The following is a 70,379-nucleotide window of genomic DNA, read 5'->3' as shown; positions in this document are numbered from 1 at the left end:
TGAAAAACATTTGAGTCAAATATAGCGTGGCAGGACCAAGATACTGATAAAGTCACAGCTTCCCCGCCACCTCGAAGGATACTTTGCTGCTTGCTCTGGACTCTGGTGATGGAGCTCATGCCACTGAGGGGACTGGGGCATTTGCAGGAGCCAGGAATTGGATCCTTTGGGAAGAGAGGGGAGTAGCCATGGAAGACTGGCGTAAATTAAGTGGTTTATCGGGCTGGGGGAGGGGGCAGTGGTGGTGAGTTGAGATGAGTAAACAGGGAAGGAAATCACCGCGTGTTAGAAACTTGGAGGTGAGCATACAGTGGAGAGATAGCGGGAAGGTTTTTGAACAGGGACTGTAAAAGCTCTCGAAATAAATCAGGGTGAAGAGGGGTTCCCTCGTGCTTTGATGGACATCCTACAACAGAAAGTCCCTTTGGAGCTTTTTAAAGAGATTTCTGTAAAGGTTAAATCAGTAAGTATTAACCTTTTTATAACAACCCCCCCCCTTTTTTTTTTTTGGCTGCACCATGCGGCTTGCAGGATCATAGTTCCCTGACCAGGGACTGAACCCCAGGCCCCTGGCAGTGAAAGCGCCAGGTCCTAAACACTGCACCGCCAGGGAATTCCCCAGCAAACCACTTTTTAAAACAATCAAATAAAAAGCAAAGGGAAAACCTCAATAAATGTATATATGGATATACATTATATATATACGTGTGTGTGTGTGTGTGTGTATGTATATATTTTTATGAGCAAAAGTAACCATAAAGTTAATAGCAAACTGGTTACTTCAAGGGGTGGGCTGGGTGGGGAGGGGAGGGCGAAGTTTTTCTTTCTAACTCTTACTTGGTTTGACTTGTTACAATACCATGTTCTACTTTTTTCTTCTTTTTAAATTTTTTAATGGTGCAATAATTGTAGACTTACGGGAGAGTTGCAAAGAGAGTTCTCATACACCCACCACTCAGCCTCCGCCGATGTTAACATGGCACATTTATGAAAACTAAGAATACTAGTGCAAGGCTACTGAGGAGAATACAGACGTGACTCAGATTTCCCCCGTTTTCCCACTAACGTCGTTGTTCTGATCCAGGACCCCATCTAGGATTCCACACTACCTCTGCTTTTCACCTCTCCTTGGTCTCCAGCGGGTGACCGTTCCTCAGTCTTTAATGGTCTTTTATGACCTTAACAGTGTTGAAGTGTACTGGTCAGGTATTTTGTAGAATATCCCTCAGTTTGGGTTTGATGTTTTCTCATGATTAGATAGATGGCGGTGTTGGATTTGGGGGGAGAATTGCCACATTGCTGAGCTGCCTTTCTCAGTGCCTAGTGTTGGGGTATGTGATACGGGTGTGTTTATTCCTGCTGAAGTTCACCTTGATACGTGGTGTCTGCCACTCCTCCACTGCCAAGTAGCTATGTCTCTCTTAATAAACAATAAATAGTTGGGGGGGGATTCTTTGAGGTTATCAAATATCCTGTTCCTTCTTCAACTTTCACCCTCTAATCTTAGTGTTCATTGGTGTACCTTGCAGCCCTTACAGCTGTAGTGCTCTGATGGTGGTCCTCTATTTCCCTCATTCCTTCTCCATTTGTTAATTGGAATTCTTCTGTAAGGAAGAGTCATAACTCCTCTCCCATTTATTAATTTATTCAGTCTTTTATAATGAGTTTGGTCTCGTGGACATTTTTAATTAATTAATTAATTGGGTTATAATAAAATATTACAGCTACTTTTTTTTTTTAAATTAATTTATTTATGGCTGTGTTGGGTCTTCGTTTCTGTGCAAGGGCTTTCTCTAGTTGTGGCAAGCGGGGGCCACTCCATCGCGGTGCGCGGGCCTCTCACTATCGCGGCCTCTCTTGTTGCGGAGCACAGGCTCCAGACGCGCAGGCTCAGTAATTGTGGCTCACGGCCCCAGCTGTTCCGCGGCATGTGGGATCTTCCCAGACCAGGGCTCGAACCCGTGTCCCCTGCATTGGCAGGCAGATTCTCAACCACTGCGCCACCAGGGAAGCCCCTACAGCTACTTCTTTTATTGCTCCAATTGTTCCAGCTTTGGCTAGTGGGAGCTCTTTCAGGTTGGCTCTTATGTCCTCTTGACGTGATGTATTATTTTTATAATTTAAACACTACAACAAAGTACAAGTAATTAAAATTGCTTTTCAACCGCTTTCTGTTATGTTGAACTGCTGTTTCATTCGAATGGGAGATCATGCTGAGACCAGCCATGAGGCATCTCAGCTTTATTTGAGTTACCCAGACAAACCTTTAACGGGTGAAGGATTTTTTTCTTTCTTTTTTTTATACGGCACAATTCTCTTCAGCGTATGAGGCTGCATTGTACTGGAATATAGAATCAGGAATCTACCTAGCTTATGAACATCTGAAATAGGTTTTTTTTAAATCTAAACAGAGAATGACAAGAACTTAATGTTGTTGAAGAGAATCATGAAAACCATGAATCCTGAGTGTTGCCAAAACTTCATTTGGAGAGAAAATTATGAATAAATTCCAGAGTATTGTTGTGTCTGAATTTACAGTCAAAGGCTGAAAAGAGGACTTTGCTGAGAAAATCAAATTTCAGGTTAATTCATCACCAATAGAGGGAAACTGTGCTCGTTGCTTGCTTACACATGCAGTTCTGTGGTCCTTAGCCCTGGAGACAACCCCTTAAATTGATGATCTCTCTGAAGCACTGACAGAATTCTTTGAGGTAATGAGCTTAGCTAAAAAAAATAAATAAAATTGGGCGCCTGCTGATGCTCTTTCAGCAATGCTAGGTTCAAGATCAGCATTTGGGACAAAAATCCAAGGGAAGAGTCGTATTTTAGGATGTCTAAATACAGCCCAGCATGGGAGTGGAAAACTCTGTGAGGGCAGCTCCATCTGGATGTCCAGGTAGCCAGTTGGTAAAAAAGAATGTGTTAGAACATCAGGTCATCACTTACCTTTTTGTGTGAAGATTTGAGCTCTGATCCCAGAACACTGAGGTTCGTTTATTGCCAAAGGGAAATTAACCTGGTTGGAATGAATGGTCACAGTCGCTCTGTTTTTGGAATACCCAGGGAAACGTCTTCAAACTTTCCAAAGTGTTCACTTGCCACATAGCTTGGTAGAGCGGACACTCTCAGTGCTTCGCCTGGGGCCCCAGGTCTCTTTTAGGGGTTTGCAACATTCACGTGTTCACAGCTTCTGCATGCTTCCTTCTTTCGCTCACACCTGCTGTTTTCCTCCAGAACCACCCTCGGGCTGCTGGGGCACTCTGCCCGCAGGCACAGAGCAGAAGTGCCTCCTAGGGATTTATAACCCCTGGGGTGGCCGTAGCGGCTGGCTGACTGCAGGGCTGGGTATAAAAGTCCAGCTCTCTCATTGTGGGAGGTGGCCGGGGGGACAAATTCTGAAGTGTATTATCTTCTAGAGGGCCCTAAGGGACCAGGCCAAGGTCAGGTCCTGGTTAAATAGCCCCTTTTCCTGTCCTGATTTCCTCACCCCATTACAGCTTCTCCTTAATAAACCCCCTTGGCCCTGCCTCCTCACCGAGGGTCTGCTTCTTGGAAGCCCCACCTAAGATACTTGGCGTACTTGAAGCTCTGAATACTTTGATTTGTGAAACTTTAAGAAATAAACATCTACCTCATTTCTTAGTATTTCATATGTCAAGAAATTATAGCCAAAATTTGTCTGCAGGTATATTATATTGGTGGTAAAATTTTCTTCTTAGTGTTTAGATTTGGTGATGTTCTTGCTTTTAAGGAAAAAGAAAACATTTCATTGAATGTGTCTGCAGGGTGAATTCAGTTTATACAGTTGTCCCTCGATATCTACAAGGCACTTGTTCCAGGATCCCTGGCTGATACCAAAATCTACTGATGCTCAAGTCCCTTATATAAAATGGCATAGTATTTGCATATAACCTATGCACATCTTCCCATAAATCATCTTTTAAATCATCTCTAGATTAGTTATAATACCGAATACAATTTAAATGCTACAATTTAGTTGCCAGTGTGTGACATATTCAAGTTTTGCTTTTTGGAACTTTCTGGAAATAAAAAAATTTTTTTTGATCCGTGGTTGTTTGAATCTGTGGATGCAAAACTTGCAGATATGAAGGGCCAACTGTACACTTTTTTTCTGATACTGTGGCTGAAGAGCACATTCGAAACTCTATAAGGAGCCCCATTCTCAACAGCATTCAGTCTTTGCCAGGTCTCCCAGAGGTGTTATTGGAACTCAGGCTTGACTTAGTGGCCAAGACAACGGACATCAAATTGACTTTAAAGATTTTGTGGGGTGGAGGAAATTTTCTCTCTCATTTTCTGGAAACAAGTCAGCAATTGGTGTATGTTGTTTCCCATTTTTGTCAACATAAAAAATGGCATGCAACAGCCTGGATGTTGAAAAGGATCTTGGTGAAGTTTTAGTTGCCACTTTTGACCCAAGAGAGAAAAGCTGGAACAGGCAAGCAGATTGATAGCATGTGAATAAAATAAAGATTCTGTTTCCTTTGCAGAGAAAAATAGTTTTGATCTAAAATTGCCATAGCCTTGTTTTGTTTTCAGTAATGATATTTAATCTGTTTAGAGATTTCAAGTGACATTAAAGGAACCAGGTGTTTTTTGGTTTGTTTTTTGGGGGTTGTTTAATGGAAAGGGCATATGGGTTGGAAGCTGAGAGGGCTCCCGTAGGGATCTCTGTGATCTTGCCCTACTCTGACATGCTTTGATAGTAAGATTCTTTTTTTGTTTTCTTAGCTAAGATTTGTCTCCAAGTCAGAATGGCTTTTCCCTTAACTGGGGAATGTTGTGAAAGTTGCATTGAACTTCAATTTCAGGCCAAGGCTTGAAGGATGGAAACTGCAGAGTGAAAACCCTCCTGTTTGAACAGACAGTGCTGATGGACACAACGTCTCTGGCTGTTCTGGATCCTTAGAATGGGAAATCGATAGATGACCGTGGTCCTTGTTAGCAGGACACCCTCCCTCCCGCTTCCTCCCCCTCCCTTGCTTCTCCTTTCTTCTCCCCCCCTTCACCCCCTTTCCTTCATCTTCATCATCTTCCCTCGCCTCCAATGCCTTTTTCTTGTTCATCTTTCTTTCTTTCTTCTTCTTTTTTTCCTCTTCCTGTTGTGGCAACTGAAATGCACCCAAACTGAAGTGCTTGCAGTCAGCGTCTCACCTTTTTGACAATAAATGGTCCAGAGCATTGACGCAGAAGAATTCCCACAGTTGAACGTGGAGCAGAAAATCCGTTGGAGAAGGAGTGGGGAGAGGAGTGGTGGAGCTGTCTTTCTTGAGAAGTGTTTCAGAGTTGGATGGATGTTGATCTTGATAACCTGTCTAGGTTGTCTTTTGGATGACTTAATTTGCTCTTCTGTGAAATGGGAGCGATGATCTTGGCTCCTTCCTGCAGGTTAGAGACATTGTGAGAGTCAGTGGCCAATTGGAGGGCAACCTGGGAGGGAGGCCACAGCATGGGGAGGAGCTGGGACACATGGGCTATAGTCCAGCTCTGCTGTTTTCTAGGTGTGTCATCCTTAGTGTGCAAATCGCTTCTGAAGATCTCAGTTTCCTCATCCATGAAATGGGAATGTTCGGTTTCTCAAAATGGGATGCATTAACCCCATTCAAAACTGTTTCCCCCCTTCCCCACGCTCCTGCCCCTGGCACGTGGCACTTTTGGCTCTATGTTGTTTTAAAAGCAGGGCTGACCATAGCATCTGGCAAAAAGTAGTTGCTCAGAAATATTGTTTAATGAATGAGTGGTTGGATGAATGAATACTTATAATCAGGCCCCCAAGTATGGCTGTGCTATCCACAACTGCAGGGGAAGGGGGACACTTAGTTCATGAAGACTGTGATGGGAATCATGGCCCTGTAATTGTGCAACATGGCGGCCTGCTCCCAATGGACAAGCATTCCATGACCCAAAATTGCCGAGAAAAATGTGAGGCTCTTAGAAGATGTAACATCCCTCATGCCCCTCTGCCTAGTTTCATTTTTCAGGAGCTGCAAAACAACCCACACGGGCTCTCCATCTCTCTCACCTTATAGAAATGCAGACTTGTGAGTGCTTTCTGAGGTAGCAGCAGCCAAGGGGCTCCATGACCTACCAAGAACCTCCAGCAGGACACCCTGATCAGCAGATACTTGCGTTAACAGGGCCAGAAGAGCTTATGAAATAATCTGATTCTTCACTTCCTTCCTTTACAAGCTATATTTTGGAAGTTAAAGAGCCAAAGGATCCCTCACTTTCTAATCAAGGAAAATATTGATACCCAGGCAGAAAGCAAATCCCTCCTTTGCCAAGTGCATTTAGAAGAAAACGAAATGTTCTTAGAAGATGCATAATTATTAAAATTTTTTACGAGTTCATCTGTGTGCCTTTTACAGTTACGTCGTGTTATCTCCAGCGGTACTCCTTAGGAAACCCTTGTTAAGGCGAGGGCATCCCGGTGACTTTGGATTGAGGCTCTTATCAGTTCAGATTCATAGCGCCCCCTGGTGGACATCACTGCTCTAAGTGACCGCGGAATTCTTGGACTTGGCTGAGTTGGAAATGGCCCTTGCGGCCACACTGCTGTGGTTTTCCTGCTCCATCCCCACCTTCGTAAATTTCTCTGCATTTTATGTTGTTTTGTGTTTCTTTCTCATAAGTTACCGATGAAGCTATCAGAGAGCAAAGAATGGGAGCAGGGGGAGGTGGACAGAAGTTTGGACCCAGAGTTATGAGTTTTGGTTGCAGGCACTTTCTCCAACTCAGCACGTGGCATTGCTATTCTGCAGACCGCTGCTCCTCTGTACGTCAAAAGTGCGGGGAGCGGTGCTTCCCATGGCTCCTTGTAGCAGTGTAACAGTGTGGCCCTGTCGGGAGGCCTGGGTTTACATCTGAGCTTGGAACTTGAGTTCAAGTTATTTCACCTCCATGAGCTTTAGCTTTCTGATCTGTCAAATGAGGATAATGATGATCATGGCTGTCCCTGGGGTCATTGGTAAATATCAGATAGGAGACGCACTGCAAAGCCCCGGCTCAGGGCCTGGCATGTTCGTTAGCATACTGTGTCTGTGGTAGTGGCTGTTTTCCTTCATGCCATTATGATCTTCCAATGATTTGGTCCATAGCTTGGCTGCTGAAGAGAGCAAATCAATTTCTAAATGAGAATAGGAATAGTAGCACAGTACTTATTTTGTGTTTGAAGATTCCAACATGATTTATTCATTTCTGTTTTCTAGTGGGTAATAATTTGTCCCAAGCAATGGAGCCTGGAGCCATCCATCCTCAGCCACATGGATGTTGTCACGTCACGTCCCGTCTGTGAATGAAGAGGCGGATGGAGACCAGACTCAGTGATGTTGGAAATTACATCCACCTGAGTGCCGGTCGGAGCCTGGGGAAGAGGGTCGGTGGGTAATCATGTTCTTTACCTTTCACGTCACAGCTGTGATTCTGCTTCCCGTTCCAGAGCAGAGCCAGGCAGTCTGGTCCCTGTGGCCAGCCTTCTCCTCCTGCTTTTCTGGGTTTCTTTCCTTCTTTCTGTTTTGCTGAGACATATAGTACTTACTATGTGCCGGCCTGAGTACTTCACAGGAAAGAAGTCGTTTCATCCTTCTAACCACCCTGTGAACTAGTTCCTATTATTGTACCCCTCTTACAGATGGGAAAGATGAGGCCCAGAAGGGAATTCTGGGACTTGCATAGGCACCAGCTGGTAAGAGGCAGGACTGGACCCAGCCTGCTCTCTTGCTTCTCCTTGATCCTGCCTCCCTTCCCCACCCCCATGCATGCCTGAGGGTCCCATGGGTTTGGGGGAACCAGTAAGGTTCCTTATTACCTACCAACTCCTTCCCAGTTTCTCTTGGTAATATCACTGCGAGTCCTGACATCCACTGGAAGGGATCTCTAGGAGGGACCAGGTCAGGGCGCTGATGAATACTCAGTCCTGATGTTTGCCCTCAGGAAGGCAGAGTGAGACCAAGGGCAGGCCTATCACAGTCAGTAGGTACCTCTCAGGTTCTGTTGGGGGATGATTCTCCAATGGACTCTGGTGTTTCCCCATGTCTGGTGCTTCCCTGTCTGTTCTTTATTCTGGACTACCTCTACCAGGATGTTTGTATAGCAGACATCCTTGCGAGAAGAGAGAGAGTCTTCCTCTGGAAGAGAGCTTACTGCCCACTCTAAAATATTTGGGTTCCCTTAGCTCAGCGTTGTTCTCCTGTGATGTAACCCACCACGTGTACAGGTGTTACACGGTTCTCTTTATGTGGTGCTGTGGGAATTGGGGCTCAGGAAACTGGGGCAAAAACGCTTATTGTTCAGCTACAGCTACTGCTGTGAGTGATACAGCTCTTTGTCTCTGATCCAGGAGTCTCCTGTCTTTTGCCAGCATCCGTGAAACTGGCAGGCTAACTTGTGAGCTGGGCAAGTAGGGCAAATCTCAGGCCTTTCACAGTTCTTGAGAGATTCCAGGCTCATGACTTAGAGGAGGCAAAGATTCAGGGTTTTAAAGACAAATCAGCCGCAGCCTCTGCCCTTATAGGGGGGTGGAGGGAAAAAGTCCCCTGAGAGAATAATACAAGCACTAAAAGATGGATGCTTTCTGAGTAGGAAAGGAAAAGACTTTCAGAGGATACAGCCTGTGAGTGTGGCTTGAAGCAGGCAGAGGATTTGATGGGCTTGGAAGCTGGGCAAGGGCGTTCCAGGCAGAGGGAACAGAGTGAGCAAAGGGACGGAGGTGTGAAGGCCAAGGTGGGTTCAGGAGACAGCCATCAGGGATGCTCGGCCGGCTGGGCTGGACAGCTTCCTCTGCCCTTCTCGAGTCACTCTCTGCCCTTCTCCACCCTGCTGTCTGCCTTGGGAGGCTGGCCAGTTCCCTTGCTCTAGCCGGGTTGGCCGATGTGAGGTACCAGTGGGAGATCAGGAGGTGAAAAGAGAGTGAGGTTGGTATGGATCTTCTTGGCATAAGTCACTGTTCCTCTCCTGGGGCTTCTATCCACCTCTCTGCTCCTGGATTTCTCTAGACTCTCCTTGTCTTCACCCTTTCAGGCCTAGCGGGTGGTAACTGCTCCATGACAACTAGCCAGGTGACCACACCGACCACGTGGTTCCCCCATCTGCCCCTTTGTGGTTAGTTGTCCCCATGAGAACACACACTTCTCCTATGATCTTACTCGAGTGAGCCTGTCTTCCCTGTCGGGACGTGATTGATATAGTGGCTGACAGGGATGAGGACTTCAGGTCATACCCTGGAGGGACTGTCGTGAGGCCTGCCCGAGAATGGTCTCCTAGTCTCACCTAGTTAATCTCCATTCTTCCTGTAAAGTCCACTCAGGTAACCCATCCCTGGAAAGACTCCCAGGACCCCTGTGCTTCCCCTTCCGTGGCCTTGATCGGCTGCATTTCCCTTACCTCCTTCGGACCCCCACTCTCCCCTCTGACTGTAGGTGTCTAGTTGATTTCCATTTCTCTCACACTGCACACAATGGATATTTGTTGAGTGAATGGATAAATGTATGGCTGGATGATGCATGGACAGAGGGGTGAATATAACCCTATGCCACTGAAGTTCTGGGGACAGGGGAGTGATGGGGACAGAAGCACAGATGCAACCTCTGCCTTCCAACAGCTCCCAGTCCACCTGGGAGGACAGGACTTGGACATGTGACATCTCTAACCCCCAAAGACCACCTCTGTAGAGGTGCCCAGAACACACACAGCAGCTATGATAGGCGGTCAGACAGGAAGAGGCTCACCCTGCTCTGGGCTGGGAGAAATCAGAGAAGGCTGCCTGGAGGAGGTGGGGCTGGAGCTGGGCAGCGAAGGATGGTGTCTTAGCTCAGCCTGCTATGACAGAATACCACAGACTGGGTGGCTTAAACAACTAACGTTTATTTCTCACAGTTCTGGAAACTGGGAAGTCCAAGATCAAGGCACCGGCCGATCTGGTGTCTGGTGAGGCCCTCTTCCTGGCTGTGTCCTCACTAGGAATAGGATACTGTCTGGTGTCTCCTAATGGGACGCTGATCCCATCAGGGGGGCTCCACCTTCATGACCTAATCATTTTCCGAAGGCTCCACCTCCTATCACTATCACATTGGGGCTTCGGATTTCAACATATGAATTTGGGGGGAACACAAATGCTGCTAAGTAGGAGGGGCCAGACTTCATGGGGCCTTGAAGGCCACACTAAGGGGTTTGAAATTTATCTTGAAGGCACCAGAAAGCCTTTGAAAATGTTGCAGTGGAGTTTCTTACTTAAAACAAAGAAAACCAATGAAAGTCAGGCTGAAAGAAGGAGCATAGATTTCCGAGTCAGGCAGACCTGAATCCAGCCTCGCTGATTATTCACTGTGCGACCTTCCACAAGTTGCTTCACCTCTCTGAGCCTCCTCTTCCTTTTCTAGAAAATGGGGCTTGTAATAGGTACCCCCTAGGGCTGCCGTGAAAGGATGATGGAATGAAAGCAGCATTCCTATTGTAGTGCTTTGTGTGTAGAAATTGCTGGAAGATGGTGAAGATGATGATTCCTGCTGCTACCTTTTTGTGTTTCATTTTGTTTGGGGAACATGGCTTTGAAGGTCATGTGCATTGTCTGTAGTGGTTTTGGCTGCTGTGATTGTGGGTAACAGAAGGAGGAATCATGCAGCCATAGAGCTTTCTTTTCCTTTTTTTTTCTGGCCTGAAAGAATGAGCTAGTGGGCTATTATTACCGTTCTCTTGGGGCTTGACACTGGGGCCTGACGGGGGCTTGTTTTTACAGCTTGAAATAGTCTGGCATTTGCCTTTCCAGCGGGCAGGCTGCCAGGCCGTCAGGCCAAAGAGTGTGTAACCACCCAGCCTAACAAAGCAAAACTATTTTTACCTTGGGGGGCCCAAGAATGCATCACAAAGTCCTTGAGCCAGCCCCACCGGGCCTGGCAGCCCGAGCCAGTCGCCAGCGCAGGCTGGCTGGTCTCCTGTAAGCGTCAGTGGGAAGCAAACCGCTGGGCCCCTTGGGGACCAGTTTCCCTGGCAGGGAGGCCAGGTGTCCCAGAAAGTCCCAGAGTGGCCCACCCCCACCTTCTCTCAGCCGAAACTAGGAGACCAGGATTCTCACTCAGAGGGTTTCTGAAGGCATCAGGCAACAAGCAATAGGCTTTAGTTTCATCCCCTAATCTAATATGAATAAAAGCAATACTACTGCAAATAGCAATGTCTTCCACTTAGATTCTTCTGGGTCTCAGGCGCTGTGCCGACTGCTTTACATGCGGCATGTCTTATCTTGTAATATCATAGAGGTATCCTGTCATACTTCTATGAGGAATAGCCCCATTTTTCAGATGTGGAAACCAAGGCTCAGAGAGATTAAGTCACTTGCCCAGGGTTAATCAGCTAGGAAGCTGTTTGGCCCCAGGCAGCTGGCTGCATGGCGGGTGCCCCTCTTGCCTCCCTCACTGCCTGTCCACACTTCAGGGGACGAGGATGGGGAGGAGCCAGGGAGCTGACCTTTGTCCTGGTCTTCCCCTGACCCAGACCTCGCATTAGTGTCTCCTTCGTGCCTGGGAGTTTTTACACAGAAGCTAATGCTTGTGCTCCTGGCCATGGAGGGCCATGAAAGCAGGGTGGATGGAAAGAGATTTAGCTAGTGCCAGCAGCATGTTGATGTCAGCCCAGAACCCCTGCACACCCGAGGGTGAGCAAGTCACCATGCCTGAATCTCCAATGAGCTCGGGTGGGGGTGGGGGGTGGCCTGGGGTCAGAAACCTGCAGAGCTGAATCCTCTGGGTTACCCTAGAGAAGTCTTGCCTTTCTTTCTCCCTCCCTCTTCTCTTTCTTCCTCCCTCATAACCTTTTCTCTCTCCCTCTCTCTCTTTCCCTCTCTTTTTCTTTTCTTCCCTCCCTCTTTCCCTTCCCCTCCTTCCCTCCCTTCTGGACCCACCTCCTGGTAGGATGTAGCTGGATGGTCTGCCAGCATACAGACATCTGTAGCAGATGTAGCAGTGTGGTCTTTGGAGTCCTCCCTTGTTCCCTCCTCCTCCCCATCCATCTAATTCTTCTCATCCTTCAGTGCCCAGCTTCAGCCCCTCCCCCTCCAGGCAGCCTTCTCTGATTTCATCCCTACTCAGAGCAGCATGGGGTCCCTCCCATCTGATCTCCTGTCACATCCACTGTCTGTAAGTGTAGAGCACCTCAGTGAAAGTGGCCTCTCAGTGTTAAGAGACATTTCAAGTGTCCATGCCATGTCTTCCCAACTCAATTAAAGGCTGCTTGAGGGTAGAAGCTGAATCTTGTGTTTCTTTATGTCGCTTTACATCACTCCACTGCCCTCAAACCTTCAATGATTTCTTACTGCACCAGGGTCAAGTATTCATCTGTCCACCCACCCATCCATCCATCATCGATCCATCCATCCAAGCATCATCGATCCACCCATCCAAGCATCATCGATCCACCCATCCAACCATCATCCATCTGCAGATCCATCCATCCACCCACCCATCCATCCATTTATCCATCCACCCATCATCCACCCATCTACCCACCCATCCATCCACCCATCCATGCATCTACCCACCTATCCATCCATCCATCCATCCATCCATCCATCCATCCATCCATCCACCTAGCCGGCCACCCATCTATCCATCCATCTACCCACCCGTCCACCCATCCATCCATTTGTCCACCCATGTACCCCACTCACCCATCATCCACCCATCTATCCATGCACCCATTCAATAAATACTTATTGAGTGCAGTGTTAGAGATGTGGAGATACATTAGCCTGTACCAAAGAATCTTGATAAGGAGGGAAGCAATTGTAAAACAGGATGGTGGGACTTCCCTGGTGGTGCAGTGGTTAAGAATCTGCCTGCCAATGCAGGGGACATGGGTTCGAGCCCTGGTCCGGGAAGATCCCACATGCCGCGGAGCAACTAAGCCCGTGTGCCACACCTACTGAGCCTGTGCTCTAGAGCCTGCGAGCCACAACTACTGAGCCCGCGTGCCTAGAGCCCATGCTCCGCAACAAGAGAAGCCACTGCAACGAGAAGCCCACACAACACAATGAAGAGTAGCCCCCGCTCGCTGCAACTAGAGAAAGCCCGCTCAGCAATGAAGACCCAACGCAGCCAAAAATAAATAAATAAATTTATAAAAAAATAAAACAGGATGGTAAATCCTATGAATGAGAAGGTTGTGAGAGTCAGAGAAACCCATATTCGAGTCATACTCTGCCACTTCCCACCTGCAGGACTTGATCAAGTCAGTTCTCCCCCTGTGCCTCAGTTTCCTTATCTCTGAAATGGGGATAATGGTAGTTCCCATTCTCACTAGAGTGTAGTGAGGACTCAATGAGCTGATGCATGTGAGGCACCTGGCCCCCACTGCTTTCTATCACATTAGTTCCTCACAGGCAGGGACATGGTGGGGGCGTGATCACTGTTTGTGGAGAAGCTGTTTTTCCATCCCTGAGTCCCGGGCAGTGGCTGCCTGTTGCTGGTCCAGGGGAGCTGAGAGCCTGGGAGTTGAAATGATCCATCAACAAGCAGGCTTTGTGCCAGTATGGTCCCAAAGACACTCTGCATCAAACTTCAGCTTGATCAGTCTTTTTTATTTCTCTTCTACCTCTGGTCTGTATAATACATTTTTAGGGAGAGAGGGGGCAGTTTCTAGAGGTCCCCTTTCCCTGGACTAGCCAAGCCTCACCTCACAAGCAGAAAAACTGAAGCCCAGAGCAGGAGGACAGAACCTGCTGGGGTCACGTTTAAAGTTCAGATCCAAACTTTGGTTCATCTACTTGCTTTTGCTCTTGCGAGGAGGCGGAGGATGGCAAGATCACCAGGGGGCCGGCTCTTTGCATCCCCTGATTCCCCGTATTTTCCAGAGGAGACTCCTTACCACCTTGATCTGCATGCACCATTCCACAGCTCCCGGAACCAGTTCGTTTTCCTCGGAAGCTTTGGAATGGTGTCTTCCCAGTGAATGGAGGGAAGATGCCTTCCCTCTTGAGCAGCAGAGCCCTGCTGCCTGAACAGAGGGACCCTGGGACTCAGGACAGGGATGGCGGCAGTGAGTTCCAGGAGGTTTCCCAGGTGTTGTTGGAATAAATACTAACATTTGTCCTGGGCCGGACCTTTTGTTCCCTTTCCCATTAGACTTGTTGAAGGGAAGTGAGCTGTAGGAGATGAGAAAGGGTGAGGGTGTGTGTTGCCAGAGATGTGAACTTCTCAGTTCTGAGTCTGAATATGAAGCCTTTTGAGTTGTGCACTTGGTTTGAGATTTGCACTAATCCAGTCTTTCTCTCTCTCTCTCTTAAAGTTTTATTCCCTTGACCATTGCTGAAATGGGACATAAATTATTATTAAAATAAGAAACAAAAACCAACAACCCTGTTTTTATAGTGGCACAGGTTTATGTTTAGTTAGAAAAATATCCTTTGGAAATTCAATTTCCCCTGCTCCACGGTGGTGCGAGGGGAAGGAAAAATCTGAAAAATCCCCCAGTGTCCTGACCTTGAAAAGGAACACAGCGAACTTTCAGAATCTCTATGTCTGTCTGTCTCCTCAACCCCTACCATTAACCAGAGATCCAAGTCTTTTGCTTTAGAACCTGTCAAGCATTAAGTCCGACAAACGCAAAATGGTTAAGAAGTTGTACTGTTCGGCTGCCTGATTTGCTTTTAACAAAGGAACAGCAGTGTTTTCTCTCTGCGCTGTCAGCTCTAGTGTCAGTCAGAAAACTGGCCTGAGGCATGTTTGGGATTCCAAGAAGTTTGTCTGCATAACTAATTCCAAGTGAATATTTTCAATGAAATGAAGTCCATAGAGACCGTGTGGACTCATGGGGCAGGCATGGGAGGTCAGGGAAGTGTGCTGCTAGCCCTGCCTCTGCCGTTGCCTCACTGTGACCTTGGGCAGACCACTCACTGTGGCCTTGGACAGACTACTCACTCAGTGTGACCTTGGAGAGGTCACCCACGGTGAACTTGGGGGGTCACCCACTGAAACATTGAGGTGTTCACGTTTTCCCCCTGAGCCCCGGCATCTGTGTGTGAAATGAGGTAGTTACAACAGTTCTATTTCTAATCACTTACCGTGTGGAAACACGCCAATGCAGGCATATGTATAAGGATTTTTAAAAAATCACAATGCTTTTCGTATTTGCAAAAAACAGGAAACAATTTGGGAGTCCATCAAGAGGAGAATGGTTGAATACATCACAGTACATTCCTACAATGGGATGCAATGAAATGTTAAAAATGGATGGGGCTGAGATGCCAGGGATAATTCTTACAAGTGTAATGTTGTGTGAAAGAAGCCAGACACGGACTTCCCTGGTGGTCCAGTGGTTGAGAATCCGCTTTCCAATGCAGGGGACACGGGTTCAATCCCTGGTCGGGGAACTAAGATCTCACATGCCGCAGGGTAACTAAGCTCGGGTGCTCTAGAGCCCGCGCAGCACAGCTAGAGAGAAGCCCCTGCACCGCAACGAAGATACCGAGCGCCACAACTAAGACTGGATGCAGCCAAATAAATAAATAAAATAAATAATTTTTAAAAAAGCCAGACACAAAAGAGGCCCAGATCCATTCATGGAAGCCCCAGCCATGCTCATGTGATGGTATTTGGAGGTGGGGCCTTGAGGAGGTGATTAGTATTCAATGAGGTCATGAGGTTAGAGCTCCCACGATGGGATTAGTGCCCTTGAAAGATGAGACCAGAGAGCTGGCCCCCCTTCTCTCTCCACCATGTGAATATACAGTGGAGATGTCTGCACACCAGGGAGAGGGTCCTCACCAGAGCCCACCATGCTGGCACCCACATGTCGGACTGCCAGCCTCCAGAACTGTGGGAAATAAATGTCTGTTGTGTAAGCCACCAGGCTAGTGTGACGGCAGCCTGAGATGACTAATGTTAAGTCCCTATCGTATAAATTCAAGTGTATAAAGTTCAATAACAGGCAAACTGAGCTTTGGTGTTACAAGTCAGGGGAGTGGTTACCAAAAAGAGGCACGAGAAGGCTTTGGGATCTGGTCACATTCTGTCCTTGAACGGACGGTTGGTCACATGGGTGCCTTTACTTTGTGAAGATTCACTGAGCTGTGTGTTTTAAATTTGTGCATTATTACGGTGTGTGTTCTATTTCAATTAAATTTACAGCAAGAAAAAACCTGCCCAACTAAAAATGATAAACAATAAAAGCAAAAGACTCATGAACAATATTTCAGTCATTTCTCTGTTACTGGTATCAAGCCCGGTACCTGGACTTAACCCTGGTAAGTGTACATAAATGTAAAATTTGCTACAACAGTAAAAAAATGAACAGGGTAAAACTTTGTATGCTGACGTAGAAGGAGATCCATGATATATTTTGCTTTTAATAAAAGGTGCTGAGCAATATTTATAGTATCTCATTTAGTAAAAATATAATAAAAGCTCTAAGGTCACGTACATTTATTTGCAGATCTATATGTAAATTATATATGGACATTGGAGGTGGGGACCATTAATTTTTTCTTTGTTTTTCTTCCAGTTTTGTTGAGATACAATTGACATACAGCACTGTATATAAGTTTAAGGTGTACAGCATAATGATTTGACTTACGTACACCATGAAATGATTATTACAATAAGCGTAGTGAACCTCCATCATCTCATACAAATACAGAATTAAAGGAAAAAAATGTTTTTTGATGAGAACTCATGGGATTCTTAACACTCTCTTAACAGCTTTCATATTTAACCTACAGCAGTGGTAATTGTATTTATCGTGTTGTACATTACATCCCTAGTACTTATCTTATCACTGGGAGTTCGTATCTTTTGATCACCTTCATCCAGTTCCCCCTCCCCCCATCCCCTGCCTGTAGTAAACCACAAATCTGATCTCTTTTTCTGTGAGTTTGCTTGTTTGTTTTTCAGGTATAATTGACTTACAACACTATGTTAGTTCCTGTTACACAACATAGTGATTTTTTTCTTACACATTTCAAAATGATCCCACCATAGGTCTAGTTAGGGTATTACAAAGACATTACTTAGTAATTGACTATGTTCCCCTCACTGTACATTTCATACCGTGACTCATGTGACTCATTTATTTTGCAGCCGGTAGTTTGTACCTCTTAATCTTCCTCACCTATTTCAACCACCTCTCCTCTGGCAACCACCTGTTTGTTCTCTGTATCTATAACTGTTTCTGTTTTGTTATGTTTGCTCATTTCTTTTGTTTTTTAGATTCTACATATAAGTGAAAGAATACAGTATTTGTCTTTCTCTGTCTGACTTACTTCACTGAGCGTGATACCCTCTAGGTCCATCCATGTTGCCGCAAATGGCAAGATTTTATTCTCTTTTATGGCTGAGTAATATTCCATTGTATATGTTTACCACGTCTTCTTTATCCATTCATCTATCAGTGGACACTTAGGTTGCTTCCACATCTTAGCTATTGTATATAATGCTGACATGAATGTAGAGTGAATATATCTTTTCTAATTAATATTTTCATTTTCTTTGGATAAATGCCCAGGAATGGAATTGCTGGATCATATGGTAGTTCTATTTTTAATATTTTGAGCAATCTCCATACCGTTTTCCACAGTGGCTGCACCTATTTCCATTCCTACCAACAGTGCACAAGGGTTTCTTTTTCTCCACATCCTCGCCAATGCTTGTTATTTATTGTCTTTTTAATAATAGCCATTCTGACAGGTGTGAAGTGATATCTCTTTGTGGTTTTCGTTTGCTTTTCCCTGATGATTAGTGGTGTTGAGCATTTTTTCATGTGTGGGGCGGGTCCATTAATTTTTAACTTTTAATCTTTTGTAGGTTTGATTTTTTTCCACAGCATCAGGGTATTTCCTTGATAGATAGATAGATAGATAGATAGATAGATAGATAGATAGATAGAGAAGGTAAATAAAAGGGGCAAATAAGTGAGAAGTTTGGAGCAGATGATATCTGAAGTCCCCCCTTCCTGCTCTGGGGTCTGTGATTAAGGCTGAACCCCTCCAGGGGTCCAGGTTTTGAATTGTATGGCCCTAAATCTCCATTTGTGGTTCTTAATTTAGACCCACAAATGTGTTCAGCCTTGTCCATTCCTGTGGCTGTTGTCCTGAATTTTCTTTGTGGATTCTTTCTCTAAGTCAGGTTTGATGTTTGGAAGCAAGGCGCCATGGACGAGCCTCAGGATGGCCATTCTGGAAGTGATACCCAGTTTGGCACCCCCCTCACACCTCAGGGAGATGTTCCGGGGTGTCAGGGAGGCAGTCACATGCTCATATCCATAAATAATGGCCCTGTGGAGACACAGAGGATAGAACAGTTGGTTCTGCCCAGGGAAATCAGGGTGACTTCCTGGAGGAGGGGGCATCTGAGATGGTCCTTGGAGGATGAGCAGGAGTTTGACAGGCAGAGAGGAGGAGGAGAACGTTAGGAATGGAAGGATCTGCATGCACAAAGTCTTGGTGTTGTGACTGAGCTTGGCTGTTGGGGGCATGTAGGAGTGTAGCGTGGCCGAGAACTCAGGGCGTGAGTGGGTCAGGGCAAAGTGTGAAGGATAAAGCTGGGAAAGCTCTTGGGAGCCAGATTGAAAATTTGGACTCTATTCTGTGGGTGATATGGAGCCATAGAAGATTTGAAGCAGGAAACTTATTCAGACTGAAGTGTGGCAGAAAGGAACTTCCAATCCTTCCCCCTCTTTTCCCCCTTTCTCCCATCCTTCCTTCCGGGGAGAGGGACTCCCATCAGTAGGAGAAAAAGACAGAGTCTTGGTAGATGTTACAAGCGTGGAGCTTATGCTATGGAACGCGGCCGCTATTAGTGACACAGAGGTTTGCTGGCCTTGTGGTTGTTTTATATGGAGAAATCTAGAGCCGGTGAAGCCATTTACATTCCAGATCCAGAAGGTTGCTGAGCCCTTCCCAGAGCACCTGAGACCGCGGGGTGTCAGGGAGGTAGTGGTGCAGGGCGGGGGGGAAGGGTGGACCAGGGAGAAGGGGCTGAGGTGGGCTGGATGGGTGACTCAGCAGGAAAAGGGAAGAGTCTTGTGGCGCATTCTCCAGACCCTAAACTACTCAGGGTCGTCTGATCACTCGGTTTCCCTTCCAGGATCTGGCGGTGGACCGGTTACCTCCACCCTTGGGGTCACCGCGGAGCACATGCGCATGGTTTAGACGGCTCCCAGGCTGGCGCTGCGGAGCAGGTGAGCGGGGGCCCAGGCCCCAGGGAGGAGGGGTGGTGGGGGCCAGGATGAGGAAGGCGCTGCTGAGATGGGGCAGGAGAGATGGGCAGGAGGCGTCGGGGGCGAAGAGAGGCAGGAGTTGAGGAAAACTAGAGGTTTCCAGTGTGTGTGGCCGAGGGGTGGGCGTGGGGGGGGGATGGTGGAGCAATGGGGCCAGAAGAGGCCGAGGAGGGAGGGGCTGGCCTGGGGAGGAAGGCAATTAGATAGAGTCATGGCCGCACGTCTGTCCTTCCTCAGGACTGTGTCTCCAGCTGACGTAATTTGGGAGCCCAACATCGGGGGTGGAGGAGAAATCATTTCTGCCACTTTTGGCTTTGCGGGAGGCACCTGGATGTGTCTGCTGTTACTTAATGGCTCCAGCACCTGCCAAGGTCTCTGCAAGGGTCGGAGCTTGTTACTGATGATGAGTGAAAGGTACCTACCTGATTCCTGCGCCTCACCCTGCTCCCAGCTCCCCGCGTGGCCCGCAGAAGCCACTTCACGTCTGGGGGACCGCAGGGCGAATTGAGAGGCGTATCTGTCATGGAAGAAATCCTGGTCGCTGGCTTGCTTCTCCCTGCCACGTGACCCTGGGCAAGTCCCTTCCCTTCTCTTGGTCTCAGTTTTCCCACGTGTACCGTGGGGAGGTAGGACCACGGGATTTCTGAGTTGCCAACACGTGTTCACCCCCAACAATGACGACCCCCAACCCCGCCAGCTGTTACCCAGCCCTGGCTGGGGCCGTGCAGGGAGGTGCAGGCGGGACCCAGAGCCTTGATGGTGGAAACCCCTTCTGTGGTCACACGGGCTGGGGCAGGAGCTGTCCTGAGGCCTGGGAAGCTGGCGGCGCCTCACAGGGCACATTGAATTTGTGTTTGAAAATGTAAGTGACCAAATAGATTGGCCTTTTAAAATTCCAAATTGGTCGTGGAGACAGATGGATTGGATAGGTGGGAAGGAAGGAGGAAGGGAGGGAACTGCTGGCAGCAGCCGCCTTGTGCTGTGAGATTAGATTCTGGGACTTCTGCTGGGAACACCCCACTCTGTCCTCCTTGCCTGCCAGGAGCCAGGGGTGAAAACCTCCCCCAGGTTCTAGCCCAGAGAGCATATGGCAACCAGGCCACAGAAGCTGGTTCTGGATGGTGGAATATGAAGCACCCAGGTGGCGTATCTGCTTGGACCTGCTAAAGAGCTCCGTGAGACATGTCCTTTGGAGTCGTAACCATGGGATGGATCTCGAGCTGTCACCCGTCTGTGTTCCGACCCTGTGGGGACAGAGCTTTCCTTATTCCCAGCTTCTGGGGTAACATCCTTCATTGAGCATTTAAGCCTCAGGGTCACAGTGAATTTCCTCCTGCTGTCCTTGTAACGAGGCATTGTGAGACCAGGGTCCTCTGTTTTTCAAAGTGTGATAGTCTAGAAAGTCATACAAACTGATGTTTAAAAATTACTAGTAGTCTTTCCTTTCCTTTCCTTTCCTTTTCTTGCTGTTGCTCCATAGATGAAACAAACTCATCTGAGAAATCTTCTCAGAGTCCAGAACAATGGGATGATGAAGTCACTGCATAATAATATTGACTGTGTATTCATTCATTCCTTTATTCATTCATTAATTCATGGAGCATCTGGTATTCGCCAGGCTCTGTTCAGGGTGCTAAGCATGCAGCAGGGAGAAAAACAGACAAAAATCTGTCCTCATGGATCCTATATCCTGATTATAGGGTGGTGAGACAGATATTAAACAAAACAGTAAGATAGTTAAAGTGTTGGATAGTAATAGGTGCTGTGAAGAAACACAAAAGCAGGAAGTAGGACTGGGGAGCTGCAGAGTTGGTGAGGGTGGTGTCAGGGTGTCCAGTTTTTTTTTATAAATTTATTTATTTATTTATTTATTTATGGCTGCATCGGGCCTTCATTGCTGTGCATGGGCTTTCTCAAGTTGTGGTGAGCGGGGGCTACTCTTCATTGTGATGCGTGAGCTTCTCATTGCAGTGGCTTCTCTTATTGCGGAGCACAGGCTCTAGGCTCACGGGCTTCAGTAGCTGTGGCTCGCAGGCTCAGTAGTTGTGGCGCACGGGCTTAGTTGCTCCGCGGCATGTGAGATCTTCGCAGACCAGGGCTCGAACCCGTGTCCCCTGCCTTGGCAGGCGGATTCTTAACTGCTGTGCCACCAGGGAAGCCCCAAGGGGTGTCCAGTTTTAAGTAGCAGGCCAGGGATGGCCTCATTGGGAAAGTGACATTTGAGCCAAGGCCTAAAAGAGGTGAGGGAGCGAGTTGTGGGATCTGGAATTCCAGCCAGAGGGCACAGCCAGTGCAAAGGCCCTGAGGTGGGACTATGCTTGGTGTGGCTTTGGAGCAACGAGGAGACTGAATAGTGGGGACCAGGGCAGGGACGATGGAGGGGTGCAGGGTGCCCCTCGCAGGCCACGGCAAGGGCTCGGCTTTCAGGACCTGTGAGATGGCAGCCAGGGGCGTGTTGAACATGGGAGGGCCGTCACGTGACTTGCAGTTATGGAAGGATCGGTCTGAGGGCTGTGTCTGGCAGAGGCTCGGAGAGGTGCGGGGAGGCGAGGAGGGCAGCAGGAGGACCAGGAGGGAGCTCCCGCAGTGACCCCGGGAAGAGGGGGTGGGGCTCCGTGTGCGCAGTGGGAGCAAGTGGCCACGCTGTGACGTGACCCAGACAGTAGACGTGACGTGCTGCGTGGGGAGCAGAGGGGAGCTGCGGGCGGGGAGGCGGGGGGACAGAGGTCAGGAGTTCCGTTGGAGAGTCTGTTACATTGAGCGGCCGTGTCCCAGCTGGAGAGGGGCCTGGAGCTCAGAGGCGGGTGCAAAGTTGGAAGTCGTTGGTGGTCAGGAAGCGACATGAGGTCACCCAGGAGTGAGTGCTGATGGACACAAGGTGAGTCCAGGTCCCCAGATTTAGAGATGGGGTGAGGAGGAGGTGAGGCGGCACCACCCTCAGCTCAGCACCGCGGTAAGTGCTGTGAGGGTGCGGAGGGGTGTGATTCCTGCCGTCTTCAGGGGCCGCAGCGGGCCATGGGCCCCGACGGGGCGGACGTGGCGAGGGGCGCACCTTGGGCTGCCTTCCTGGGGAGAAGACTGAGGAGGAATCTGCAGGTGGGAAGTTGGGCTCGGGAGGGGGCCAGGGGGTGGTGGTGTGCGGACGGATGGCGGCGCTCTGGGGATCCCGTCCGTCCTGTGAGGAAGCAGAGGCGGCAGGCCCGTGGGGAGGGGGATTGGAGCTGCAGGGCAGTCACAGCGAAGGCCTCAGCTGATTCCCTCGGGGGCCGCGGTCGGGTGGCCCTTCAGAGTTGCCCCGAATTCGGGCAAGCCAGCCTTGCATGGACCGGTCCTTGGACGTGGGCCCCTCCGGAGGGTGGGGCATGCCCTGGGGCCGGGCAGCTCCCTTCTGCCCGGGGCCATTCCAGAAGGGCCCCCTCTGGGCCTTGAGCGGGGATGCCCCCGGGCTGGGGAGTAAGTCCTGAGGGACCTGGGGGTGCGGCCCAGTGCCCACCCCCACCATCCACCGGGGGACGTCGCCAGGCCCTTGTAAGACAGTGGCATGCCAGGGTCTGTTACAAGAGTTGGCGAGTTTGGGGTTCCCTGGAGAGTCAAGACTGATGGAACCCAGCAGCTGTGATGCGTCCGACTTCCGGGTTAAGTTTTCCTTTGTGTTCCATAGTTTCTGCAGCTGAATTTTGTAAAGTGAGACAGCCCGGTTCTAGAGACTTAAAGGAGGGGCCTCACTTAAGTCAAGATGGTAAGGGATGGGGAGCACAGACCCGGAGGAGGTGTAAGGGAGAACCCAAGGGCATCCGGCCAAGGTGCCAAGTGGCAGCACACACAGCGTGGATTAGTGCAACGTGGGGGATCCTCGGGAACTTCCAGAAAGACCAGGGAGGGACACTTGTTGAAGTATGGCTCTTCTGTTGTCAAGGAGACAGAGGTTCAGATTATCATCACTCAGTGAGAAAAGGGAAGGTGGAAGAGTGACCTTCTGAAGGCCAGGGAATTGACAGCATCAGAGTTTCACTTTCTTCCGTGAAAACTTTCCTCTGTGGTTTACTTGTTTGGTTGATTGCGTAGCCAGGCTTACAAGGATGGAGCCATTTTCTAACCAGGTCAGTGAAAACCACATCATTCTCTCTTCCCCCAGATTCTAACAATGACAGGTAGTAATGCATGGAATTGTTGGTAGTCTACATTAGGGCCTTGGTGCCAACAGATCTTGTTGAAATCCTGCCTCTGCCATACATGAGCTGTGTGACCTTGGGTAAGTCACTCATCCTCTCTGAGCCCCTGCTTCTTCACCTATAAAGAGAACAATATCTACCTTTCTGTAAGGGTTTCTGTAAGGGTTTAGGTGGGAAGACACCTATGAAAGCATCTCCCTTCATCCTTGGCATTTGGGAGGCTTCAAAAGATCTCAGTCCCTTTTCTGTCACTGCAGTTAGGAGCTCATGATTTGACCCTGAAGGGATGTGCCAATTTCCCTGGCTCCCAGGGAGAGGAGGGTGCTTGGGTGCAGTGTTCCAGGAACCTCCCACTTGGGCAAGTTTCTTATTTGTGTCAAGACCATTCTCTTCCCCTCCATCCTCGATTCCTGCCATGGGCACCACTGGTCTCCATCCACCCAGCCTGCTGATAAGCCAGGAACAATGTTATCGCAGCTGCCAGGCCCTGTGGGGTAGAATTCCTTTGTTGGGCAGTCTTGGCTCCCTTGGGGGTTCTGGGTGGATCCAGGTTTATTTACATGGGCTGTTGAGAAGGCCTGGGGCAGGGCCTGGCTCCTAGTAGATGCTCAGTGAGTATTCACTGGATGGACAAGTGAGTGAGTGGTGAGAGCTCTATAGATGGTGGGGCAAGACCCACATCTGGAAAGAGTGAGACTGGATTTGGAAACAGTGCTCACATGTAGCTGTGTGGCAGAGGGACAATGTAGCACCAGGAGTTAGGAGGCTCCAGCCTGGCTCCTTACTGTGTGATCCTGGGCGGGTCACGTCACATCTCTGAGCCTTTTAAAAATATCTGTCAAGTGGAGCTAATAATAATTTGTAAACTGTAAAGTACTGTATAAACAGAAAGCAAGTGTTGGTGACGATGTGGAGAAATTGGAACCCTTGTGCAGTGTTGGTAGGAATGTTACAGTTGCTGTGGAAAATCACATGGCAGTTCCTTAAAGCATTAAGCATAGTATTACCGTACAATCCAGCAATTCCACTGCTTGGTATATACCCCAAAAAATTGAAAGTGGGGTCTTGAAGAGATATTTGTCCACCCATGTTCCTAACAGCATGATTTGCTGTAGCCAAAAGCCAAAAGGCAGAAGCAGCCCAAGTGTCCATGGATGGGTGATATAAACATACAGAGGAATATTATTGTAGTGTAAACATACAAAGGAATACTGTTCAGCCTTAAAAAGGAAGGAAATTCTAATACATGCTACAATATAGGTGAACCTTAAAGACCCTATATGAGGGGCTTCCCTGGTGGTGCAGTGGTTAAGAATCCGCCTGCCAATGCAGGGGACATGGGTTTGAGCCCTGGTCTGGGAAGATCCCACATGCCGTGGAGCAACTAAGCCTGTGCGCCACAACTAATGAGCCCACATGCTGCAACTACTGAAGCCTGCGCACCTGAGCCCGTGCTCCGCAGTGAGAGAAGCCACCGCAGTGAGAAGCCCGCGTACCACAGTGAAGAGTAGCCCCCGCTCACCGCAACTAGAGAAAGCACATGCACAGCAATGAAGACCCAATGCAGCCAAAAATAAATAAATAAATAAATTTTAATAAAAAAGGCCCTACGTGATAAGCGACATAAGCCAGTCACAAAATGACAAATTCTGTACGATTCCACTTATATGAGATACCTAGAGTAGTCAAATTCATAGAGATGGAAAGCTGAATGGTGATTACCAGGTCCTGTGGGGAACAGGGATTGGGGAGTTACTGCTTAATGGGTACAAAGTTCCAGCTGGAGATGAAGAAAAAATTCTGTGGCTGGATGGTGGTCATGGTTGTACAATGTGAATGTACTTCATACCACTGAACTGTACACTTAAAAATGGTTCAGGGCTTCCCTGGTGGCGCAGTGGTTGAGAATCTGCCTGCTAATGCAGGGGACGCGGGTTCAAGCCCTGGTCTGGGAAGATCCCACATGCCACGGAGCAACTAGGCCCGTGTGCCACAACTACTGAGCCTGCGCGTCTGGAGCCTGTGCTCCGCAACAAGAGAGGCCGCGATGGTGAGAGGCCCGCGCACCGCGATGAAGAGTGGCCCCCACTTGCCGCAACTAGAGAAAGCCCTCACACAGAAACGAAGACCCAACACAACGAAAAATAAATAAATTAAAAAAAAAAAAAAAAAAATGGTTCAGATGGTAAATTTTATGTTACGTGCACAATAAAAAAATTTAAAGTGCTGTATAACCACCACCACCTTCATGAAAACAATTTACTTTGGCTGGAATTGAGCCTTTCTACTTATCTACGTGTAGAATGGCTAAATCCTGAATAATTTGAATTTCTGGGTGAATTCTTGATGACATCACCTCACCAGGTGGTTATGGGGGCTCTCTGGGCTCAGAAGTGGAGAGGAGACATGAAGTAGATAGGGCTTCTGTATTTGAATGTCCTAGGATGGCTCAGGTTGGGGCCGCCACCAAATGAGAGAACATCTGAAAACGCTCTGTGATTCTAAAAAGCTTCACCAGTTCTCACTGTGGTGCTTGCCGTTACCCCTGTAAGATCTGTGCCTTTTTAAAAAAATTAATTAATTAATTGTTTTTGGCTGTGTTGGGTCTTTGTTGCAGTGCGCGGGCTTCTCATTGCGGTGGATTCTCTTGTTGTGGAGCACGGGCTCTAGGCGCGCGGGCTTCAGTAGTTGCGGCTCGCGGGCCCTAGAGCCAGTAGTTGTGGCGCACGGGCTTAGTTGCTCCGCGGCATGTGGGATCTTCTGGGACCAAGGATCAAACCCGTGTCCCCTGCATTAGCAGGCGGATTCTTAACCACTGCACCACCAGGGAAGTCCCAAGATTTGTGCCCTTGAGGGAGGAAAATGAAAACCTGTGGGTTGATAGGAGAATGATCTCACTAAAGAACTTAACCCAATATTATGTCTTCATCTTGAGGCCAAGAAGCTGCCTCCCATAAAAAGGAAAAATGTCTCAGACAAGTAGATGGTGGGTAACGTCATTAATCTGCTGCGGATTGTATCTTGAAATGACACTCGTAAGAAAGAAGTTAAGACGCTGAATTGTCCTGCTGCTTAAGTCAGCGGTTTTTAAAGTGTAGACCACCTGAGTTGGACTCATCAAGCGATCTTATAAAAAGAGACACAGTCCAGGCTTCCACCTCAGACCTACTTAATCAGGATTTCTGGGGACAGAGCCTGGGAATTGGTAATATTGACAAGCCCCTTGGTGATTCCTGTTGATTGACGGAGAAACAAGAGCCTGGGACCAGCCCCAGCAGATTAATTGGGAAGCCAGGGACAAACACCTGGTTGGGTGGCTGCCATCTGGGGTAGCCGCCGTTTTGATGGGAGAAAAACCAGCAACGGTCTCCGGGGTTCTGAGGTGTAGTCACAGGGGGAGGCAAGCAGGGGTCAGTGCTTGTCAGAAGCGGCCTCCTCTGATACAAAGCGGTCAACAGCCCAGACCGGCTGAGGGGCAAGGGTCCCCCACAAGGAGGTCTGATGTTTAAGTAACCGGGAAGTTCACCCAGTACTCATGCGACAGTTGAGGTGTTACCAGTGCCTAGCGGGCGGTGCATTTTCTGCCACTACCACGCCAGTGTGTGTATCCCACGTAACACCTGATCCTCGATATTCCAGGGCATCTTGTCTGCTGCTCTGCTGCCGCCTTTGCGCCTCTGAATTTTAAGTACTTGGTTATGAATTTGTCTCCCACTTTATACCAGGAGTGAGTTCCTCAAGGGCAGGAATTACCTGGTTTACCTCTCAGGGCTGGGCACACGGTAGGCACTTCCTGAACTGTTGCAGGAGCATCTGGTGAACTTCCTGGTGGCTTAAACATGAGATCTACTTGCCAGAAACCTCTGTCCCTCATCCAGACTGGTGTGATGATTTCTTTCATTTTAGAGGATGCAGCCTCTGCTCTTTTTGCTAGAGTCTGGAGATGGTAGAAGTATGGTGTGTAGGGAAGGCACATGTATATTCAGAGTGTCTGTTTCAGAAGAACAAAGCACTGCCTCTTCCATGATGGAAGCCGTTCAGTGTAATCAACCTGCCACCAGGTAACTGGTTGGTCACCATATTGGGACTCCGTGTTGGTCTCTGCTCCTGGCTGACTGGGCACTCAGCAGTAGCCAGGCCAGCCTTGGTGAGTGGAAGCCCATGTTGCTGAGCCCATGCATGACCTCCATCCCTTCCACTGTGACCCACTAGGCAATGGCAGAAGTGGCTGCAGAAGGAGGCTGACTGGTCCCCACGGGATGGGTCACACCTCGACTTTAAAGGATGATTGAAATCCTCCTCTGCTGAAGTCACCCTTTGATGAGCATTAACATGAGATACAAATGTTTTCATATTCTTTGCCCATTCAGAGAAATATACCTCTTTCCCAGACCTCCTTGTCACCAGTGTTCCAGTGATGTTCCTTCCAAAGTTCCTGACCATCCAGCAAAACCATTTTCCATAGCCTATAAATTGGTATAGACTCTTTTTTTTTTTAAATTGAGGTATAGTTGTTTTACAATGTTGTGTTAGTTTCTACTATATAGCGAAGTGACGTCGAGTTCCCTGTGCTATACAACAGGGGTATAGACTCTTACCTGTGGCCATTTCTTCCTTCAGGCAAAATGCACAACCAGGTGCACTGTTCAGAATTTTCCCCACCAGGAGGATTTCCTTCCACTGTCCTCTGGAGATGCTCCAAAAAGGGACTCCAGTGCTGCAGCATCCACCTTTGAATTTTGAACCCAGTTTACGTTGATTCTGAAGTCATAAACTGTTGGGTTCTACCACTGCCCACTTTGTTTTATCGGCAAGCTTCTGCTTTAATATTCTTTGGAGGGGCCCAACCCAGTGGAAGGATCTGTCACTAGACAGATCTTCTCTCTGATAAGTTGAAATGGTCCCCCATCCTGGATCAGCTCTCAGCATGCCTGCTCGTAGGATGAGCGTCCTGAGACCCAGCTCCTCATGACAGCCCTTTAAATACTTGCAGGTATCGGCTGAGCCCTACCTCTAGGAATTTCTCTGAGCATCATATTCAGCTGCAGCCAGGCACTGTGATTTCTGGTTTCTCTTCTAAAGCCCTTTACTGCCCTGACATGATTCCCACAGCCATGAGGTACCCTCAGGACTCAGAGACCAAACTATGAGATCAAATAGCCTTTATTTCCAAGAACAAACAAGATTCTCAGACAGCAATAAATGGATAGAGTTAGCTCTTAGACAGTTATGGTCATTCAACAAATGTTTCATGGGTATTTCACCATGTGTAAGACCTGAAGAGTGTGATGACGGATCATATCCATGGACTGACGTGGACCGGTTCAGGAAGAAGAGCTCTAAGCGCCCCCTTCTTGCCATCAATAGCAGTGATACAGAATGAATGTAAAATGTCTGGAATGCATTTGATGCCTCTCTTTCCCTACCCGAAGCCCCTCTGATACCAGCAGGAAGTGGGAACCAGTATTAGCTTCATACTGGCCTGGAGCCTAGAATTAATGATGCTTGTTTCTCCTGACACCTGAATACTAGGTGGTGATGGTTACATTGTTTGGCCCGAGTCACCCACGCATGCCATTGTAGTTGCAGACAGCATTCCTGTCTTGATGCCTAAGCAAGATTAGAAAGGTCTAGCAGTTGGTTTGTTCATTTTCCATGTATTTTAAGAGATATTTATTAACCCATTACTATGTGATCTAACTAGTGTGCAGCAAGGGACTTTCACTGCCTTTCATCAACACTCCCTGGTTCCTAAGATACAACTCATGGTTGTCTGCATTTTTGCAGCCTCAAGACTTCTGGACCCCTTAGTACTCAGCTCTGTTTAACCTTCTGTGCTTCTGTTTGCCATTTAATAATTTCCTATGATTGTTTCTTTCAAATGCTGAGGAGGGTTTTTGGCATGCATGTATGGTTGCTTAAAAAGTACTCAGGTAGTTTGTCTGTCTGTCCATCCATCTATCTACCTATCTATCTATTTATCTATCATCTACCATGTTTAGGCTCAAATATACATACACACAGACATAGACACACACACATATTATGTTTAGAGTGTAAAATACACCCCCAGGCATACACATCCATGGTAATCCCGTTACCCCGGGGGACAGTTCTACAAGGGCTTCAAATCATTGCTTAATGTCTAAAGGTATTAAAAGGCTGTATTAGGATCTTGGTCTTTCTCATGAACATGCAGTAATGAAACTTATATAACTCTCAAGTTTAAGGAATTTAGTGCTCCAATCAACCGTAAAAACCTATTTGTGGGCGTTGAAGCATCTGACTGTATTTAAGAAGCGTTTGTCAAATTATTGCTACTGCTTTCATGATTGTCACCAGCATTCTGTTGAGGGCGGGCAGTGAATGATGAGGGTGAACGCAGCAGAGGGAGACTGAGGGCACTTTGTGGTCGCCTTGGAGCCATCTCTGTGCCCAGCACGGGCATTGAAGCCAGGCCATGGACACATCAGTCACAGCACTTCCCAGGTGAAGGCGACAGCCAGTCTTCATTGTGGGCATCGTGACACATCCCATGGGCATTGCTGGGCTGGGCGGGCAGGGCGTAGGGTACATGCTTTGCCCTACGGAGCAAGGCTGTCCCGGCTAAAGAACTCCAGGCCCAGCTGTGGGGCGTCATTGCCAAGGATGCAGTGCAGGTGGTGCCAGCTCACGAGCCCTCTGCTTCCACCAGCAGGTGACCCAGGTCCAGATGTTCATGGTTTAGACTCCTCTAGAGGAGAGGGGTGATCTTGCGTCATCTTGCAAGGGTCGGGGTTGCAGGTGTTTCGAGCCCTGATGCAGGAGGCTCAGGAAGAGACCTTCAAAAACCCACAGATGTCTCCCAGAGAGCTGGGCTGGTGTGGTGACGTCAGCGGCCCACGCAGCCTGGGTTGGGAGCTGGCTCTGCCCATGCTGTGCTGAGCAGCTTTGGAGCATCACCTCTTAATCCCAGCCTCGACTCTTCCCCACTGAGCCCAGGAGGTTGACACTCACGACTTGAGAGCTCCCACCTGCATCTCCCCTTGCCGTTGGGGAGGTAACCTCCTTGCGGTTATTACATTTTACATTGTTCTCTAACCCCCTCCTCCAACCTGCCTGCCCAGCGCTCAGGAACCTGCCTCCCTATAGATGAGCCATGTGGCACAGGGGTCAAGAGCTCTGACCTGAGAGTCAAACGGACGAGAGTCTGAATCCCAGCTCAGGAAAATGGGTTCCATAAAAGTGCCCCTCTCATAGGGCTGCGTGAGGATGCAGGTGGTCAGGAGCACCAGCACGAGCCCGGCAAGTAGAGGGTCTTGTGAGGAGGAACCCCAAGAACCCTTAGACTGGGTCCAGAGCAGCCACTCTGATGGACTCGGTGCTTCCCCACAGATGTTTCCCTCTGTTGTATTCAGATCAGGTAACAATGGGCCCGCTGTTCTGGGAGGGGCCTAGGGTGGTCCCTCAGATCCCAGCAGCCTGAGCCCACTGGGAGGGCAGACACTTCCCTGGCTGGACGTCTCGACGATGGACAGGGATCTCAGTGACGATGACAGTAAGTACAGCCTGTCAGGGCGAGGGGCGCCCGCCTCCGTGGGTCGCTGAGCTGAAATCTCCCCGCTGCCCTCAGCGCTGTCTTGGTTCTGCGTCTGTATCGCTAGAGCATCCCTTCCTTCCTTCCTTCCTTTCACATGTAAAGCCCATTTGCAGCCTGCAGGCTGTTCTTCCATTAGGTGCCTCCGGGCAGTGGAGAAGGAAGGTAGAAAACCAAGGTGAGGACTTTCCTCCCTAACCACGTAACACTGTCCAAATCTTAGATTCTCTATCCTTCCTTTCTCTGATTGATAGTCACCCCTCCCCCACCCAAGCCAAATGTGAGCCTGAATATCAGGATTCTCATTTCAGTCGGAGTTGCATCAGTTCTTAGATGAGGTTAATTTTAAAGCAATGTCAGTGAAAGGTCTTTACGCACGATCTCCCTCTAGCAAAAAGCTCGCTTGTTCATTACTGATCCGGAAACATAGTCCAGGTGACCCCATCTTGTCATTAGTGGGACAGAAATACAATGGAATCTAAGAACTAATTAAAGAGATGAAGAAGGAAGTGGTATTTTAAGAAGAAATGTGCTATGTTTTAAAACAAGAAAGTTGGATAGTGAGTTTGGAACAGACAACGTGGGGAGTATCAGGTTGGGAATTGGCAGGCTAGGGTTCAAGTCCTAGCCCTGCTGTGAGTTGGCTCTGTGATCTCGGTCAAGTCACTTAACCTCTCTGAGCTTCAGTTTCCCCATCTGTAAAAGGAGATTGGTCAGGAGTTCTTAATTTGAGGACCATGAAGGTGAAGGCAAAATACTGTATGTATGGGCTTTGTGTGTGTGTGTGTGGGGAGCGGGAGGGGAAGGCATCCACAGCTTTCACTTGAATCCCAGAGAGGCCTGTGACACTAGTACTTTTTCAGAGTTACCGAACTTGGTGACTCTGAAGGTCCTTTGCAGGCCCAACACTCTTTCCTGCCTTTAAGTGTTAGTGTCTCCGAGCTTTAAGCCTCAGAGCTGCAGTGGGATATAAAATGAACCCATGCTAATCTGAGAGAGCTCAGTTTAAATTTTGTTGGAGTCCTTTTTCATATTGAAGTGAGAGACTGTACCTAGATATTTTAGCATGTATTTGAGGAGGACCGACTCTGATCTCTGATATATTGGAAATTGTGTATCCATAGTCTTATTCTAATAAGCTTCTACTAACAGTCGAATGCAATCTTTCTTCTTAAAAAATACTGCTCATTAGCATTCTTTCAGTTTATTCTTGGAGTTTGTTGTAGTAGACATGGGCTATGTCAGACCTGGATTCAAATCCAAGCTCTGCCTCCTAATTGCTGGGTGACTTTGCCTAAGTCACTTGACCTCTCTGAGCTTTATTTCCCCCAATAAAAATAGAGATGGTGTCATCTTGCAGAATTGGTAAAAGATTAATTGGATGTAAAGTGCCTAATATATCACTCAGCCCAGAGTAGGCATGGAGTAAATGTTGACTCTAGAGAATTATCAGATTATGTCCCCGAGAGCTTTAAAATTAAACTGCTATTAATGGAAAATATTACCACCATGGTGTTTCTGTTTTGGCATCAAGCTTTTTGGTAAGCAAGGTAAGAGGAAGGTGAACTCTTTTTAGTTCCCTTAAAATTCTAAAAACTCTGATCCTGCCATAGGATCACCCTATGTGCTGGTTTCCAACATAATCAAACCTCAGGCCGGCATTTAGGGTCTACTGCAAGGTGTGAGATTGTCCAGAAAGTTTTTAGAAACACGGTTGACGAAATCTGAAACTAGGTAAAGTTTTCTCCTGGTTTCAGAAAGGGAGCCTGCTATGGGACTTCTGTAATTTATTTATTTATTTATTTATTTTTAAAGCTTTTTCTTTCTTTTCTTTTTAAAATAAATTTATTTTATTTATTGTTTATTTTTGGCTGCGTTGGGTCTTCGTTGCTGTGTGCAGGCTTTCTCTAGTTGCGGTGAGCAGGGGCTACTCTTCGTTGCGGTGTGCGGGCTTCTCATTGCGGTGGCTTCTCCTGTTGTAGAGCTCGGGCTCTAGGCTCACAGGCTTCGGTAGTTGTGGCGTACGGGCTTCAGTAGTTGCGGTGTGCGGGCTTCAGTAGTTGTGGCACAAAGGGTCGGTAGTTGTGGCTCACAGGCTCTAGGGCACAGGCTCAGTAGTTGTGGCGCACGGGCTTAGTTGCTCTGCGGCATGTGGGATCTTCCCGGACCAGGGCTCGGACCTGTGTCCCCTGCATTGGCAGGCGGATTCTTAACCACTGCGCCACCAGGGAAGCCTGACTTCTGTAATTTAAATGTCCCTTCTTAGGTGAGAGTTGGCTGTTCACTTTAGCCAGTTGAGTTACCCTTCCCAGTCACTAAAGCGTTGTCGCCTTAGTTTTTGAGTCTACAATGTGGGGAAGCTTCGGAGAGAGAATATTTTCCTCCAGTGACATAAGTTGGTACCAAAGTAGGCATGGATAGGGACATTCTGGGTGTTGCATCCACATGGAAGTCACTTTCAGCACCACCTCTGTCAGATTTCAGTGCTTTAACAATGATTAATCAGGGGCAGGAGACGTGGACTCCTTTGATCATCTGAAATCAAGGGAATGGCATTTTAAAAAGAGAAAGATAAGGGGGTTATCCACGAATTGTGCCTTTCTCCACCAGAAAAATTCCTTCCTATACAAAAGAAAAATAGCTGGCGTCTGGTGAGCAGAAACACGACATGGGTGGCACTTTGCGAAGCTCTCTCGGCAACCACTTGATGTGTGTGCCTGGAGCACTGGGGTATTCACCCGAGTAGAAAGGCCTTGGGGCTTGGAGTCAGGCTCTGAGTTCTAAGTACTGTTTCTGTCTCTGCTATGAGCCTGTGGGCTTGCTGTCTCAAATCACATCTCTGAGCCTCATCTCGTCCTTCTACTAAATGGGGAAAATAGTGGTTGCATGAGGTGCAAGAGAGATCATGGAGCATCGCTCACCCAGGCAGTGCGTGAATTAGGGGGTGGTGGTCCAGCTGGACGGCCATCCTGGAACTCAGCCCAACACCGTGGAAACGGTGACGCGGCTGGTGGCCCCCATCGGAGCACCCCACGCTGGGCGCCACACAGTGTCCCGTGACGTCCGCATTCCTGTTGTGCCCGATGAGGTCTGCCCAGGAAATGACGTGTCTGCCCGTGCTTCAGCCTGGAGGCCTTTATTTTCGTCCACAACATAATGGGGAGGTTAATTTAGCTCTGACGAGTTGCCAGAGGTCATTGTGGCTCCCAGTTGATGGATGGAGCTCTGAGTTCCCCACCTCTCATTCTTCCCGTCTTCCTGCCCTGTTGTTTGGTTTCCAGCAGGACAGAGCGGCCACGTGGCGTTTCCTTGTCTTCTTGTCCGGGGGAGTATTGATGCCCCAGAGGAGCCAAGACTTCCGGGCAGGCGGGGGCCCTCCCAGGGGAGGGGGCTGTGTTGGCCTTGCCTTTCTTTCCACGCTTGACATATTCACTCTGTGCGCTGGCTTAAAGGAGCACCAAGAAAGAGGAAGACCTGCCCTCCTCGGTCCAAGGCACTGACCGAACATTTATTACATGCCAGGCTCGGGGCTGAGAGCTGTATACACATTGTCTCGTTAGGTGGGCCCTAATACCACCCGCTCTCTTTCCCAGCTGGGGGAGTTGAGTGCTGGGAGGATGAGTGTCTGGCACAGTGTCATGTGTTACCTGGCTCAGACGGCAGCGTATCAGAGCCCGGGTTCCTAAGCACCATGCCCAGGGGTTCTGAGTGCAGTCACCCCCGTCCCCACCCTGGCTACAGTCCAACCCTGCCCCTCACCTTTAATTCTTTTAACTGCGCTCACAGACACTGCACGGACCCTGCCCCAGAAAGGTTCAAATTCCAACCGTCACCTTCCTGATCCCCCTCAGGACCCCCCGCACAGGTGGGTGTCAGGTCAGGGTGGGCAAAATACGGCTCATGGACCAAAGCTGACCCACCGCCTGTTTTGTAGTTTCATTGGAACCAGCCACACTTATTCAGTTGTCTGTCGTCTGTAGCTGCTTTCAGGGCACTACGGCCGAGGTGAGTAACTAAGACAGACTGTACAGCCCGTAGTCTGAACTATTTACCACCTGGCTATTTGTAGAAAATGTTTGCTGATCCCTGGGTCCCTGGTGGCTGGAGTAGCTGAGAATGCTAATAAACTTATTAGAAGCGAAACAATATTGAGAACCAAGGTTCGAAGAATAATTCCAGGGGAAATCTCATCCTGGGGATTTCAGGACACATTGGCAGGCATTTGCAGCTTTGGGATGGTGTCACTTTACATCATACCCGCATGCGTCCCAGGGCTCTCACCTGCTTCTTGGCAGAATCATTTGCTTACAAAGATAAGCTTTCCTGCTAAGAAAGGTACTCTCTATATCCACAAACGTTCTTCTATTTCAGCTTCCTTTGGAAGTTTCCTGCAAGGAGACAGAACCTTAGAGACGCATATGTATTGCTTATTATCAGAGGACAAGTGCACCCCTAATGGGGGAGGGGTGGTAGAGCAGGGTTGTTTATTTGTTTTAATGACACCGCCTCTTCCCTCACTGTTCTTGGCCATGAATGCCAGAATTTCAGGCTTCTTCACCATCCGATGTCTTTTCTCTACTTCCAGATAACCTAAGCTGTTCCAGTTTTGAACAAGATCTACTTATTCTTCTGGCCTCTGCTTTTATTAAACTCTAAAGAACAGGACATAATATTTTTATTTTCGTAGTGATAAAGAGCTATAGGTTTTAGAGAGCTGCAGAAAAGAGGAGATCTCGGAGATGAGGTGGGTCAGCTGGAAGTTTGACCCAAGTGGCCTTCAGTGGCTTAATGCAGAGAGAATCCCCTTCCACTGACCGTTTATCAGCTCGTCCTTTAAAGTCAACTTCCTATGGTCAGCTGGCCACTAGAAAGACAGAGTTGAGGGATCCTTGTCCCCCAGCCTGGGGACTTCACAGAACAGGTTTGACAGGTGGCCCACTGGGCTGGAACTGGAGCAAGGAGCCTCTGGCCTGCTCTAACTCCAGCGCTGTGCATCCTAGGAGTACTGGAGTAACCTCTCTGAGGCTCAGACTCCTCGTGTCAAACGGAGTTAGACGCCCTGCCTTCCACACCTCTAGGAGGGATGGTGGGGTGAGGCATCAGGTGTGGGAGGTGCTTCATGAGTTGTCCTGAGTTTCCAGGAGCCAGTTCTAGTATTATGCCTTCCTCCTTGGGGTCTCAGTCCCTATGTATAGATGTCACAGCCTGACAGATCAAGATGAGGTTTTAAAAACAGTTATATAATCAGTGCTTCTTCCATAGGGTGTGCCTTGTAAAAAGTACTTGGAAAAGAACACCAGCTTTGGAGACAGAAGAACCTTGGTTTGAATCCAACTCTATCACTCACTGGCTGGGTGATCTTGGGCGAGTCACAATCTCTCTGAGCCTCAGTCTCATTGGTAGAATGTACTTGTGCTGGTGTGTCAGTTTGGGTCATCCAAGAAGCAGACACCAAGATGGCCTGAGACATGCTAGACGTCCCTTGGAGACCTGTGAAGGGAAAGGGGGAGAAGGGGCAGGCGTAGGCGGGGACCGTCTTTGGACCCCAGTGCAGGTCAGACACCTGTGAGAGGAGAGAGGGCAGCAGGGGGAGCCTGAGACCCTGGTGCAGCTCCAAGAAAGTCTTGTCTGGGTCTGTGGAGAGTCTCAGAGTAAAGACTGCCTGATGGAGGAAGCTGCATGACCTACTGTCCCACATCTCAGTGCCTTAAAACAACAACCACTTTAATATGTTTCATGATTTTGTGGGTCAGAAATTTCAACAGGGCTCAGGTGGGTGCTCCATGTGTAACTGATTAGGGTCTGTGTTGGTTCAAGCTTCTGTAGCAAAAATACCATAGATTGGGTGGCTTAAACAACAAGCATTTATTTCTTACAGTTCTAGAGGCCGGTAAGTCCAAGGTCAAGGCATCAGCAGACCCGGCATCTGGTGAGGGCCCGCTTCTGGCTTGTAGACAGCCGCCTTCTCATTGGGTGCTCACATAGTAGAGAGGGCGAGAGAGCCCTAGCCTCTTTCTCTTCTTATAAGGACCTTGATCCCATCATGGGCTCCATCCTTAAGACCTCATTTAAACCTAATCGCCTCCCAAGGGCTTCCCTGGTGGTGCAGTGGTTAAGAATCCACCTGCCATTGCAGGGGACATGGGTTCGAGCCCTGGTCCGGGAAGATCCCACATGCCGCGGAGCAACTAAGCCCGTGCGCCACAACTACTGAGCCTGTGCTCTAGAGCCCGTGAGCCACAACCACTGAGCCCGCATGCCACAACTACTGAAACCCGCGCACCTAGAGCCTGTGCTCTGCAACAAGAGAAGCCACCGCAATGAGAAGCCCGTGCACCGCAACGAAGAGTAGCCCCCCACTCGCCGCAACTAGAGAAAGTGCAGCAACGAAGACCCAACACAGCCAGAAACAAACAAATAAATAAATAAATAATTTTTTAAAATGTATTTAAAAAAACCCCAAAAACCCAGCTCTACTGGGGCTGTGGGTTTCAACATATGAATTTGGGGGGATGCAGACATGCAGTCCATACAAGGGTCCCTCAGTGTATTCAGCAGGCAGCTGCTCTGGACTGGAGGGTCCAAGATGGCTTTGCTCATATTCCTGGTGGCTTGGCAGGGTGGCTAGAAGGCCAGGCTCCACTGGCCCCCTCCCCATGTAGTCTCAGGGCATTTGCACGTGGCCTCTCCAGTGGGATAGTCTAATTTCTTACCTGGCAGCTCAGGCATCAAGAGGGATGGCTTCAGGAGGCCAGAAGTAGGAGCTGCAGTCTCTTCTTTGCTTGCTGTGTTCCCTTGGTGAAGCGGTCACAAGCCTGCCGAGGTTCAAGGGGAGGAAACGGAGACCTGCCTGTTGATGAGAGGAGCAGCAAAGAAGTGTGCCCATCTGTTATTCAGTGTCTGTCTCCTAGGGCTGGGGAATATGATACTGTTTATACAGCACCTGTCCTGCTGACTGGCACAGAGCAGGTGCCCAGCAAATAGGAGCTGCCCTTCCGAATGTTTGTCTCATCATTATTATTACCGCTGCTACTGTCATACCCCCAACCCCATTGCTGGCTGCCCTACAAATATGTTGTGTGTCCCGAGGGGGCCAGAGTGAGACTGACTGAAACCGTGAGCCTCTGACGATGCACCTGCCCTCACCCGTCAGGTAGCTGACAGGAGTCGCCTTCGACCCCCTCCTCCCCGAGGCTCAGCACTGCCCGTTCTTCCCCAGGTGTGATGGACCTCAGCTTCGAGGCCGAGAGTCCTCTGGCGCCCCCGGCTGAACTCCTGGAGAGGCTGCCCAGCTGTGACTGGCTTCTTCAAGGGGACAGTGAGTCTGTGTCCCTGGGGGCTTGGGTCCCGCAGCCTCTTCCTGGGGCTTATGCTGTTGTGCGGGCATCTCTGGAACAGGCCGGGCTGGGAGAGCTCCCCTGTCCCCTGCGGGCCCTGGGAAGCCCCTTGTCGCCATTGGGAGGGAACGGGAGGACGGGGTGTAGGCCCTGTGTCCATGGACATTCCGTGACCACATCCATCTCCACTTACGACCAGGATGCTGCTGGTCTTGGAACCCTCATTCTTCGTCTGTTCTTTCTCACATTCGGCCCATCTTTCCTCCTTTTGTCCCACAAATACCTGTGCCTTGGAGCCGGGCTGTCGAGCCCTGACTCCCCCGCTCTCCTCCAGGATGCCAGATATTCTTCCCACCTTCGGAGGCCCCGGGGAGACCCCAGGAACAAAGGTGCTGGTCTTCGTTCCTGGAACACAGGTGAGCCCTGGCAACCCCCCTGGAGCCATCGCACGGGATCACGCGTGATGATCCTCAGGTCACCTTTGTCCCCCGACAGCCCTCCTCGGGGATCTCAGGGGCCACAGATTTCAACCCAGATAGTGCATCAGGACTCCAGACCCAGTGGATCAGAGTCTCCAGGGATGGAGCCTGGGAGTGTGTATTTTTCCAAGCTCTTCAGGTTGTTTGGCTACCAAGCCAGGGTTGAAAACTCTAGTCTAGATCAGGGATTGCAAACTACGGCCCCCGGGCCAGATCCAGCTCACTGCCTATTTTTGTCTATCAGGTTTTATTGGCACACAGCCATGTGTTTTTGTTTCCTTACTGTCTGTGGCTGCTTTTACACTGTGACAGAGGAGCTGAATGGTGACACAGAGGCCACGTGGCCCACAAAGCCTAAAGTATTTCCTATCTCGCCTTTTACTGAAAGTCTGCTTGCTTGGAGGACTCGGGGCAGAGCTCCGGCTGTCCAGCCAGCTTTGTGCGGACAGGAGGAGGAGCCATGCCCGTTCTGGGTCCAGGGTGGCTGTGTCCTGCCGTCGAGGGTGTCTTCCTGGTGCTCCTGGCCCCGCTGCTGCCTGGACCACCTCCCTTCTCCTCCCTGGCGGCCCGCCCTGCGTGCCTGCAGACGCCCCTTCTTCCGTGGAGTTGTCCCGGCCACTGCTGCGCCCACGCTCTCCATCTGCTGTGCACTGTCTGTGGGCACGCGGGCCCCTCTGTGCTCTGGGCCGGGGGTGTCAGCCACACAGCGTGCGTTGGTGAGGGCTTACATTTGGAGGCAGGCTGCCGTGGAGAAGAATTGAAGATGGGGGGCGGGGAGGAGGAAGGGGCCTCTGCTCATGGCGGTGGCGGGAGGGCTTTGCCGAGGAGGGACAGGGCAGTTGGGCCTCAGGGGGGTCTTCCAGGAGGAGGAGAGGTGTCCCGAGAGGGGGCCGAGTAAGGGTCCTTCGTAGTCTGCCCTCCCAGCCTGCCCTGCTGCCGTCCAGCGGGCTCACGGCGGGTCTCTGTGGGCGCCACTGTCAGAAGGTTCTCGGCTGGGGTCTTCCCCTGAGCGTTACTCACAGCTCCTCTGGCTGAAGTCAAGGTCTCAGAGGGCAGGAACCTCGTCTAGCCTAACTCTGCCTCCTTCTAGCTGTGTGACATCTTCTCTGGACCTCAGTTTTCCTTATCTGTGAAGTGGCATAATTCATCTTTCAGTTTTTTGTTTCTGTTTTTGTTTTTTCATTTGAGTTCTAAGATCCCATCAGCCCTTCTCCGCCGCTCCACACCTCAGCTAAAGTGGTTTTGCTGTCCTCTCGAAGGACCTGCCACTTTCTCACCGGGCATCTGTTCGCACAGTTCCTGATGCCGGAGATGCCCTCACCGGCTGGATGCCCGAGGGCTCTACCACTGCTGTGGACACGGCCGGGGGACCCCTGTCTCCGGGCCTTAGTTTCCATCTGCACAGTGAGGGGGCTGACTGGCCTGGGTGAGCCCGCAGGCTCTCCCCAGACCCACCGCCCCTCTGCTCGGTCCCCACCAGAGTCCCCGTGGTGACAGAGGAGGTGGCCCGGGAAGCCCTCCTCAGCTTCGTGGACTCCAAGTGCTGCTACGGCAGCGCGGCCGCCGGCGACCTCGTCATCCTGGAGCTGAAGCAGCAGGCCCTGCGCAGGGTGAGGGCTGGCCGGCGGGCGCCTGGCGAGGCCCAGGAGAAAGGAGTCTGGGGGAACAGTGCGTGTGAATAGCGGTGACATTGTAGTGAGTTATAATACAAGGAATCATGGTTGTCAATCACCAGAGAACAGCTCGAATGCCCTAGGCATCACGGACAGCACATTACCTATATGTCTTACCGAATCCTCATAGCTACCCTGCATGGTAGGTATCATTGTCACCAGTTAGGAGGAATTGGACATTTAGAGAGGTGGAGTTACTTGCCCCCAAACATGCAGCTAGAAGTGATCGAGCTGGGATTCAAACACAGGTTGGCTGGCACCAAAGCCCTGTTTTTAAAGACACAACTTACCTGCTTCCTGGAGGGGTGGGCTAGAAAGGGCCGTCTCCTCCCCTGATCCCAGCTCCCTCTGCCTCCCCCAAGTTTCATCTGTGCCAAGGGTATTTATTTATTTATCACCCCCAGGCCTGAGGCTCCAGGGAGGTCCTGTGCTTGGTACCAAGACCACACAAGGTGACCCCACGTTTGTCACCTTCTGCCTTGACAGGGACAAGTTTAAGTTCACATTTCCTAGTGTCACTGGCATAGCCATCCCCCGGAGGGCACACAGTCACAGAAATCAGCCTCGCAGGGAGTGGTCAGAGCAGGGATTTGAGGTACGAGGTCTCTGTGTAGCCGTGTGACCTTGGGCAAGTCACCTGGCCTCTCTGAGCATCCCTTTCCTCACATGGAAAAGGAGGAGCTAGGCGATGTCCAGGATCCCGTGGATGAGGATCAAGGAGGATCTCGACCTCAGGCAGATAAATTCCCCCAGGGGGCGCTCGGAGCAGCTGATTCCAGCAGCCTCCATCTGTCAGAGGGCAATTTTTGCTTCAAAACTTGCCTCATAGACCATTTCTGTGTATAAAGAAATTATACACATTATACTGAAGGTGCCCAGTGGTGTGTCTGTCAGGGGAGATTTCCTGGGGCTGAGTGACCCCCTGCAGATGTGTCCCAGGGCATCTGCGACACGAGTCGCTGCTGCCAGCCTGTTCTGAGCAGCCCTCGGGCGCTGGCCGTGCTTGGGAACTTCTGTTCTCCCCGCTGAGCCCAGGGGTGGGGAGCTTCATCCTTTCGCATAAGGCTCTGTCTTCCTAAGGACACGAGTGTGAACACACTATTTTTCCTTTGTAGTATCGACTAGAAACCTTCAGTGAATCCAGGATAAGTGAATGGACTTTTCAGCCCTTTACCAGTAAGTGAGTTGTCTGAAATCAGTTTAATTAGGAGCGAATATGGCAGGGGTTGGTGGAGAACGTCAGGACTTGGCTTAGCCACTGACCCCGAGGAAGATGCTCTGCTGCTCGGAGCCTCAGTTTCCCATCCCCCATAAACAGAGAGGGTGGCCTTTCCTCCTGGAGACCTTCCAGGGAAGTGGTTTGCAGGAGGTCCTGCAAAAGTCTAGTGTTTGCGTTTGGCCACAGGCTGGTGCTGCCACATGGGGCCAGACTGCAAAGGCAGCCAGTGTGCTCGGGCATCTACCTGCCTCCTGGGCCACCCCCAGCGCCTCCCCGAGTCTCTGGATCCCCACCCCGTTCAGTGTGCTATGCCACCTCTGCTGGACCCCCTAGAGGCTTAAGGCTCTCTTTCTGGGAAGCTCTGTGCCCTACCTGTTTTCTGGTTCATCCTTCGAGACTTAGCTCAAGGGTCCCCTCTTTTATGAAGCCTCTGAGGATTTCTTCCCTGCTGTCCCCTCCCCAGCAGAATGAGTGAGTCTTCTGGGTTTTCAGAACGCCTTATGCACCTCTTGTCCAAAGCACTTACCATGTCATGTTCTGTTGTATTGTGATGTAGTCTATCTCCTTGAACGGAGGAGGAGGAGAAAGAAGATGGTGGGGCTGGTGACAGTAGTGATGGCAATCCTTGTTTATTGATCCCTCGGCCTGTACCAGCCCTGGGCTAAGCACTGGTATGCCTTCTGCTGTTCAGTTTTACTACCGTTCTCCATGGTAGGTGCCACTGTTATCCCTGGTTAGAGAGGAGAAGATTGCAGGGCAGAGAGGTAGGTGGAAGAGCTGGTCTCGAGTTCCGCAGCCAGGAAGTACAAGAAGCAGGAGTCAGCCGGGTCTGCTCAACTCCGACGCTTGGCTGCTTAAGCACAGGCTCTAAGGGGACCCTTACCTACCAGTCCCTCGGCCCCAGGGTCTAGCTTAACGCCTGGCACCAGGTGAAGGCTCCGTACTATTTGGTGAATAAATGAAAGCTAGTCCTTGCAGCCGTTTGCTGCTCTTTGAACAACCCTTTTCTCTGTCAGACCACTCCGTGGATGGGCCACAAAGAGGGACCTCCCCCAGGCTTTGGGACATCAAGGTCCAGGTTCCCCCGATGTTTCAGGAAGATACCAGGAAGTTCCAAGTCCCTCACTCATCATTGGTCAAGGTAATGTGTTTATTGGAGTCTCTGCCCTTCTCTCGGAGCTGGTTTTCCGGGCACCATAGTTTCTTCACACTTTATCCTTTTAAAAAGGAAACCCAAAGTCCAGGCTGGTGGTTTATTCCTTGCCCATCAAATAAGCAGAATTCTAAGAAAACCCAGCGAATGGGCTGTAGTCCCATACGAAATTCCACGCAAATTAGGGAGCGTTCACATAGCAACAGGATGGTACGAAATTGTCACCAGCTTTAAATAGTGAGCATTCACATTCCTAGACCATCTGAGTGTTTTTATCTTTTTTATTTTTATTTTTTTGACCTGTTGGGAAACAGCTGAATGAAACATATAAAATAAAATTAAAGCATCACTGGGATTTTTTTATGGAAGTCTTTAGGGGAGTAGAATTTGACATCCACTCTGTTTTACAGAAATATAATCAGGACAGGTAGTGAGGGTAACCTAATGTGTTACAAAACCCCAGCTGAGATGTTTTATGTTATGTTCTCATCTAATTACCTGCCTTGTTTTCACTTTAGAACTTGATTCAAGCGTGTCATTTTACCCTCTGAGTTTTCATAGCATCATAAGACGAAGAGGACTTTGAGAGATCAAGAAAGTGTTTCATCCTGTTCTCCAGGGTGGAAAAGCTATTTTGATTCAGCCATTGAATTCCAGTAGCTAGCTTGCTGCCTTTTGCAAAAACACCCTCTGTTTTTTTATGGCTTCTATTCCCAAAGACCACTTTAGCCACCTAATGGGCTAAGGATACTGGCTTTTGTGGTTTAGCCTGGGAGTGTGAGTTAGGACATGGGAGTCGGAGACCTGGTCTCCCCGTCTTAGCATCCAGGACCGACTGGGCTGAGGCTCCGAGGAGATGGTAACGTGATCTCCTTGGCTTGGCGTTCAAGGCCCTTTGGAAGCCTAGTCACCAATGGTCATCTTCCCACCGTGGCCTGAACTGTTATACCTCCACGTGGGATGCTGACATCATGGGGGTGGGGTTGGTGAAATCAGGAGCTGCTGGTACTTGGAAAACCAGATCAAGGAGAGCGTTCACTCTCAGGAATGCCACAAATGCCACGGGCATGGGCGCTACAAGTGCAGCAGCTGCCACGGGGCCGGCACGGTGAGTCACATGTGGCCGTTGGTGAGTACGTGATGTGGAGCAGGGCCATGTGGGAATGGAGGGCTGGGCTGGCAGCCTGGGGCTCCCTGCGCCAACAGTGGGGCCTCCGACAAGTCATCCTCCCTTTCCGGGCCTCCATCTTCCTACCTGTAAAATGGGAATGTTGGAGTGGGTGGTCTCTATTGACCTTATTTCACTTTGATGGTTTATGATTTTCATTCTTCTCTCCTTTTCTCCTCCACCTACAAACATTTATTGAGTACCTGCTGGGTGCAGGAGGACTGAGACCTGGGGTCCTTCTCACAGGGACCCTCTGTCCGAGGGGCAGACTGGCAAGTGACCAGCACTTGTAGTGCAGGGGCAAGTGCCGGCCGAGAAGTGAAGTTCAGGGCCTTTGAGGGACACAAGAGACTCGGGCCTTGGATTAGCTTCCTGGGGCTGCCGTAATAAATGACCACAAACTGGGTGGCTTAAAGCAACAAATTTATTCCCTTAGGAGTTCTGGAGGCTGGATGTCCAATATCAAGGTGTCGGCAGGGTTAAGAGCCATCTCATGCCTTCCTCCCGGCTTCTGGCAACGGCTGGCAGTCCTTGGCTTATAGCTGCCTCACCCCCATCTCTGCCTCCGTGTTGCTTCCTGGCTTCTCTGTGTGTGTCTCTGTCTCCTCACGGGCTTCCCATAGGGACACGAGTCATTGGATGTAGGGCCCACCCTTCGGCAGTATGACCTCACCCTTACTAATTACATCTGCAAAGATGATTTCCAAATAAGGTCACATTCTGAGGTTCTGGTAGATGTAAATCCGGGCGGGGACGACCACGTATACTCTTCAGCCCCGCGCGGGCCCCTCAGCACCAGCCAGGCCCTCGTGGCCTCAGCGTTCTTTGCAGAATCCTCTAGGCTACTAGCCTTCCCAGCAGTAAGTCCACGCCCCTCGCGTGTTCTCAGCTCTCCCCAGCGCCCCGTTTGTGCCTAATCCCTTGGACACACACCGACCACTTGCTGCTCTAAAGCGGGCCTCCTCCGTCCTCTGCCTGCCCACGCACCCTTCCACCCGCCTTCCGCCTGCTGCGTGCTCGTCGCTCTACCCGCTCTGCGCCCGCCGTGGGGCTCAGCGGTGGCCTTTGCTGCTCCCTCCTCCCTCCCCTGCTCCTCCTCCTCCTCCTCCTCCTCCTCCTCCCCCCTTGTCCCTCAGGCTTTCCCTGGAATGTCTCCGGAGCGTGCCCCAAGCCTGCTGTGAGGGCGCAGCCTGGTCCATCTCTGGGGGCTTTTCCAGCACCAGAGAGGGCCAGCCTGCCCCTCTCCCCCCGCCCCGGCCATGGCTGTTTGCTCAGGGGACGGTCCCAAGGGTCATGGGGATCAGAGAAGAGCAGGAGAGGCTGAGGTCTCAGGAGAAACAGGGATGTGAGGATGCAGAGTCTCTGAAGCTACAACTGGAGGGGTCCGAAGATACACTGCATTTTACAGACAAGGGGCGAAGCCCAGGGAGAGCAAGTAGGGAAGTGACAGCTTGGGGAAGGTCACAGGCTGGCTTGGAGCCAGGTCTCAGGATGCCCTTTGCCTGCTCCCTGGGAGGCGGGTGAGGGCTGAGGCCACGTGTGTCCGCAGGTGCGGTGCCCCTCGTGCAGCGGGGCCAAGCGCAAGGCCAGGCCCGCCCGGCGGTGTCAGATGTGCTCGGGGTCCGGCAGGCAGAGGTAAGACGGGGCTCCCCGGCCCCGAGCTGAGTGCTCTCACTGGCGTTCTTGCTTTTCACTGCCTGCCCTCGGGAAGGCAAGTGGGCGCACTGTCTTGTCACCCCTGTGTCCCCAGAGCTCTGTGCATTCTAGGTGCCCTGTCACCTCGGTGTTTCTCGAGACCAAGTGGAGCCCATCAAGCAATCTGTGGGTCGGGGGCGGGGGGAGGTACGAGGGTCTGCAGGGAGGAAGGGAGGCCGTGGGTTAAGAGAGGAGACCTCTTCCTGCTCACGTGGAGGGGAAGTGAATACAGAAAAGCACCCAAGGTGAGATTCTTAACTCTCTGAGGATCCGGGCCTGGGCAAACCCTTATTTATAACCCATTGCAGGGACTAAATGGAGGAAGAGTGAAGGAAGGTTGGTTGATTGACTAAACAAAGTGCCTGTTCACAGGGCTTTGCAAACAGTGGGTTGCTGCCTTTTGGACTTGATGTCCTTTCATGTATTTATAAATCTTTAAAGGGAAACAAGAAACCATGAGGAGTGAAACTCTTCAAAGTTGTGTTGGGTTAATGATACCTGTGGCTCATCCAGGCCCAGGCCATCCTTCTAACAAGCCAGATGGCGAAGCTTTGGTGGACCTGCCACCGGTGGTTGGTAAAGGAGCTCTTTGATTTGGAAAGAAACTTAGATTTCTTTCACTTACAAGTAAAAGAACTCCAATTCAAACTGGCTTTAGCAAAAGAGTAAATTTATAGGCCCATGTAATGGAAAAGTCGAGGACTAGATTTCTGGGATGACTTCAGGTACAGCTGGATCCAGGTGCTTAAACAATGTCACCAGGAATCTGTCTCTGTCCCTCACTCTGCTTTCCTTCATGTTGGCTTCATCCTCAGGCAGGCTGTCTCCTGTGGTGGCAGAGGAGGCCACCAGCAGCTCCAAGCTTGGTGACCTCAGTGGAAAAGGATGGCCCTTTCCTGATAGTTCCAGCAAAAGTTCTGGGGTGGATCTCAATGCACTCACCTGGGTCATGTGTCAATCTCTGTATCAGCCACTATGGCCAGAGAGATGGAATGCGCTGATTGGCCAGGCTGAGGTCCCAAGCTGGTCATGGAAGGGATGGGGGCAAGCCCACAAACCATGTGGGCTGGTGGGGAGAAGGGTGGTCTCCAAAGGGAGATTGGGGCACTGCTATGAGAAGCAGGAGGTCTAGATGGTGGGCACATGGGAGCAATCCATGCCCACTACAGTCCACCTCTGTGAGGAAGGATGTGAGGCAGGGGCCTCCGGAGCCACTGGGACACTATGACCATCTGAGTGGTACTGATGGGGCCCCTCTCAGGTGCAGCACATGCTCAGGGAGGGGGAACAAGACCTGTGCCACCTGCAAGGGCGAGAAGAAACTGCTGCACTTCCTCCAGCTGGTCATCGTGTGGTACGTGGCACCTCTCAATGCCATGGCCTGGCGGGGTGGCCGGGAGGACGTGGCCTGGATTGGTTTCTGCAGAGAAGCTTCACTTGGTTGGGGCTTTCACAGTGCAGGGACCTGCTGGGAGAGGAGGAGTCCCAGGGTCCTAAGGCCCCACGTCAGGGAAGCTCCCACGCATTAAGGGTTTCTCCTATCGGGTACCTTGCTAGAACAGAACTGTCCGTACTTTACTCGTTTTCCATCTTACCCGTGAGGATGCTGAGGCCCAGAGAGGCTAAAGCACTTTCCCAAGGTCCCACCGGTAGCATGGCAAGCCCTCCAGCCCCGATCTGCCTGATTCCAAACCCAGGTTCTTAACCCGATCCCCGGGCTCTGTCCCTCATCCTCTTCTCTTCCAGGAAGAACAGCCTGTTTGAGTTTGTGTCTGAGCGCCAGCTGGGCTGCCCTGGGGAGCTGCTTGCTAAAGCCAGAGGAGAGACCCTCTTTAAGGATGAAAACACGATGGTAAGGAGGGCTTTGCTACCGCCCTAAAGGGAGCTGGGTCCCTCCTCCCCCTGTGAGGCCAGGTCTTCTGGTTCTGCAGGCGATGCATTCATTCAGAAAGGCTGGGCGGGGACAGAGGCTGCTGGGACCCCATGGGGCCGTTTCTGTCTTGAATTTTACCTATTCAACCCTCCTTTCTTCCCCTGTTCCTTTTCTCTCCCTCTTTTCCTCCCTCCTTCCCTTGGACAAATCTTGAGACCCTCCTCCTATACCAGGCACCGTTCTAGGCCACGGGGATACCATAAAACAGAATCTCTGCTCTCCGATCTCACAGTCGGTGAGGGAGAGGGTAGTAATAGCATTTTCACCACACTGTCAGCTGGTGCTAAAGGGTCATTGAGAAATACACAAGCGAGGTAGAGAGACAGGAAGGGGCAGGGTGTCGGGGGTGGAGAGCGGTGCAGTGGGGGAGTGGATGGTGTGACAGTGTGGGAGTCAGGGTGTCCAGCAGAGGAAGCAGCACGACACAGGCCTTGAGGAGCAGCAGAGGGCAGGGGGCTGGAGGGCAGCGAGCTGGGCGGAGCAAGGAGCTAAGACATGACAGGTGCCAGCAGCCAGATCAGGGAGGGTCTTGTACACTAGCAGTTGGCAAATTCCGGCCCTTGGCCTGCTTTTATAAATAAAGTTTTATTGGAGCACAGCCCACTTGTTTATGTACTGTCTGTGGCTGCTATCGTGCTTCGAGGGCAGAGTTGAGTAGTCGAGACAGAGACCCCATGGCCTTCAAACCTGAGTATTTACTCTGGCCCTTTACAGAAAAGATTTGTGGCCCCCTGCTGTTGGCCTGGGAAGGGAATTTGGCCTTTATGGGACATCCTCAGACAGTTTTTTTTGGTTTTGTTTTCTTCCTTTTCTTCTTCCCACCCTTCCTTCCTCCCTCCCTTCCTTCTTCTTTTTATTTTTTTAAATTAATTAATTTATTTTTTATTTATTTATGGCTGTGTTAGGTCTTCGTTTCTGTGCGAGGGCTTTCTCTAGTTGTGGCAAGCGGGGGCCACTCTTCATCGCGGTGTGCGGGCCTCTCACTATCTCGGCCTCTCTTGTTGCGGAGCACAGGCTCCAGACGCGCAGGCTCAGTAATTGTGGCTCACGGGCCCAGTTGCTCCGCGGCATGTGGGATCTTCCCAGACCAGGGCTCGAACCCGTGTCCCCTGCATCAGCAGGCAGATTCTCAACCACTGCGCCACCAGGGAAGCCCTTCTTTTTATTTTAACAGTATGTAGCTGTTTCAGATTGGCTTATTAGTTTCAGGTGTATATCATAATTTGATATTTGTATATTACTGTGAAATGATCACCACAATAAATCCAGTTCACATCCATCACCACACAGTTAAAATGATTTTTCTTGTGATGAGACCTTTTTATGAGCTACTCTCAGCAACTTTCAGATATCCAATCCAGTATTATCAACTGTAGTTACCATTCTGTACGTCACACCCCCAAGACTTATTTATCTCATAATTGGAAGTTTGTACCAATTGACCCCCTTTCACTCCTTTTGCCCACCCCTCCAATCCCCATCTCTGGAAACCATCAATCTGTTCTCTGTATCTAGGAGTTTGTGTTTAATTCCACATGTAAGTGAGATCATAGGGTGTGTATCTTTCTGTGACTTATCTCACTTAACATAATGCCCTCTTCCATCCATGTTGTTGAAAATGGCAGGAATTCCTTCTTTATGGCTTCATAATAGTCCTCACCTTCCTTTCTTTGCCCCAATCACTAGGCTTTCTAAAGGCTCACTTCAGGCATCACCCCTCTAGGAAGCCCTACGCCCAATCCTAGCCTGAGTTAGGCAGCAGCGAAGGCCCGCCGGGTGGGCGTGTAGTCTGTCTACAGCCCTCGTTTATTGGCTGGCGTTCCCGACGACGCTATAAGGTGGATGATCAACGGTCCGCGTGGGTTTAACAAGCCCCACCCACCCCGCTCGCCCCTGGGCCGAGCCCGCCCCTCTCTGGGCTCGTGCTCCCATCAGCCCTCCAGGGCTCCAGGTGCTGAGGCTCCGGGTCAGGTGGTCTGCGTCTCCCCTCAGGTGTACCCCATCGTGGACTTCCCCCTGCGGGAGATCTCTCTGGCCTCCCAGCGGGGTATCGCTGAGCACAGCGCTGCGCTGGCCTCCCGAGCCCGCGTCCTGCAGCAGGTGAGCTGAGGCGGGGGTGGGGACCAGGGCTGGTGGGAGGTGAGGTGCCGGGTCTGCTGGGGCTCCAGGACACTGTCGCCGTGGACGTAAAGGAGGGAGCGGGCCCCTCCCTTTGTGGGGAGGTTCCTTCTTGAGAGTGGCAGGGCAGAAGGAAGGGGGGGAGGGGTGGAGCCCCAGTCGGAGGAGCACAGAGGTACTAGGGACTGACTTGGGGCCAGAGTGGCCGGAGGTCAGAGAGCAGGGCCGGTCAGACGTAAGGCCACGGGGAGAAGTTTGGATTGATTTATCCTGCGAGCGACAGGGAGCTTACAGGGTTTCACGCAGGAATGTGGCTCAGTGTGGTTTAGATTCTCACCCCCCTGGTATTCGGAGAAGGGGAGGGAAAGCTCGAGATCTAGGGTCCAAGGCAGGTTTGGAAACCAGCGTCCGGCCCTCCGGGGCACTTTCCAAATCCCAGGTCCCCAAGGGCAGGGCTGACGGCCCGCGCTGCTGTGCGGCTGTTATCCTGCTGGCCACTAGGTGGCGGTGGTGCCCGTCGCGTCCCCAGGAGCCGCGGGGGGCGGGGCGTGTACGGCAGTGGACGGGGGTAAAGGAAACGGGGATGGAAGATGGGGGGTTGGCAAGGGAAAGCCCAGCGCCTGAGCTCCGTGAGGGCTCTGTCGGGGGTCCGAGTCTTACAAACTGGGCGCAGATCCTGGCTCTTCCACGTCCCAGAGTGGTCCCGGGACAGCTACAAACGCCTTCCTGAAGTTCAGTTTCTCACCCGTGAAAAAGAGATATTACTACCGCCTCAGAGGGCTTGGTAGGGATGAGATCATTTGCTTTAAGTGCGTGGAACCCGGTGCTCAAAATGTCCGTGTGCCTTCTGTTCCCTTTGCAATGAGTATTCCCCTTCTTTTTCTGCACGTTTACCCTGTTTGCAGGAGAGAAAAGGATGCATTTAATTTAAAATTAATAATGACCGTCTTGGAGCTGGAATGCACCTCACAGGATGAAATGGGGGCACTGCAAACTGAAAGGCCTCCGGGGGGGGGTGGTGCTCTGGGTAGGAGGCCCCGTTATCCAAAGGGCCCTGCCTCCCCTCAGCTCTGTGCAGCGCAGGGGCAGAGATTTCAGACCTTGTGAAATCCACAGTTTTACATGAAATCTTCCAATTTTTCAATATTGAAAACAAAATTTTAAAAATGCTAAGAGCACTGTATGGGCTGCTGGGCCAGCTTTGGCCTGTGGGCATCCTCGGCTACCCCTGGTCTAGTCCAAACCCATGACTTTGCCAATAAGTCAGAGGAAGCCCAGACAATGGAAGTAATTTAGGCAAGGTCACACAGCTTCTCAGTGGAAGAGCCCAGGAGTAGAACTCAAATTTCCCAACTCCAAGGGAAATGTTATTATCTGCTGCATTCAAGGCACACAAGCAACTCTGAAAGCCAGCGTAGGTTTGCAGGGCTATCAGCCGGAGGAGGCAGCGCCCTTTTCGCCTAGCAGACACTGCAGGGGTGAGTCACTTCCCAGGTTAGGTCCTGCTTCCCAGGTCTGGCACATAGTCATGGCTCCTGGCCCTTCTCTTCCATTCATGGGCCTCGATGTCCTCATCTGTAAAATGGGCGCGGTTGGACCTTGCTTTAGGTTGGGCTCTGCAGAAGCAGCTCTGAGACGAGGATCCGTGTGCAAGTCATTTTTTGTTTGTTTGTTTGTTTTGTTTTTTATCAATTTATTTTATTTTTGGCTGCGTTGGGTCTTTGCGGTGAGCGGGCTTCTCATTGCGGTGGCTTCTCTTGTTGTGGAGCATGGGCTCTAGGTATGTGCGCTTCAGTAGTTGTAGCATGTGGGCTTAGTAGTTGTGGCTCTCAGGCTCTAGAGTGCAGGCTCAGTAGTTGTGGCACACGGGCTTAGTTGCTCCGCGGTATGTGGGATCTTCCTGGACCAGCGCTCGAAGCTGTGTCCCCTGCATTGGCAGGCGGCTTCCTAACCACTGCGCCACCAGGGAAGCCCAAGACATTTGTTAAGAAAGGGCTCCCAGGGGAAATGGGTAAAGGGGTGGGGGAGCCGGAGCAGGAAGAGGGTCAGACAAGGGGGCGGTGAGGGTAGTGGCGCTCTGAGTGTCAGCCATACCTCAGCGGCTGTTCGCCTGGAGCTGACGTTTGTTCTTCAGCCCCATCCATGGAGGACCCCAGCCCGGTCTCTAAGGGGCCTTGCTCCTGCAGCCCTGGTACAGTCTGGTGGGCATTACAGTGAAGACCCCCCAGTAGTGAGCTGTGTACTGTAGGGCTGGCAGGAGGACGAGGCATGATTGCAGCAGCTTGCGGACACAGGTGCTTCTCCTGGGACGTTTTTGCTGCTGAGGCTGACAATTTTGAGTCCTTTTTGGACCCTTCATTTGGCAGAGGGGCAGTGACTGCCCAAGATCACACAGCGTGTTGGCGGCAGATCTCCATCTAGACCCTGGGGCTCCTGGGCTTTCCCTGATGGCACAGCCCCGTCTCAGGCGACACAAGCCATCTGTGAACCAGACCTGGAGCAGGGAGGGGTGCACCAGGGGCAGACGTGCATGTTTCTTTAAAAGGGAGCATAAAGGGAGAAGAGGCCACTTCTGTGACTCTTTGTCCTAAATTGTCCTTTGGCCCAGGATCTATAGACAAAGATTCATGCTGATATTTTGTTCAGGGTTGGGAAGTTAGCGAGTAGAATCCAGTGAGGGGACAGCTGTCACACGCGGGGCCCCGGCCCCTCCTCTCAGACCTGGAATCTGCTCATCCCAGGGGCACCACCAAGGTGTACCAGCAGATATACGTCCGATTACGAGATGACCGCTGGATGGCAGTTGATGTCCTGGCCAACCTGTGGTCTCCAACCTGGAGACCTTTAGAATCGAAATGGAGGCACGTGGGGTGGGGCTGCTGTGGTTTTGCTCTCTGTTGGATAGTAGAAGAGTTTGGAAGCAAGAGTGGTCTGACCTGCGGCCCAGGCTTTCTGAGCAGATGTTGGCTCCCCTCCCCTCTTGCCCCATGGTTCCCATTTTGGGTCTCCTGTACCAACATGGCAAGAGGGATCGTCTCCCTTTTCTTTCCACAGTTATCCCCCTTGGAGGCCGCTTTCTGGCACATGGAGAAAACTCAGTCTCATGATTTCATTTGGTTTTCTCAACAACTCCATGACATAGAAGTTTTTATACCCATTTCACAGATGAGGAAACGGAGGCCCAGAGAGAGGAAGTGGGAGGTCACGCAGACGGCTTCATGGGAAGTGCACGCCCTGACCCTGAGTCCCCCCCCCGCCCCCCCGCTACAGTGTCACTCACTCTGCCACCCCTCCAACCCGCACCTCCCAGCGTAGGGAGCCCGCTGCTCAACATCCTCTCCCGGCCTGTTCCCCACTTTCCCCAGGGGTCTCTGGACCATCACCTCCCGCGAGAGGACTTGGGCTCTTTTCCCAAGGAGGGGATCTTCCTGCCAGTAGGAGGGTCTGACCCTGGGCCAACCACACCACCTCCCTCTGGGGTTGGGGTCCCCACATCCGAGTCTGGGACAGGGGAGCAGCTTGTGCACAAGAACTTAGGGTTTGTGCACAGAGCCTGGCCGACGGTACATCCCGAGAAAGCTTTGCTGGGGCTGAGGAGTCACTTTGCTCTGTGGGTTACACCCGTAGTTTTCTGTAACAAATCAGCGCCAAAGCCAATGACCTGGGTGTCTCAGCAGGAGTCAGTGTCGGCTCCGAGGCGGCAGGGCATTCTGTTCACTGCCCCGCGATTTTGGAAGATTGTAGAGTAATTGCTCAGAGAAGGGGCCAGAGAACGAGGGATTTAGGACCCCTCTGCAGGGGGCAGTGAGTGCCCTGGGCTCTCAAGTAGACAGGGATGCAAGGGAGGAGATTTGAGCCTGAAATAGGTCCAGCCAGGAGGTGGGGCTTGACCTGGGTGATCTTGCAAGCTTGAAATTCCATGGGCCTCAGTTTCCCCATGTGTAAAAGGAGGGGAAAACTTGAGAAAGACTTTTTTCAAAGGAGGGTCGATGCAAAACCCTGGTGCAGGGAGGGAAGGGTCTGAGAAAATAGCCTGAAGCAGCCCACCAAACTTTGGAATTTCTTTGGTGTCAACATTTTATCTTAAAATTTAATTCAAATTGCATAATACATTCCCTAATATCTCCATAGTTGTTTTAATATAAAAATGTTTAAAATGACTTTATCCTCCACTCCACTCTATCCACCCCCCCATCTAAAAATTAACGCTTCTGGAAGATGTCTTGTTCGGCTGGTGGATTTCCATACATCCTGAAACTCCCCTGGGGATTGCCTGTGCCCCCCACTTCATGAAACTTAGAATGAGGTGGTGGTTAAAGATGAGAAGTCGGTTTGGGCCAGAGCTTAGGGTATGTGAAGGAGCGTAGTAAGAGATACATATAGGAGGCAGGTTGGAGCCAGAACGCCAACTCCAGAGCATGAACTTCATTCCACAGGTAGTAGGGAGCTACTGAAGGTTCTTGAGCAGGCGAATGACTTGAACAGAACCCTGAGGTTTTTCTTGGCCAATTGTTTCCTCAGCGCCAGACCATTGAGCTGATCCCCCTCACGGAAGTTCGTTACTGGTACCAAGGAAAGACTTATGTCTACTACATCTACGGCACCGACCACAAAGTGTACGTGGTGGATTACCCCGAGAGGTACTGCTGTGGCTGCACCATCATCTGACATCGCACATCTGCCCCCAGAGCCCGCCACTCACATTTGCCCAGGAGATTGGCCGAGGTCTCTGAGATGACTCACTGTTGGCTCCTCTGGACAATTGCATGCAAACCCTGGTGTGTCCTTCCAGAGAATTCAGCTCCTCTGTCAAGCTACAAGTCCTTCTGGAGCCCGTCTGGCGGAATCTATCGTGTCTAACCTACAAGAATTCATCTACACACACTGCTTTAGGAGGAATAACTTAAGCGGTGGGGGCTTTGCCTCTGGCCTGTGAACTAAAGCCCTGATTGAGCGTGGGGTTGATTTTACTTTTCCCTGGGTCAGTCTCAGTTCTGGTGTGTCTCTGCTAGTTTGGGCCTTTTGTGGAGCTGAGTGATTCTGAAATGTTGAAAGATAAGACAGAAATTAGCTGCCTCTTATGCACACCAAATAGTGCACTTAGGCAAAAAACGTACACAATTTTACTCCTCATTCTGTGGGTCAGGAATTCAGACATAGCCATGGTGGGATGGCTTATCTCTGTTCCATGACGTCTGGTGCCTCACCTGGAAGTATCAAAGGCTGGGGTGGCTCAAGGGCAGGGGCGCTGAAATCATCTGAAGGCTGGTTCACCCAGATACCTGGTGGTCGATGGCGGCTTTCGGCTGGAACACCTACATGTGGCCTCCCCATGTGGCATGGGCTTCCTCACAGCATGGCGGCTCTCAGGGTAAGCACCCCACACATGTGCCCCAATTAAAGAGACAGAGATCTGTTCCCAGACTGGAGAACAAACCCGCTGTGTTGGCTAGACCAAGGGTCTGTATGCTAATCTCTAACATGGTGCCTGTGCATGGGTAAATTTTAGAGAGTGATTTTGGATATATGCAGGTTCTTACATCACGTGCTGACCTTAGAACCTGCCCACTGAGTAGAAGGTGACCTGGATGTCCTGTGTACCCAGTCCCAGGCAGGAACTCCCACCTGGTGCAGTGAGGCTGGGTGGGTGGAGGGGACACCCTGCACACTGAATGCCCGGTTGGCTTTGGAGGGGTGGTTCGGGGGCTGCGTGGGCCACTGTGTACCTGGTTGTGAGTAACCAGATGTCCCTATCATCTTACAATGCCTGCCCCCACCCGGAAGGGGAGTGCTACACCCCAGGAGGGCCAGTCCGTACCCTCTTGATTCCCAAGCTCCTGCTGGCCTGCAGCCCTCGTCCCCCATAGGGTAGAAGCATGTGGACATAATAGGCCTGGTTGGGGGAGGCTCAGGTTGCGGGGGTGGTCTGAGGCCATTCCCCTGGGGCATCGTACAAATGGAGGGGACGGTTTTTGGCTGTTGCCATCATGGGTGGACAGAGCCCAGGAAAGCGGGGCATCCAGCAGTGCTCGGGGACGTCAGCACAGTGGAGTGGCATTCCACGTGTTACATGGCTGGCAGATACCCCGCTGACACGGAGAACTTACTTCTACAAGGTCTCATCAGTTATTAATGCAGTGCGGATTTTTATTTGGTGTTCGCCTCTGTTCTTTGATTTTCTGGTATGTCTCGTTTGAAACGGCTTCTGATCCTCTCCCTTCTCTCAAGTACAAACTTGGAACTCTAATGCCTTCGTTGGGGTTCCTCGGGCCGCTGTGCTTGAGCCTCACAGATTGAAATACATGTATTAAAACACTGCTTTCTTCTCATTTCTCCTTTATATTTCAGTTTGGGCATTAAATTGCTTTTTAAAAATGGTATGTAAGTGGGTTATGTCTAAATGTCATTTTAGGATAAAAAGGGAGCCTCGCGTATGTTAGGGTTGAGGCCATGTGGCCCGTACACGCTGTTGGCATGTGAACTGGACCCAACAAGAAAATCTAGCTGGAATAAAGTGGGTCACGGGAACACTGTTCTAATTGAGCCTCAGTGAGCCACCAGCCGTAGGGCCCCTTAGTTCTGGTGGTTCTGGCAAAATCCCAGATGGTTACTGGGTCCTCCGGCTGTTTGATAACTGTTGCGTGTTTTCCCCTGCAGTGTTATCTGTTTTTATGACCTTCGCTGCAGCCAGGATCTGACTTAATTTGCCTTTCTGCCTGTTATCCTAGGGCTGAGTTGGCTGTTGCTGGTAGGCCCAGACCCAGCTGAAGTCCCTGGAGGGTAGAGAACAGAATGCAAGGGCAGCTGTAACCCCCAAACTGGCCACTGCACACGGTGGCTCTGGTCCCGATTCAATTTTGCTGTAGAAGGATATGAGACTCAAGTGGCTGGCTTTTTCTTTATGGCCCTGCCAAAGGAGAACACCAGCCCTGTTCTTTACCAGTCACTGACAGACGCTGGGCCTCTGCCTGGTGGCTGGAGCCGCTGAGGCCTTGGTGAGGGTTTCCCACAGATCTGATGTCTCTGCCCTGAGACTACAGGATGGGAGGAGAGGCTGTCTGTAAGCAGAGGATAAGGAAAGAGTCCATGTGAGTCAGGTGGCTTTACAAGATGAGGATGCCTAAGAGGCAAGATGGCGGTAGTGGTTACAAGCATGTGTATGAATGTGCCTGTGTGTATATATGTGTGCATGTGATGTGCATGCATGTATTTGTACATGAGCATGTGCATATGTGTGCGTGTGGTGTGTATGTTGTGTGTGCATGCATGATGTGTATTTGTGTGTATTGCATGTTGTGTGTGCATGGGGTGTGTGTGTGTGTGTGTGTCTGCTTGCCTGGCGGAGAGGATCACTGCTTAGAAGGCAGGAGGGACTTCCTCCCCCACCTGGTTTTCCTCCCTTCTCTCCTGGTCCCTGTCATTCGCTGTAGTTCCCTATACCCTGGCCTTCAGCACCTATCAGCTTGTTGTACCACAGCCAACTTCAATTTCTAGTTCATGTGCAACCCTTGATAGGGAGCGCGATGAGAGAACTGTGTTTTCTCAGTCAGGACTGTGGCGTTATGTTTCTCAGCAGGAAAGATCCTTCTAGATTCAGTAGCTGGGACCTTCAGCTTGAATTCCAGTCTCCTTTTGCTTACATTGCATAGTCAGGGATTGTGGAAAGAGCATATACACTCAGTAGGTGCTCAGTACCTGGAAAGGCCGTCTTTTCCCGGAAGGAAACTCCTTTGTGGGGACGGGCAGGGCCTGAATGCTTGTCACAGCGCCTCTCCAGGTGACCCGTGAGCAGGGCCTCGTACACCAGAGTGAGTGCGAGTGACCTCTATTCCGCCAGCTCCCCTTCTTCATCCTTCAGCTCAGCGCAGCTCACACGCACTACTTCCCCGTGTCGTTTTCACCTTGCCCTCCGGTCCGGCGGCATCCAGCGGCCCCTCCTCTGCGCTCGTGTCTCGGGGCGCATGCGCGTGCGCTGGTCCCTGATTTGCCTTGTCTCGGCCTCCGCTGGACCACCGGCCGGCCAGCGGCTGGGGTTTTGCTCGTCACTGCCTTAACGTGAGAGTGGTGCGTGTCAGTGATGATCGCCAAGCATGACCCAAGGGCTAGGGGGAGGTGCCGCACGTTGATTTAACCCAAAAAATACCGGATTTTAATTCCAGTCTGGCCTCTATCAGCTGTGTGGCCCTGGACAAGTCCGTTCAGGCCCCTCTGGGGCTTCAGTTTTCTTTCCGTACTTTGGAGAGTTGCATTCGATCCCAGTTTTCCTTTTAAAATTTCACCTTTTCTCCCGCAAAATCTGTGGGACCCAGATACATAAACCCGGCTCACAGATCAAGTGGGGCTGCTATGGTTGGTGGGGGGGCCCAGCGGCTTCCCGGACACCTGCCCCCTCCTCGCCTCCAACCTCCGGCGTCTGGGAGCCCACGGAACGCGGCCAGGCGAGCCTCTCACTCCTGTTCTGGGAGGTGGGCTGCATCTCTAACAGACCACAGGCCAATCCTGAGAAATTTCTCTGTCTTTTTTTTTTTTTTCCTTCAAAGAATTAAACCTTTGACCTGAGCTTATTTTCTAATTGTGTATTCCTCAGAGTGAAACATGCATCGAGGAAAGCACCATAGAGTGTTCTGTCTAGCGGTACTCTAGGCAGTTGATAATTTTCCTGTACTTTGGAGCAGAGTGGCCCTGGGGCGTTCAGACTTGGGGTCCCCTCCCTCTAGCCTGGTCCCCAAGCTGTAGGAGCGTGTTGCTACTTGTCTTCATGTCTTCAAGTCTGGGGCATATCTTTGCTTTTTCCCCATCAGCTGATGGAATTGGGATTTCCTGCTAAAAGAAAGATGTGACCTGGACATGGGGAGCTCATCTTTTAAGCCAGAATAAGTCACTGTCATTTTAGTGGCAATCTGTTTTTGTCCCATGATCAGAAAATCTGGCAGAACTTTCAGGGGGCTGGGACACAGGATGGGACATTACAGTGTGGCCCAAAGCCACACAGTGTGGTCTCCGTGATCACGGCCTGGGGTTCACAGCTTGCAGCTCACTCATGCTTGCCCAGAGGCCTCCATCTGTAAGATGGGAGTACTGACCATTAGGATTGTGGGGAGACTAAATGAATAGTGTGCAGGGTATGTATGGCACACGAGTTCTGAAGAGATTTGAGCTGTTAGTAGTATGAGGGGATCCAGGGAGAGGCACATGTTGGGAGGAAGAGATTAGACCCTTAGCATTGGGGGTAGAGCAGAAGGAGGGTGCTGTAAGCTGAATGTCCCCCCTCAAATTCATATGTTGAAATCCTAACCCCCTAATGTGATGGTATTTGGAGGTGGGGCCTTGGGGAGATGCTTAGGTCATGAGGGCAGAGCTGTCATTTATGGGATCAGTGCCCTTATAAAAGAGACCCCAGGGAGCTCCCTTGTCACGTGAGGTTAAAGCTAGAAGATGGCTGTTTCTGAACTAAGAAGCAGACCCTCACCACAAACCAATTTGCTGGCACTTTGGTCTTGGACTTCCAGTCTTTAGAGCTGTGAGATATGCATTTCTTTTGTTTATAAGCCACCCTGTCTATGATATTCTGTTCCAGCAGCCCACACAAACTTAGAAGGTGTCTAAGCACAGAGTCTGCGGTTGTGTGATATCAGGCAGTGTTTTCCAAAAGCCAGGCGGAGTATCTGGACCTGACTGCACTTCGTGTCACCTAGAAAGTTTGTCGAAAATGCAGATTCCCAGCCCCAGCCCTAGATATTTGGGGTTTTAGCGGCTGAGATTCTGTAGTTTTACTCAGTGTCCCAAGATGATTCTTACAAATGGTTAGAACAGAAAATTGACATTTGGAGTCAAAAAACAGCTTTGGAATCAGAACTTTGAGCCTGAAATGTCAGTTCTTAGCTCACCGTGGGCTGACCTTCTCTAAACCTGTTTCTTATCTGTGAAGTGGGGAGAATCCCTGTCCTACCTCCCTTGCAGGGTTGTTTGAAGGCTCATATAAGACAGGGAATGGGAAAGCGCTTTGCAGACTACAGCACTGCACACGTATTTTTCATGTTAGGAGTGGGAAAGACAACCTCCACGGTTTCCAAGGCTTCCTGCTGCCTTCGACTCTCTCCACCAGGGTGCCACAGGTGCACACACATGAAACCTCAGAGCGTTTCTCCTGCACGCGGGAGGAGTGCCTTATCCGGTAACATCAGAACCCTGTGAGGGCCTCTCGCTCTCAGCGGTCCTTGGGCTATCGGGTCACCTCAGGGAACTCAGGGTGGCTCCAGAAAGTTTCTTCAGAGGTGTATTTAGTATATCTTCCATTATTCATTGGTTGCACTTAAAACTGCTTTATCCTTCCAAAAAGACACCATGGAAATCAATAGTGACCTTTAGGAAGGCAGACTTGAGATGCCAGATTGGAAGTTAGGGCTTTAGGTCAACACGTTAGCTCTTGAATCTAAGGGACAGGGGAAGCAGAGGTGGATCAGGCCCTGATCTTGCCTTGAGGACCCTCGGTCTTCAAAATGATGGTGAACATTTCGGGAGTACCGCCCATGTGTCAGATGCTGTTCTGGGCTCCTGACGTGTGTCGTCTGATGTCAGTACTGCAAGGGAAGTATGAACCGGACCTCCACTTGAGAGAGGAAGGACTAAGGCCCAGAGGAGTTAAGTTAAAGTCCCACATCGAGGGAGAAGCAGGGATTTGGACATTTGGACATGGGCAGTCTGGCTCCAGAGACCATGCTCTGTCTGGTTTGGTGGGGGAGGGAGACGTGACCATGACTTAGCAATAAGCGTGATGGGAGACTCATGCCTTTGTCACTCCTTGTCCCCAGGCCTGCTGCTGACGCCTTCCTGAGCTAGACAGTGGGGCTCTCATCTTGTGAAGGAAGGTAGCTCGGTGACTAGCTGCTCACTTTCACCCCCCTCCCTGGGTGCCGGGTAGCCCTTCAGTCTGATCCTTGCCCTCCCTGTGGTGCTGTGGGTTCCTGCAAGAGATCAGAAGGAGAGATACGCTACTTCTTGCTTGTTGTTTTTTTTTTTGATGTGGACCATTTTTTAAAGTCTTTATGGAATTTGTTACAATATTGCTTCTGTTTTATGTTTTGGCTTTTTGGCCACGAGGCATGTGGGATCTTAGCTCCCTGATCAGGGATCGAACCTGCACCCCCTGCATTGGAAGGTGAAGTCTTAACCACTGGACCACCAGGGAAGTCCCATTCTTCTTGCTCGTTTTTTTTTTTTCGGCTGCCCCCAGGTACCTGGTAGAAATCCAAGCATCTCACCTTAGGGGCTTGTGGCCAGTCATCGCAGTTCCATGCAGGAGACCCAGCCCAGTGTCTGAACCTTGTTATACTGACAGAACTGTTGTCTCTTCCCACCTCAGTCATATTACAAAGCTCTGTGAGATTCGTCTAATCTAGCCTTGGGAGGTGCTGTGACCCCTCCCAATTCCTGTTTCGCTTTTTTACTGATTGCAACCGGGGATAATTATGGCAAATATAAGACTTTACTAAGCTTATCGTGTGCTGCTGTAACCATTTTATAAGTGTTAGGCCCTAAATCTTCTCAACAGTTTTAGGAAGGAGGGACTTTTTTTTTTTCTTTATCATTATTAATGTAATCCTCCAACACTTTCTATTGATTATTTAAGGTATTCCTAAACTGTTTGTTTAGCAAAACCAGTCCCCTTGTTCAAAGCCTTAACTCTAACTTTATTATTATTATTATTTTTTAAATTATTATTTATTTATTTATTTAATTTATTTATTTTTTGGCTGTGTTGGGTCTTCGTTTCTGTGCGAGGGCTTCCTCTAGCTGCGGCAAACGAGGGCCACTCTTCATCGCGATGCGCGGGCCTCTCATTATCGCGGCCTCTCTTGTTGCGGAGCACAGGCTCCAGACGCGCAGGCTCAGTAGTTGTGGTTCACAGGCCTAGTTGCTCCATGGCATGTGGGATCTTCCCAGACCAGGGCTCGAACCCGTATCCCCTGCATTAGCAGGCAGATTCTCAACCACTGCGCCACCAGGGAAGCCCTATTATTATTATTATTATTGTTGAAGTATAGTTGACTTACTTCAGAAATAAGTTGATTACTTATTGTTGAAGTATGGTTGTGTTAGTTTCAGTTGTATAGTAAAGTGATTCAGTTATACATATATACATATATCTATTCTTTTTCAGATTCTACTCTATTGTAGGATATTACAAGATGTTGAGTAGAGTTCCCTGTGCTATACAACAGGTCCTTGTTGTTTATTTTATATACAGTAGTGTGTATCTGTTAACCCCAAACTCCTAGTTTATCCGTACCCCCCTTTCCGCTTTGGTAACCATAAGTTTGTTTTCCATGTCTGAGTCTATTTCTGTTTTGTAAATAAGTTCATTTGTATCATTTTTTAAGATTCCACATATAAGTGATATTATATGATATTTGTCTTTCTCTGTCTAATTTACTTCACTTAGTATGATTATCTCTAGGTCCATGCATGTTGCTGCAAATGACATTATTTCATTTTTTTTTATGGCTGAGTAATATTCCATTGTATATTTGTACCATGTCTTCTTTATCCATTCATCTGTTCATGGACATTTAGGTTGCTTCCATGTGTTGTTTAATTGTAAACAGTGCTGCTGTGAACATTAGGGTGCATGTATATTTTCGAATTAGAGTTTTTGTGTTTTCTGGATATATGCGCAGGAGTGGGATTGCTGGGTCATATGGTAGCTCTATTTTTAGTTTTTTAAGGAACTTCCATACTATTCTCCATAGTGGCTGCACCAATTTACATTCCTACCAACAGTGTAGGACGCTTCCCTTTTCTCTACAAGGAGGGACTTTTTTTGTCCCCATCTTACAGGTGAGCAGATTGAGGCACAGAGGGTTTGAATCACTCTCCCAAAGTCACAGAGCAAGGACGCGTAGAGCCAGGCTATCTTTTGATCCTGGGTACACATGCAGTGTGCCGGTGTAGATGGTATACTTCTGTGTGGGTGTGAGAAGGGGCGAGCCCCCGGCACTCCTGGGGATAAATGTGCAAAGCAGCCAATGCGACAGCAGGCTCCCCGTCTAGGGCCCGCCCTAGGCTGGGTGGGCAGAGCAGCCCGGGGACGCCTGGGGGCAGCTGCTGAGTGGAAGTGAGTTGTTCTTCTTGGGTAGAGGTTTGGGCCCCGAGTTTCTCCAGGTGGGTTGGTTCCAGGTCACCTCTTCAGCTACACAGGAACAGCTTCATTTTGGAACGCACATAAGGGTCCTGTCTGTGGCTTCCTGTTGGTGTCATTGTCCTGGGCGAGGTGACTGACAGAGCCCCGTGTGAACCTTCTCCTGCCCATTATTCTCGGGACTAGAATTACTTAGGTATCAGACAGTATATGACAGCTGTAGCACACACGCTCACAATGTACATATGATACATTGGAGAACCAGCCCTGCACTTGAGTGAATCCCAGCTGTGCCGTTCTTGGCCCTGTGACCTTGGCTTATCAACCCCTGTGAACTCAGCCTGTCCAGCTACAGGATGGGGTGTTAATTAGTACCTACTCCTCCTAGAGCCACTGGGGGAACTAGAGGTAGGAAATACCTGGAAAGCCCTTAGAACAGGGCCTAGTGCATGGTGAGCGCTCAGTAACGATACTGTCATCAATCCAGCGTCAGCGATCGTTGTTATTACTTCTGTTACATCCAGGAGCGTCGCTGTGGGCCGTAGGTGAGACAGTGCTTGGCCCAGAGCAAGTGCTTATTAAAGGGTAGGTACTGTTATTTTTCTGTTACTGTATTTTACTGAATTCTTTTGTCTTCATTTGGTCCTCACTCTAGATCTGAGGGAAAGCTGGAATTCTTTTTCTCATTTGAAAAATGTTGAAACAGATGCAGAGAAACCCGAAATGTCTTGTTCCAGGTTTCCTAAAGAGTAAGGGTCACAGTCACGTCTAAAATTCACAAGACTCAGGCTCAGAATCCTTCGTCCCTCTTCCCAACCGCCATGCATTCCTACTTTGGGATAAAGCATTGAAGGCTCCTGCGAGGGGCCCTCCTGTTAGGCCGGGAAGAATGTTTTAAACCACAGCAGCTACCAACTGCCTATTTACAAAACGTTTTTCTGTCTGCCGTCTCAGCCTGATTCACTTTTTAGTCCTCTGAAGCCCATTTACTTTAAGACCCATTTCAAAGATGAGAAAACAGGTTCACAGAGGTTGAGCTTCCTGCCCTGCAGTCACATGGCAGGTTGGACTGGGGCCAGGTCTTCTGCTTTCTAGTTCCCTTGTGTGGAATTGAAGGGAGCTCCTTTAAGACCAGAGGAGTCTTGGGACTTCCCTGGTGGTCCGGAGGTTAAGACTCCACGCTTCCACTGCAGGGGGCGCGGGTTCGATCCCTGGTTGGGGAACTAAGATCCCACGTGCCACGCAGCATGGCCACAAAAACAGAAGGCTTGGTGTTCCAAGAAGCTCCTCCCTCCATGGAGCATGGCGCTTCCTTCCCCGTCTCTGCCTCCCTGGCCACCCTGTCTGCTCTGATTGCCCGTGAGGTCACTGCCTCTGGTTCTGGCTCTGTCCCCTCTTGTAACTGATGACTCCTGGTGAGCCAGCCATGACCTAGAGCCCAGACCCGCCTCACTTCTCAGGGCACAGACCCCTTTGGGCATCCCCAGCCTTGTTTCCTGGTGTCTGACCCCCGCCCATCCCTGGGTCCAGCTTCCATGCTCTCGTCCCGGAGCCCCCAGCTTGTTGTCACCTGTCCACCGTGTGGCTGAGCTCGGACTCGTGCCCATCACGTCCCATTGCCTGTAGATCAAGGCAGGGTACCCAGAGATGAAAGAGGAGGGTGCACAGAGGACAGATGTCACTTAGAGACAGAATGAGGTCAAGCTGGGCTGCAGAGCCAGTGTGGGGTGGCACTGGGCAGGTGGCTCCGGGGCTGTGTCTCTTGGTGGGTGCCAGGGAATCTAGATCTTTGCAGGGGACAGACCAGATCTGATGATACCAACAGGAAACTCCTTCCAGCTCCAAGCACCTGCTTATTTTTCCTGTTCCTCCAGCTTGACTCAGAGAGGACTTTCTCAAAGACAGATCCACTGAGCCTGCTTAGCGTTGCCCTGGGGTGTATAGCTGGAGACGCAGCAAATGATCTGTGAAAGGATGGGATCTGTATCGACAGACACGTGTTTATCCAGATCAGTTAGGGAAAATTATTTTTTGCAACACTCCCCAGATAAGGCTTTGCAGTGAGTAAGGAGTTTGAGCTGTGCAGTGCGAATGACAAAAACGTGAAATGAGACGAGAAGACAGTTTGCCAGGTTGCCTCCTGGGGAGAGCGCTGTATGGACGGGAAGACAGGCGTGGTGACCCCTTGGACCAGAGGGCGGGATGCTCTCTAAATTGCTCTGCATGATGAAGGAGAGAGAGGTTTGCAGTTGGGGAGGGAATGACTGATTTTAAAAGCTGACCACCAGGTGGAGGAAGGGCAGGAGAGAGGGAGAGAAATAGCGTTGCTGAGGTGAGAGGGGCCTAAGGAACGTAGACTGCCAGGTGGGGAACTTTCCAAGGGAAGTTCAGGGTGCTGGCTGACGTGGGCCTTCCCTGTGAACACACATGCTGCCGTTAGAAATTATTAAGAAATCTCCTAATGCTTGGTGGGCAGCATCTCTTCTCTTTGCTCCCCTCGCCCCGGGAGGCCAGCCTGCATGGGCTCCTTGCCCTCTGGCTTCCTTTGGGTTTGGCCAACAGGGAGGTTTGGGTTCGGCCAGTGGGGCGACCCCATTTACGTCTGGTCAGGGCATCAGGGGGAAGGAGGAGAGCGATGAGGGGGGATATTTGTTTTCCTACATCCTCATCACCTTGGGTGGGCTGTTGCTAATGACAGAGAAGCACATGGTCCCTGGGGGTGTCTTTGCACCCTGCCCACACCTTTGTAAAATTTCCCTCTATTAAACATTCCCTAAATGATCCTAATTTGAGCATGCTGGCTGTTTCCTGCCGGGACTCTGGCCAGCCCACGTGGGGTGAATGCATTTCTCTTGGAGGTTTGTAAAGGGATGGCTTCTGCATCCCAGGCAAGAGGCTGAAGCAGGAGTTCACTCAGATGAGGGAAGAGCTGACTTGGGTTACAGCAAACACATTCAGGAGCTCTCCAGGGATCTCCCGGCAGCCTGGCTGCCCCTTGCGGCCATGGTCACTTGGAAATGTGAGTCTCAGAATATCAGAGTGGCTCCATGAGGGAGGTCACCCAGGCTGGGACCCCTTGGGCCATTATGGAGTGGTCCTCCTTTGACGAAGGCTGGGAACAGCCAGGATCTTAAGACACAGAGGGTGGGGAATTGAGATTTGCTGGGTGTGGTCATTTCATTGATGTGGAAACTGAGGCTCTAAGTGGTTCAAGGTTGCATGTCAAGTAGAAGACAGCATTGAAGGAGCTGGAGTGAAAACGGGGCCTGGCCCAAGATCAGACACCAGAGGAGATGTCAGACGTAAATTCAGAATGGGGCCGCTGGGAGTTCCCTGGAGGTCCAGCGGTGAGAGCCCGGGTTGATCCCTGGTCAGGAAACTAAGATCCCACAAGGTATGGCCGAAAAAACAAAACAAAACAAAAAACCCCCGTTCAGAATGGAGCCCCCAGGTAAGGGCGGGGCAGAGCCAGGCATTTACAGGGCTCGCAGGGCAGGTCAGCTCAGAGGGCTCTGCGGTGCTGAGACTGAAAAGACGCTCCTCCCTTTTTCTGATTATAAAAGCAATTCAGATTCATTACAGGCCATTTGAAAACCACAGCGTAAAACAGAAATCATCCAGGATCTTACCACCTAGGCATACCGTAGTTACTATTTTAGTGTATTTCCTTAGAGGCTTTTTTCTTCCACAAAGTAGTTGTTCTGTTCTTATAACTTTGTTGTTGTTCTTCTTCTTTCTCCTGGCGTTATGAGCAAACATTATGGATAAATATGATTTTTTAAGCTTTCAAAAATTTTAAATATCATATAAATTGACAAAATTTGTTTATATAACTTTTCCTGTGACAGGAGGCATCTAATTTTTTTCTTTTTCTTTTCTAATTTTTATTTTTCTGTTATTGTAGATATATATATATGATGATATCTATATATGCACATATATAATATATATTGTTCAATATATAATATATGTTGAATATAAAATATATATTGAATATGTAGTGTATATTGTTCAATACACATATATATGCGCATGGCCTTTGATGCCGTAATTCCACTTTTAAATTCTGAATGAAGGAAATAATCTGAGATAAACACAAAAATGTGAGTACAAAGTTTGTGTGCAACATTGTATGTAGTTTTTTAAGTCTCCTATTGTATACTGACGTCTTGCCTTGCAGAGGAGCTATACTAGCCCCATTTCTCCTGCCTGTCACCCAGGAGGGTGCAAGTCTCAAGGTAGCTTTGCCTATGGGGAATTTGGTACGACCTCTCCTCAGGGCCTGGCCCCGCCCCCAGGCCCCAGCCCCGCCTCCCCCAGGTCCCACCTCCATAGGTCTTGAAGGGGAGCCAAATGCCTGTTGTGAGGTGCGGTGGGTGAGAGCTGCTCTGCTTCCAAGAGTAATACGTATCCATTTTCTACTTTCCAGATGTTTCTTCTATCTCGGGCCAATTCCATGGCTCCCTGGAAAGTGATATGATGACCTTGGGCTTGAGCCCAAAGAACACAGGAGATTTTTGGCAGGTTGAGAGTGGGTTGGTGCCAATCCACTTAGAACAAAAAACACTGTATGTTGTGCTCACGTGGCAGAACGTGTCTGCACCTGCCTCCCATGGGTTCGGGCATACCAGGAGACTGAGGGGGCAGCCAATCCCCATGGAGAAGCAGCAGGATGTGTTGTAGAAAGAACTCATGGGTGGGAGTTTTATGAGAGAGCAGGCACGCACTGGCTGTGGAATCAGGGCACCGGGGCTGTAGAGACCATTGGTGCAAAATCAGTGGTCACGTCAAAAGCAGGTATTTGAGACTTTCTGAGTCTCAGTTTCCTCACCTGTGTGCGTTAGTACTGGAAAGGTTTCTAGGGCCTTTTCCACTGAGTGCACATACACTCATGCATGCATGCGTGCGCGCACACACGCGTCCAAAATATATGTTCTAAAAAAAAAAAAGAAAACAAAATATATGTTCTATTGTGTAATCCACTTGCTGGATGGTAGCTAGATCCCAGCTCATTCACCTTTAATTTTCAACTTCCTCCTGCTGCCCTGGTGCTGTAAATGCACTTAGTGGATTCTTAGTAGCAGCTGTGGAAACCCAGGGCTACCTTTCCCCTGAAGAAAGCCCTCTTCCTGTGAGTGCCCGCCGTGGCCCCACCATTTCTGTTGGCTGGGTAGAGTTCATTTTAATAGTAACTCAAAAATACAAGTGAGAAAGTTGATTCTCAGAGCTTGTGTTTGGATTTATCCAGGGTTTATGCAATACACTCCATTACTTTTCCCTCTGAGCGCCGGCAACTTGGAGTTGCTGGATGTGGCCATCTTACAGATGTGGAAACTGAGGCTGAGAGAGGGGACGTGTCTAGACCAAGAATGCCCACCCAGTGAGTGGTGGAGCCAGGACTAACGTGTAAATCTCCAGGTTCCAGGCTGGCGCTTTACTTATTTTACCTGTGAATGTTTTCTGGGAGTCCTTCCAACTCAGAAACAGATGGGAGTAGTGGGGAGGGGGTTATGTGTGGTTCAGAGCCTCATCCACTAGGGGCTTTTCAGGCAATTCCAAATCGGATTAAAAACAAATGATGTTCACCAAGCAGCCTGCCCTATTCATTCTCTTATTCTCTCATTCATTTATCCATCCAACAAACTTGAGATGAGTGCTTATTTTATCTTTGGCCCCAGGCTTAACTTAAGTGAGCTACCTCATGTCTTTCTAATACATTCCCTGCCCTTGCCTTTCTTCCTTTCTTAAATTACCCAGAATCTTTGTATCACTTTCTATCAAGGAGCCCCAATAGGTGCAAGGGGTTTATACCATCTAGTGATGAAACAGCTTTGGAAGATTTTAGGCAGGGGAGTCTCTGGGGCAGATTTGAGTGTTATATAGGTCAGGCTGGTGCCGAACAGTGGATGGCTTGGTTCCTATGGGGATAGGGGTGGGAGATAGGAGGCAGGTAGATTGGTTAGATAGTTTTGATGACCAGAAAAGAAATGCTAAAGGCCTAAGCTAGGTCAGTGATTGATTGCATTAAAGGCAGGAATTTGTAATGGTTAAGAGCTTCGTCTCTGATGCAGTAAATGCCATCCATTGCTGATGGTGATGCTAGTGAAGATGATGATAATGGTGATAATGATGGTGATAACAGGAATGGGGATGGCAAGTGGGATTTGAAGGAAAAGTCAGGGAGGACTCCTGGAGTTCTAGGCCTGGTGACCAAGAAAATAAAACCCAAATAGAATATATTCAGATGGTTCTATGCCTTTGTAGAATTTGAAAAGTTGGCTGTGGGCTATCTTAACCCCAGTCAGCTAAGATGCCTTCCCTGTCCTCTCTGATCTCTGCGCACTGTCCCTTGTGTTGGATGGAGGTGGGGCAGCTGCTGGAGGGGCCCGTGCAAACTTCATTAGCTCCATGTTAATTCTGTTTCCTCACACTTTGCAGAACACCTGAATTATATTTACTGAACATTTCTTTGCCTTGTCTTACGGTTGTGCATGGGAAGCCAGCATCATTTCCATATACGGAAAGCGGCTGCAGAATTAGACATGATGAAAATCAAAGTTATTCCATCTTAGCTAGATCTTGTTGTCTGCAAGGACCCCAAACCTGAGGTTTGCTCTCTGTTTGTTGAGAGGGAAATTAACTATTGTTAGAAAGATGTTAAAGACTTACTGGCAGCAAAGTGAGACTTTTCCCTGCAGTAACCAGCACGATTTGGAGAGAACTGATGATGAGAATGGTAAATCTCCTGCTGTGTGAGCCAGTGTCATTTCATGCTGGGTCTGTGGACCACCCAGAGCCATCCCTGAACTGCCAGTGGAATTCACCCTACACCAGGGACAGTCCTGTCCTGAAGTCAGGCTGTCCTGTCACCACACCACATGGCTGCATGATTCAGGACCTGTGGAAATTGACATTGACAGGTGGGTGCAGGTAAAAATAAGCTCAGGATTAATCAGCGTGGCCTGCCAGCCTGGCTTCCTCAAGCAGGCAGAAGGGAGGCATCATCACACAAGCCTTCTATTTAGAGAAGGCATCTGAGCAACTGGGTTTGGATGGGCCAGGCTCTGTGGAGGGGTTGCTGGAATCTCCAAAGCAGGCTTGCTGGTGACATCACTGGAGCCAGGGTACAATAGCCCTGCTCCGAGACCACCACGGAGCAATTAAAGGGACCGGAAACCCGCCACATCTTCTAGGAGCTTCCCCAGAGGTACTCCCTTCCTATGAAGGAGGCTGAAACCAGCACCTTGGTCTCCTGGAAAAGAGAAGTGAGGATGAACAAGTCTCTGGCCGTGTCTTTCATGAGTGTGCTTTTCTCAATCGCTGTCCTGCTCAATCGGAATGTGCTCACGTGCCTTCCAGAAAGACGAATAAGCGCCAACATAATCACGGACACCAAAATTGACCTTTGCACAATATTTGCATCCTTTACAGATTCTCTTTCTAGGCTGTGACATTAGCAGTGATGCTCAAGATATTGGCAACATCTCCTTTCTAAATCTT

General features: G+C 50.0%; 1 protein-coding gene across 3 annotated transcripts; it reads left to right on the top strand.

The window, feature by feature from the left end:
- The first annotated feature begins 30,856 nt into the window (after nt 1-30,856).
- SSUH2 (ssu-2 homolog) lies at nt 30,857-69,627 on the top strand. Of its 3 annotated transcripts, XR_009701514.1 has the most exons (13): nt 30,857-30,927; nt 38,186-38,284; nt 38,638-38,719; nt 40,263-40,392; nt 41,571-41,631; nt 42,691-42,815; nt 43,873-43,935; nt 45,545-45,630; nt 46,952-47,044; nt 47,437-47,542; nt 49,616-49,723; nt 54,263-55,112; nt 69,578-69,627. XR_009701514.1 is itself a non-coding variant. In XM_061195562.1 (12 exons), exons 1-12 carry the CDS (start codon nt 30,900-30,902, stop codon nt 54,407-54,409), a joined length of 1,128 nt encoding a protein of 375 aa, XP_061051545.1. In that variant the 5' UTR covers nt 30,857-30,899; the 3' UTR covers nt 54,410-56,054. The 3 variants fall into 3 exon arrangements, 2 of the variants coding, with proteins under 2 accessions (XP_061051545.1, XP_061051546.1); XM_061195562.1 differs by lacking the exon at nt 69,578-69,627 and having other exon boundaries at nt 54,263-56,054; XM_061195563.1 differs by lacking the exons at nt 46,952-47,044; nt 47,437-47,542; nt 49,616-49,723; nt 54,263-55,112; nt 69,578-69,627 and adding an exon at nt 46,506-46,773 and having other exon boundaries at nt 43,824-43,935.
- Nucleotides 69,628-70,379: the final 752 nt, after the last annotated feature.

The sequence above is a fragment of the Eubalaena glacialis genome, chromosome 7 (assembly GCF_028564815.1).
Source record: "Eubalaena glacialis isolate mEubGla1 chromosome 7, mEubGla1.1.hap2.+ XY, whole genome shotgun sequence".
NCBI classification, from domain to species: Eukaryota; Metazoa; Chordata; class Mammalia; order Artiodactyla; family Balaenidae; genus Eubalaena; species Eubalaena glacialis.
Note: the sequence above shows the minus strand (reverse complement) of the source record. Positions and strands in the feature narration are given on the sequence as shown.

Coding starts and splice junctions, on each gene's coding strand:
- SSUH2 (XM_061195562.1), top strand. CDS start 30,900: ATGGACAGGGATCTCAGTGACGATGACA. Junction 42,816..43,872: donor CTCACTCATCATTGGTCAAG/GTAATGTGTTTA, acceptor GTTCACTCTCAG/GAATGCCACAAATGCCACGG. Junction 47,045..47,436: donor CTCCAGCTGGTCATCGTGTG/GTACGTGGCACC, acceptor CTTCTCTTCCAG/GAAGAACAGCCTGTTTGAGT.